Source organism: Pelecanus crispus, chromosome 3, assembly GCF_030463565.1.
Source record: "Pelecanus crispus isolate bPelCri1 chromosome 3, bPelCri1.pri, whole genome shotgun sequence".
In the NCBI taxonomy this organism is placed as follows: Eukaryota; Metazoa; Chordata; class Aves; order Pelecaniformes; family Pelecanidae; genus Pelecanus; species Pelecanus crispus.
In genome coordinates this window covers 31,396,493-31,467,692 of record NC_134645.1, presented here as the reverse complement: position 1 = coordinate 31,467,692, position 71,200 = coordinate 31,396,493, and the positions used below count along the sequence as shown (strand labels likewise).

At 42.2% G+C, this 71,200-nt stretch overlaps 3 protein-coding genes and 1 long non-coding RNA gene across 8 annotated transcripts in view; 2 read left to right on the top strand and 2 right to left on the bottom strand.

Annotated features, from left to right (window-relative positions):
- The window catches only part of TMEM63A (transmembrane protein 63A), a 36,041-nt gene extending 17,372 nt beyond the window's left edge, over positions 1–18,669 (bottom strand). For 3 of the 5 annotated variants that reach the window (XR_012830962.1, XM_075708487.1, XM_009483108.2), the window contains exons 1-13: positions 17,371–17,401; positions 16,286–16,482; positions 13,918–13,997; positions 12,287–12,350; positions 10,811–10,848; positions 9,500–9,642; positions 6,932–6,983; positions 5,671–5,779; positions 5,219–5,289; positions 4,674–4,754; positions 3,915–4,038; positions 3,428–3,561; positions 961–1,098 (exon numbers count right to left, since the gene is read on the bottom strand). Coding sequence is in view for 4 of the 5 variants with exons in the window: in XM_075708487.1 (XP_075564602.1) it covers positions 961–1,098; positions 3,428–3,561; positions 3,915–4,038; positions 4,674–4,754; positions 5,219–5,289; positions 5,671–5,779; positions 6,932–6,983; positions 9,500–9,642; positions 10,811–10,848; positions 12,287–12,350; positions 13,918–13,997; positions 16,286–16,471 (1,220 nt within the window). In the remaining variant the exon portion in view is untranslated. Of the gene's footprint in view, positions 1–960; positions 1,099–3,427; positions 3,562–3,914; positions 4,039–4,673; positions 4,755–5,218; positions 5,290–5,670; positions 5,780–6,931; positions 6,984–9,499; positions 9,643–10,810; positions 10,849–11,024; positions 11,172–12,286; positions 12,351–13,917; positions 13,998–16,285; positions 16,483–17,370; positions 17,501–18,635 lie in introns of those variants that run through there. The other 2 variants (XM_075708489.1, XM_075708490.1) reach the window with 2 other exon arrangements.
- Positions 18,670–35,179: 16,510 nt separating this feature from the next.
- LOC104036751 (left-right determination factor 2) lies at positions 35,180–38,336 on the top strand. The gene is made up of 4 exons (XM_075708296.1): positions 35,180–35,444; positions 36,373–36,607; positions 37,446–37,685; positions 37,997–38,336. Exons 1-4 carry the CDS (start codon positions 35,180–35,182, stop codon positions 38,334–38,336), a joined length of 1,080 nt encoding a protein of 359 aa, XP_075564411.1.
- A 9,431-nt stretch (positions 38,337–47,767) lies between these two features.
- Positions 47,768–57,786, bottom strand: SDE2 (spliceosome associated SDE2). The gene is made up of 7 exons (XM_075708499.1): positions 57,679–57,786; positions 56,886–57,003; positions 54,658–54,769; positions 53,947–54,116; positions 53,169–53,280; positions 52,118–52,526; positions 47,768–49,102 (listed from the first exon to the last, which is right to left on the bottom strand). The coding sequence occupies exons 1-7, from the start codon at positions 57,784–57,786 to the stop codon at positions 48,887–48,889; spliced, it is 1,245 nt and encodes a 414-aa protein (XP_075564614.1). The 3' UTR covers positions 47,768–48,886.
- A 746-nt stretch (positions 57,787–58,532) lies between these two features.
- Positions 58,533–70,728, top strand: LOC142593349 (uncharacterized). The gene is made up of 3 exons (XR_012830963.1): positions 58,533–58,572; positions 59,086–59,318; positions 70,553–70,728. It is a non-coding gene; the product is annotated as an uncharacterized LOC142593349 (long non-coding RNA).
- The last annotated feature ends 472 nt before the right edge of the window (positions 70,729–71,200 follow it).

The window sequence follows — 71,200 nt, the reverse complement described above, 5'->3', positions numbered from 1 at the left end:
AGATTTTTAATTCATGCCTCAAAATAACACAGCTGCAAAAGACACAGCTAAGAATCATGGTTGTTTGCTTTATGGTTAAAGATTCTGTACTGTATTCCCAACTGCAGAATTGTAGTTCTAGAGAAAACCTCTCAATTATTACAAATAGATGGCATAGTCACCTTAAAAGTAATTTTTTTATTAAAATCGTTAGGAAAAAAGTGTACTTAAAAAAAAAAAGTTACATACAGGTGAAATACAGTAACTTGAGCATGTTTGTGTCTCACTTGCAGTTTTGGTTTGGGCAATGGAAGTGTCACAACAAATTTACTGTTATATGAACAGGGGATTATATTGACCCAACCCTAAGTTATTTGCAAAGCAATTGGAAATGTTTAGTCATTTTTAGCCTACAAGCATGACAGAAGGCAGCACAGGAACAGTTTAATTCAAAAAGCATTTATCTATTTTCCAACACTCTCCTGTAAGTGGTGGGTAAAGTCTGGGAAATTTACTGCGTCAATAAAGAGATGTTAGAAGACAGACCATAGCTCACAGAGTGGATCAAGTTATACCCGTCATGCAACTAAAAAAAAAAAAAAAAAAAATACATACTTGGAGAATACTCAGCACTAACACCAAGTTGCTTTCCGCAGATCTCAACACTAGATAGGCATTAACCTCAAAAAAATGGAAACACTGAGGCACAGAAATTAATGGGGTTTTTTTTACTTTTTTAAAGTTAACAGGAACTGCAGGTACCAGAACTTTGAGGTGGAAAAACTCTAGTCAGCCTCTGAGAGGTCTCCCCAAGGTCAATGAAGAACACCAGTAATGGACATAAAGATGCATATCAGCCACATCCAAACACTACACAAGTCTTAGTTTAGGGTTAAAGAAAAATGCACTCAGCCCCCTTCTCCTGTCCCCATTCTAAACAAACATTATCATAAATAAATGCATGCAAGACAGGAATCTTACCAACAAATATTCTCAGGATAAGGAGCGTATATAACCTCCCAGTTTGATACGCACAGCTCCCTGCTGTAGGATGATGGCTGGGGTTCTCCTTTACACTTAATACTCTGACATTTGCAGGCATTGAAGTCCTTAAGGATACTGTAAGGAAGGAGAAGAGGAGGAAGATTTTTCCAAAATTTTTTACACCTGGAAATGCTGCATATGTAATGAGAAAGACTGGGAACAGAGATAAAGGCTTTTTTGCTTTTAACAACTGGAGATCAAGATAGTACTTAGACCACAATGTAACATCATATTACACATGTAATGACCATCATATAAACAGTTACCACCATAGGTCTTTGAGATCTGACAAAGTTGGAAACAGAAAGCAGTCTTGGTTTGAACTGTTCAGTGCTTCTACCAACACAAACAACAGCAGTGACGAGTATTAAAAAAAAAAAAAAAATTAGAAAAAAAATGAAAGCCTGAGAGCATTGGAAAAAATAAAAATAAAGACAGCCAGTTCCCCAAACACCTCTTTATGTAATTAGCGCTGTTTTCAAATCAAAGCAGACTAAAGGATTAGTCCGCACTCTCATTTCACTACACTAGTATCAAAACTAGCCAAATTTTGCCTTGGGTACCAATTCTCAGAAAATTTTTTATCATGCTGGTATTCTCACAATTCAAAATATTACTCTCTTTCATCCACTCCTAAAATAATCACAATACTTAATTTTATCTTCTAATATTATGAGTTGATTGACAATCAATATATGTAAACAAAATCTAAACATGCCCAGAATAAACACTTCCAAAGATTTCTCAAAACACAGCAATAGAAGCACCAGACACATATTCAGAGACAGTACAACTGTGTGTGCGTCACTGTGTAAAAGAAGTTCCACTCCAGATAAGCATGGAAACGGTCTACATGGTATTTGAATGGGTAGACTCTAAAATTACTGAACATGCTTGTTTCTCAGTTGTTGTTGTTGTTGTGCTCTTAACATAATGAAAACGGAGAACCACACACATGAACACCAAACAAACAAAAAACACCTCCAAAACCCAGATCTTTACCAGAATTCAAGTAGTGGTGTCAAATTGCCAGCATCTTGCAGCAGCAAGTATTTGAGAAAGTTAATTATACTTTGACAGTTTACTTTTAAAAATACATACAGAGCCAGCTCTAGCACTACCCGCCGTGCTACTGAGCGCCATCATTAATCAAGCTTCTACAACCACCTGACTCCATGAACTTCAGTCCTGGCTTCCTGTTTCTCCCATCCTATTTCAGGGGTCTGTGGAGCAGAGCCTACTAAGGGCACTAAATAACTTTCTGATTTGATGGTAGCCTCAGCTTCACATGTAATCTAATCTAATTTTCCAGATAACAGAGTCCACCACATCAATTCCAAGCTAAACAAACTAAAATCTTTTCAGTCCTTGATAATTCAACTCAGAGATGCCTGCATGACCAAGGAGAGACTATCCCATCAAAATTGTATATGACAAATCAGCAGCTAGAGAAGGAACTTCAGTGTTTATTCCTTCTTTTCAGTTTCACATCTTAAAATGTTATTTCATGCTCTAGATTCTCTAAATATGGTGTGTAACATTACAAAATTAGGAGGGGGGCAGATTTCACTACACGATCACCACTCAGTTAAAGAGCAGCAAGCAAAACTTTCTCCAGCATCTCCAATTCTTGCAAGGAATTCTATACCCTGAACTTCCTTGAAAAAATCCTGAAAGACTGGCTCTCTAACATGACTTGAAAGTCAAAAGAATGCAGACATTTTTAATCAGAGAGGCTATGAAGACTAAAAAAAAAAGTATAATGTGTTATTTTTGTAATACAAAAATTATTCTGCTTCCCTTTACTCACTTTGTAAAAGATGCTCACAAAGTGCCAAGAGAAAACGAGAGGCGACATGCATTTTTCTCTACAAATGACTGAGTAAAAGGCACTGAACTACTTCTGATAATACGCCTACACACGTAGCTATAACAGGTAAGAGAGATACATAATGCGTATCTATCACCTATGGCCAGGTCAGTCACTGACTCTACTTTGCTGAGATAACTAACTAGCAGTGTAATTTGCACCCACTGTGATAGTTCGGTAATTGGATCATTTGCACAGTAGAAAACAGAGAAATCAGTAACTCAAGAGCCAATTAGTATGGCCTACTATTAACCTACACTGATGCACTGGATCCCACAGAGAAGAGAAAGGCTCCTTATCCCAATAAATGTCCAAAGCCATTTAGTCCCTTAGATATTTTCTTCACTAGAAGCATAGAGGCTAAATGCACGCTTATGGGAAAACTTACCAGAAAGCAAAGCAGACCAAATCCACAGGATGGTGAAGCAGAAGAAAGGAAGAAGAACGAACATAAGCAAACGAGCAACACAAACAGGAGATCAGGTGTACCATTATAGTTAAAAGAGAACAAACAAGAAAGCAGACAAAACTTACCAGGTTGCCATGGATTTCTCTTGAAATGTTACAAAAGCCATTCCCAGTGGGTTTTTATGAACAGCTTGTTCCTCTTTTGAATATTCTTCCATCAGTTCATTTCTAACTTTGGTATAATAATCTACAGCATCCTCCTGTCGGGAAATTGATGACTGTTACATCCAAGTACCAGATGCCTAATATCTTCATTAAAATTAAGTTTACATAAACCATAGTCTCTCTTCCTCATACTACTTCCACAAATTACAAATCACATCACAATGCAACAATAAACAAACAGGAAGTTTTCTCGTACTTCAATATTTGTGCTAAGATTACATTTCAAAAGTTTTGGGGAATTCCTTTTCTGTACAGTGCAAGAACATGAAGGATGAGCTATCGGCAATAAATGAATAAAGGATTTTCTGAAGCTCAACAAGATGTCACACAAAAAACTATCTTCTACTCTTCTACCTAGCCATAACTAAAAATTAACACAATCTCTTACCCTTTCACATCCTCTCATTTCACAACAGCAGAATTGACCACATGGCTTAGGGTTGATTTGGACCTGCTTGCCGTACTTCTGATGCAGGTGTTGATAGTAAGTCAGGCTTTTTTCTGCCTGTTTTCTGGACAGAAAAATACATCTGTTACTTTTTGCAAGGAAACAGTATCAATGTCAAGCTGAAGAAGAACATAATCCTCAAGAGAAAAAGTTATGTCAAGGACTAATAACAAATTAATCAGTCACCAAAGATATTCACACACCTTACTTTGGCTACTTAGTAGTATCTATTTTCAAGTCTGTAATAGCATTATGCAGCCTACACTTGTAGTGAGGTTACAGGAAGAAAAACAGTGCATAGCCCAGAAGATAACACTTTTTTCTCCTGTGACCAGCACTTCTGGCCAAAGAAGCAGGGTCCCAGAGTTATTAATTCAATAGCTGGGTTTTCCACTTTGCACTGCCTGACAATAATTAAATACATACATACACAAATAATCAGCAAGTCAAAGCTTATCTTATGCAACACACAACATATCACTCCTACAAGAAATTGGCTGAACACCACAAGTCACCTTAAAACACAGCTGAATCGTAACTGTCTAATCTAACTGACTAATCTAAGTCCAGACCAGAAATTTAAAAGCAGAATTCATCTCTAGTATGTGCAAACTTAGTACTACTGATATATGTTGATTAAGGACTGGCAAAGCATTCATAAAATTATGCTAAACTTGGGTAGATTACAAAAAGAAGTACCTTTTTTTGAAGAGATGAATAAGCCTGGCTACATCATAACATAGCTGGACCTCCAGCACAGTGCAGGTTGGGTAGGCGGCACTGGAAAGGACACAGTACATGAGAACAATAAGAACAGAAAATACAATGAAGAAACTCTTTTCAAAGAGTATCGCTGATGTCTAACTGGCATCTCAATCACTCATTTCATTTCTGAATGAGGTATCATAGAGTGGAGACTTCCAGAGAGACAGTTGCTGAAAGTTATTTTAATATGAGATGTGCAGCATTATTCCCAAGTAAGGGCCATGTGGGAGCATGAATGGAAAGTGTGGATACACAGCCACTTTCTTAGATTCTAATTTAAGATCAGCTAACTAACTTTACTGAAATATAATCTTTTCTCAATTCTGTTTAAGGAATAAGATATGCTTTTAGAAGACCGATACTATAATATGAATTTTAAACAGTGCAGAAGTCAAAAAAACGTTTCTGCTTGGGCAGGTAAAACTACTAGTACAATTGTAAATCTCCTGTTCATGATACTACTCAAGCATGGAACTTACACGAAATGGCCGTGTATTGCCTCTTCTGTTGCATTTTTTGGAATACCAGTTATAAACAACGTGCACTTAACCTGCAAGAGAAAATGCAACTCCAATTTTGAAAAACCACATCACGGAAGACAAAACAAGAATATGAGGAAGGCAGTGACACAGCACAAGGGGAAAAAAGGTAGGAAAATTTGATTTTGATGGGAGCTGCATCTGTTCTAGACAGCATCATGTTCACCTTCTACATTGGTAATAGGTTACATCAAAATTTCACAAATCCCTCCACAACCCCCTTCTCTCCATCCATTTTCACAATTCACTCAGTGGAGCTTTGCTTTCAGTGAATTCCTTCACACTAATGTCACATTCTAGCAAGCAGGAGGCATCTTAGCAATTTGCTTTTTTAGCATTATCCACTTGCAAACATGCTGTATGGTCTTTTTCACCCCAATACAGAAACTTACTATGTTTTCTTCTTTATATGTGACATACTTCATGTGATGTCTCATGAAGCCAACAGTCAGAATCAGGTAAACAACAGCAAAAACCGTGTGCAGCCAAAGAAGATTATTACTGTCGGACAAAATGTTATGAATATGAGAAACAGGAAGAACTAATTGTCCAACTGATACAAGCAGCCATCAAAATGCTAAGCAGATCAGAACCTCTCATTGAACACAAAACAAAGAAAAAAGGTAGTTACTGGTAGTCACACCTATGCAGATGCCTTGAACAGCCATTGGAGTTACTTGCTTATCATAAAATACTATGGGTAACACACCTACAAAGAAAACAGACATTCTATGACATGGACATTTTCAGGCAGCATTTGGCTTGTGCCTTCTCATTCAGAAGACCAATAGCAGACACCATGCTATTTGCCAAAACGTTTTTTATTGGCCTTATTGGTTACTGTGCTGAGTGCATAACTGAACTCTCCTTGAACACAGTCCTTGCTCAAATTGAAAACAGCCTAATACAAGGAGTAAATTCTGCTTCTCTGATAGCTCCTTCCTCAAAGCTTACAGAAGTTCTGTTTTGTGAACAGTTCTTCAGTTTTGTGAAGAACATTAACAATTACAATTAACCTAAAATACAGGAACCTATTTTACAGATAAAAAACCCCACCGAAGCAAAAAAGCCCCACTAGTTACTAGGAGTTAAAAAAAAAAAACCAACCAAAACAAAGTGCACTGGCAGAAACTCTACTGGACATAGTAGCATGGATAGATGTGAACTGATCAAGTAATAAACCAGAAAAATTGTACAGCTTTGTATGTCAACTATTTCACAGACAGTTTTAAACCACATAGAAGTAATTTTAATCGTGATCTCGGATGAGATATGTGCACACATAAATCTGATGTAAGAGAATTTAAATCACCCGAGTTACACATTCTAGTAAAGCTGTCAGCTTTATTTCCCTTCTGAAGTATGGTTTCTTTTAATGTGGAAATTTCTGAAAACAATATCGCTAGATGTGCAGTCATTAGCCAAGAGAAACACGTGGTGTAAGAAGTAAGAACTGAGAGAGTAGAAGGCAAGTCTCCAGATTTCTTATCAGCACTGTAACTGCATAGCCTCAAGTAGAACGTGTTTCAGTTGATGAAATGTGAATAAGTAATCCCTACCCCATGAGCCCTGCTGCAAGTATCAATTCATGTGTTTAGAGACTACAGCAGGAAACAGACGTAAGCATAAAAGTACCCTGCAAGATTTACTTACCCAGTTTGTAAGTTTACTATAGTTGTTCTTCCAAAACTATAGGGATCTTTACCTAAGAACAACAAAAACAAGTAGCATAATTAATGGTACAACATTCATATGCAAACTATCAGAAAGTCAGCTTTTATTCTATTTTTTAAAAATGCTGATATAATTCCTTTTAATGCTGAGCATGTTCATTGTTAAAAAGATTTAGAATCATAATCAATGCTGGTTTACATTGTATTGCATTTTAAAGCTGGTAAAAAACACCCAGGATTATACCACATTCAACCCATCAAGAGAAATCATAGATTATTTTAAAAAATCTGAATGCTAGATCTTTGCAACAGTGCCCTTTCTCCCTCCAATCTCCCTTCACATCCATTAACAACACTGTTTAGGGATTTGAACATATTTCCTTCACATTTTTATTCCATCTTCACTGATTTCTTATCTTGGTTTTCTAAACTGCATTAATTCAGTGTTGACAAAACAGTACTGATAACCTTATTAAGGTCAAAAATGAGAAAGTTTATATGACATTGTTTCTCTAGACTGTCAAGTATTTTAAAAAATGATAATGCAACTGAGTGAAAATTGAGTACATATTCACAAAGGAAAAAGCTAAGTGTACCTGGAAAGCTAAACAATCTTCTAGCATAGACTGTTAAACCATATTGCAAGTTAAGTGATCACAACAGAAAGAACTGCAGATGCACAAAATCAGCATATGGTGGAAGGGAAGGAAGAAGGGGAGAGACACTAAAACTTCATATTTTTTTTCAGCTGTATTTTCCAGCATCACAAAAATTAATGGAGGAAAACAGAAGCTGTATTCTCCTGCTTTAGAAGGCCACCCATACTCTGCCATTTAAATTAACAGAGAGCATCTATCCAAGATACAACTTTTATCAAATTGTAGTTAGAGAAGGGCAGTGCACACAAATTGATGCGTATTACAAAATCCATTTTGGTATAAATATACAGGTAGTATCTAGACCAGAAGAGGGAACTACATTCTATAAGTTGTTTGAAGGCACCAGCACCTCTCTCTTTACTTTATGAAGGAGGTGAAGACAGCAACTAAGGCACCAGTTGTGTTGGATTTGATTCTGTAAAACCAGGGATGCTGGCTGAGAACACAGATAGGGAAAGCAAGGAAGAAGAAGTGACTGTGAAGTGATAAAAGGTCCTTTGAAAGAAAAAAGAAAAGAAATGCAAAGAAAAGAAAAAGAACAGCAACGGTCTTTAAGAAAGCAGATATTAATATAAACAGAGAATTGCTAAGAGCAAGCTCATAAAAGGGAAGTCAGAGATGCCAGTTCCACAAAGAAACAATACTAAAGGCACAGGTACAACGTATCCCATTACAGATGAAGGCTAAATCACAAGGCTCTTTAAAACACAGGTAGGAGTAAACTGAAAACAGAAACTAGGCCACACTATTAAGGACAATAGAGGAGAATAAATTATAGGGACAAAGATCAGCAAGGTCAGTACACAAAATAAGATGCAACTGCTGTGGTATAACTAAACAAAACACAAGCAAGTACTCCGCTCAAGAGCTCCTGGAAAAAACAAATGAATTATTGTGGAGGTTTTTTTGCATCACTATTCACCAAGATGACCAACAGTGAACAACTCCATAAATATGATCTTGACAAGACTGATACAAAGCCAGGTATAAAATGGGCTTATAAGGGCTCATTATCAAAAATGGAAGAATGTTTAGACAGGATTTAACAGAGTTCTGTCCACCAGTATTCTCATTAGCAACCTGAATGGCAGACTAGAGGACACACTTACTGTATTTGTTGAGTGTGAGTTAATAATGGAAAGAGGTAGGTGTCACACTGGCAGACATAATCAGGACTAGACTGCAAGAAACATGAAATAATTATTTCTCTAGTCAGCACTGACAAAGTCTCAACTGAGAAGATTTGTCCAGTTTTGAGCCGCAAACCAAGACAGAAGGGAACAACAGGACACAGTCTAGCTAGATTAAAAAAAAAAAAAAAAGTTCAGAGGATGGCTGATGATTTTATGAGCAGCCAAATGGAAAACATTTCTCATTAATGACCAAATTAACTGGTTGGTTTATCAAAAAGAGGAAAAAGCATAGATGAATTGATAATCCTCAAGCAGCTAAAAGGATATTGCAAAGAGGAAAAGAACAATCTATTCTTCCTAGCGATCTTAAATTGCAGCAAAAGAGATTCAGACTGGACACTAGAAAAAGATTTCTCAACTGTGAAGACAGTTTCCATTGACCACCAATAAAAATCATGGAGTGCCTAGATAAACACCAGTTAAGAGGGCATAGGCCAAGTTAATCCTGCCTTGAGCTTCTAGGTCTAGCCATCTATGTCTGCATGTGGTCTGCCATCCTGTTTCTGACAACAGTTTTTGCCAGACATTTAAAGAACCCTCTACTCTCATACAAATTTCACACAAAACGACACACACATCAGACGGGGCGGAGCCGGGGAACCACCTTACAAAGTTCACCAAAATACAAAAATCCTAAAAGCTTTTGCAATGCTATAAATCACAAAATTCTTCTCAGAATACAGAAAAAATTCTTACCAAGTAGATCACCCGATAGGTTGACAGGCAATATGACACACACAGACAAAATGCTGACAGCAATCAACAAACAGATGATGTGACGCTGGAAGGCAAGGTAATGTATGGCATCTTCACCACATCTCTCGTGAATCTCATCATCGCTGCATCACAGACAGAAAAGCACACAGTCAGTCTATTTAATATCCTTGGAGTTTTGCAGGGTGGACACACACTAATTTCTCAGTCTACCCAGTGACACCTCCATCAATCCCTACCCGTTTGCGACACAGTTGTGTTCTTTCATGCATAAATTTAAATTCCAAAAGTGTCTTTTTCTTGTGCAGTAGAAACATACAAAAATTAACATGAGGGAATTTAAGACGAAAACAAGTTATCTGAAAAGCAAATATAAATCCAAGTTCTTTTTTATCAGCCTAAAAGGGGACAAAGTCATTTGCTATGACCTCTGCTTTATGACAGTCACAAGGTATTAAGCCTAGCTCTCAAACTTTGAGATCACACTGTGACAGTGTTCATTGATCTCCATAAAGGCTCCCCATGAGGAAAATGACAACAGAATCACCTTACTCTTATGACACCCAATTAGCAGAAGATATTAACAGGCTTTGGAAAGAACTCTCATCATCTATGCATCATCAGCAGGACAGATCATTAAAATAGGAGCTCTTGGGAAAGGAAGGAACTGAACTAGCCGAAAAGGAGAAAGACAGGCTCAATCCCCACTCCTTTTGTGTTTCAATGTACCCATGCTACAAATTGATTTTTAAAAATCATGATTTACTAAGCCCTAAGAGATACAAAGAATGAACATCACACATCTAACACTCAGTTTCTGGGAAAAAGTGGGATGGGCTTTTCCTAGGTAGTCAATTCCAGCCCCGACTAAACAACCAGTTCTCCACAGAAATCCTTGCAGGGAAACCCTGTTTCCTGCCCGGGGCCTTACTAGCTTCAAACAGGCGAACACCCACACAGTACTCTTTGAAGGGCGAAAGACTAGAGCCTAGTTATTAGTTCAGAATCCATATAAATGCCATAGATTCACTTAAGTTCACACACTGTCCCAAGATCAGGAAGTCCCTGGGCTGCCAGCAGAAGGATGCCTGTGTCCTGAAGAGGTATTCCCATAAGCTGACCTTGTTCTAACATTCTTTTTCCACCCAACCAGAGGCAGCTGTATCACTATTTGTGTTAAAATCTATCTGCTCAAGGGAAGCAAATTTTTTTTTTTAATGCAACCCCCCCTTTTTTTAATTAATAAGAGATCAAAGCAAACCACAGCTCACTATTCCTGTTTCATATACTTACTGCATCCGAAAAGCAGCTGTCATCCAAGAACAAAACCCCTACAAATAAAGAAGGAAGTTTTTAGGAGCTAACATACAAAAAAATATAGTCTCTAATCTGTACAATGAAGAGAAGTGTTTCTATTAAGCCAATCTCTTAGCTAAAAAGCTGGCAGTTTGTTGCTCTGAAATCATAATTTAGAAACATACAGAAAAATACCTCATACTCTACATACTTTTTACAAGGTACTTCATATGTCTGTCTCCAGAGAGTATTTGAGGGGTTTTTTCAGTCAGTTGCACGTTTATTGCTTGGGCTTCTTAAATTTATACAAGTGTGTCCAAATCCCATCTCCAAGGAACAGAAGTCAAGATTGAGGCTTCTAAGAAATTTTTTTAAAGGATTGTTTTAGAGCAGAAAAGGTGATTATTTTTTCCAAAACCATTTCCAGAGAGTCTCCAATTTCAAGGATAAGTTCCATGAGACTCTAATACAAGTTAATCAGCTAAATGGTAGTTAGAAACAATGCTGTGATTGCATTAACAGAAAGGCTTCTTGCATAGGTTTACAAATCTTCCTATGAAACTGTACAGCAGAGGTCACATCTCACTGAATGTTCCACTACGGTTCAAAAAAATATTCTCTTGAAAGGCCTCTTCTTTCAAATGAATAGTATCGAGCTAGAGACACACACTTTTATTCAACAGTTTCAACAATAAAGTTGCTTTAGGGTTTTAAAAAAAGATGAAGAAAACTACACAAATAGCAGAGCAATCCTGATCAAACACCAGTATGCTTTTGATGCTCACACAATTATTTAGTTGCAAGGCTAGATATTAAGTCGATACACATATAAAATGTTAAAACATAGGCTGCCACCATTGGAGAACTCTTGCATGGTTCATTCTGAAACTGCAACACAAAATGATAGAGATGTGTGAATTCAAAGACTCCAGAGACACCATAGATGCAACCAATTAAAAGTTTGGCCAAAAAATTATCTTCCACTCCAAACCAGTTTTAATAATAAGAGCACATGGCATTATTAATAGCCTCACACTTGCATCCAGTTTTCTCATCTTCGTGAGGAGGACAATGTACTATAAAGACCAACTACATATTATTTGCAATGTGAACATAACATAACTTTTTGAACTGTTTTTTAAGCACAAATTATTTAGTAGTCTTTTTTTCTTCCCTGCCTCCCCTTTGAAACTCTAACATATAGTCCCACTCCTAATTAAAAAAAAAAAAAAATCACCTAAAAACAATGATACAAGATACTGTTTTGCAATATGGCAATAGTTTGCCAGGAAATGAAGAGAGATTACATATGGTTCTATAAAAATACAATACACAAAGCATTACTAATTTTTGCATATAGATGGTCTTCCAGTTTAATGACTGGTTCATTGGGCGAGGTGGAATGGCAAATTACAACAGATTCCATTAAATAGTTTACATTAAAAAAACATATCAAAACTCTAGAATACTTACACTATCATATTCAAGATCTTCAGGTACTGATGAAGATGTTGACAATCGGTTGTATCTTGACTCACTAAAATAAATTAAATGACACTTTTAAGTATCTTTAATAACAGATGATGGAATTCCACAGAATTATTTCAACTTTAACTATCTTGAAGTAACTAAGGGAAGTAGTACAAAACGACTTTTTCATTTATGAAAGCTGTGGTTTTCATCTTGTAGCATATGCTTAATTACAGAAACTTTTGCTGTGCCTCATGTTGAAAAGGGAGGATATGTGAGCTCCTCATGTGACAGCATTTAACTGAACTAGAAAGAACACAACGTTTTATTGGGATATTAAATCACAGTAACATAAGAGAATGCAACACAGGTTTGGAAGCCTAGGGAGGATCAGATTTGCAAGGTAGCTTCCTGTTCAGATGTTCCTCACTACAAAACATCACCTCTTTTCCCTCCACCTCTCTTCCTTCATCTTACAGCCACTACTCAGAATTTCTCTGTACAATTAAATCCCTTACCTGGCAGGGCCATCTCCTCACACAAATTAAGTCCTGTAGTGAGGCTAGCAACATTTAGAGACTCTGTAGCCCTCAAATATAGCAAAGTACCTGTTTTTAGTTTGTTGCTAAAACGAAATATTGCAATGGTGATGTGCCCATAATTACAGGACAATACATGTTAAAATGGAGTGTATTCATAGGTGTATCTACGATAATTTTGACCTAGCTGGCTCAGGTCACAGTCCAGCAGGAACAATAAGATAGGCTCCTAGGTGTCTGACTGCTCAAGGACCTGTTTGTCCCATGCAGACCTCTACAGCCCACATGGAATCCTGTATCAGAGCATCTTCATTCCTGCTGCCCGAGCTAGCTGTCTCAGTTATTGCCCATCTTTTTTTTTTTCCCCCCGCCATCTACTTTTCACAATTGTACATGGATTACACCTAAAAACCACATTTTGAGTCCTCTCCTGCTGCTTAGTTGTGAAATTACAACTTAGTTACACCACTAATACGAGGAAGAGGCTCCCTGTTAAAGTTTACCCACTTCATACATAAGACAGCTAGCTTTTAAACATCCCAAGACATCATCCTGCAGAAATAATATTAAAAAAAAAAAAAATCCACCTCATTTGCAGTATTAACTAAAAATCAGCGAAGAACTTCAGAAACCTGCAATGATACATTTCTTTTTTATTTTTAAACCCTTCAGAAATACTATGGCACAGGCTGCATAGGGAGCTCTGGGAAGATACTGGGCTTGAGCCAAGATAAACAAAACAGTTAATATCCTTTTATCACAGAAACACACTGTAAACATCAAGGTGTAGGTACGTGACATGTTAGCAGACAAGCAGCCTATTTTCTTACCTCCACTTCCTTAACCCACAACTGTAGAATGAAATTCATGCCAGTGCCAAACACACAACTTTATTACTGAAACTGCAGAGTAACTCTGTGAGTGGGACGTATTTCACACAAAGCAGCAGGAGGACATTTTTAACAAATATGTGCATGTGATTACAAGCATATCTAATTGATACAAATGCACTTAATTTAAGCCCTATTTACTCTACCTACTTCCACATTCCCCAAACGGTTTCAACAAACCAATCTGATTCCATATCTTTCTTACCTTTCAGTTTCTGACACCAGCGCAACACGACCGTAGTCCCAGAATCTCTTTCGTATAATGGAAAACAGTAATATTAAAATCTAGAAAATAAAAACAAAGATCTTTGAATATTTATTTTTCCACTTCATAATAATTATTCTTAAGTGTATAGCAACTGTCAAAAAATGCTGTCCTAACTCCTTAAACCAACCATAACCAATCCAATGGTGGCCATGCTACAAACTAACCTGTCTGGGACCAAAGGACCACAACACCTGCCTTCCTATTCTAAGTTATAAAGGAGGAGAACTGCTTGCAAAAATACTTCTGAACTGCAAGTGTATGAAAGTTTGTGACAGGAAAAGTAGCAAGTGGTACTTCAGAGGAAGTAAAAACTTTCATAAATATGCCTTTGCTATTATTCATTACTTAATGACCAGAACTATGATGGAAGAGTTGCAATTTTATTTTATTTTATTTTTAAACAGTGATGTAAACAGGCTGTAGGGGGCTCAACTATTTTCTCAAGCAGGAGAATTATTTTTATCCTCAGTAAAAGTAATATATTACTACAACTCATAAAACCCAGAAACTTATATTTGATATCTGCAATGTATTTTTTATCTTCCCCCTGTATTTTCACTGTTTGAAAGCAGCTAAGAAAACAAGAAACAGAAAAAAAAAAAAAAAAACCCACACCATGTATTTCATAGATGCATTTCTTGTTTCTTTAAAAAAAAGTTGCTCTGTACAAAGCAATGAAGCAGAAGTAACAAGGCCTGTTTTCTATGCATATGTGGCATACACCCTCACCTCCTAGCCCCTCCTACATCCCATACCTGTTTGGCTAGAAAGTGGTGCTAGTGATGTAATTTATTTGGATCTATGCAAATACCAATTGGCCAGCCAGGATATGTATCAAGATTATCTATGTGTCAAGATTACACAGCTAATTTCCGCATTTCACAATAAATAAAACCTTCATATAAAAGCCTTCCTTCCAACAGGGAATATTAATTTAGATCTTCCTTCTTCACCTGGCCATTAACCTTCATGCAAGCAGGCAAGTTCTCTAGACTCTTTGACAACTTTGGTTGAAATTAGCTAATGTATTCTACAGTTATTAGGAGGAACTGCCAGACAGAAATGGGAAGACAATGCAATATAAAAACCTCACTTTCTTAGGAAACCAGCCTAGAAATAATATTCAGAAATCCATCAACTGACAGTTACTAAAGGGATCTGCAGCAAACATGTAATGAACACAGAAATGCAGGAGTTGCTAAATAAAATTGCAGTACTCAGCACTTGAAGAAGAGAGAAGCTTTCTACATTGCACGTAACTCTCTACCTAATGCTGTTTGAGAGGAGGGTTCAACAGCAAGGAATTCAAAAGCAGGGACTCAGTATCTTAAAATTGAACCACAGCTTTAAAAAAAAAAAAAAAGTCCCCCCAAACACTCCAAGTAAATCTCATTAAATGCTGTGCCATCAGTTACACAGAGTAGTAGATACTGTACGTTCTCAGAAAATGTATATATGGTAGCATGCTGCATACACCAAATCAATAGCAAAGAATCCTACTACATAACTTTTAGGAACATCCTCTACATTCCTACAGAACTACCAGTTCAGACCTTAGAGAGGTAGTTTTAAGTTTCTCCACAGTGGCTTTCTCACTCAGGAACTACGTGATCCCTTCAGTCTCATTTTACTATCATAAACCTCACTTATCAATTTCAGATCTACAGCTCTTTTTCCGGTGGCTTAAGACCACCTAGACCAAACTTAGAGAAATAACCATAAGTTTTATTGGAGTCTCAGGCCTCCAGATCAGGTCCAGTTTTGGAGCCTTCAGAGCAGCAACTAATCCTATTCCTCCTTTGGTCAGGACTGAGCTGATCAGTAGATTATTTCCTCGACACCCTCATGAAATCTAATTAAAAAAATACAAAATAAAAAAATCTGTGAAATGACTGATTTTCCATATTATATTTCCTTTTGAAAAACAATCAAGATAGCAATGGTGTTGCCTTCCTGAAAGGGTACCCAGTACTTAAACACACAGTAAGGAAAAAACATTCTTGCAGTTAAGACAAAACGTAGAAATTTGAGCTACCACTACAAAGCCCACCATGACTCCACATACAGACCCTATGATATTGCACTCTCTCTACATCTATGCATCCAACATACAGTCACACTGTCATCCCACATGTATGTGAACTTTCAACAATACTTGAAAGGTGTTTTGATGGCCTCAGTACATTTCTTATTCTCGAGATTCTCAGAAGCAAATCCCTACCTGATAAATAAGAGAATTCTGACCAATCTAACTTCCAAGAAGGCCACAAGGATTTTTAATACAAGAAAAAGAAACTGTGCTTACAAAAAAGAAGGTTACGTCAAGCAGCAGGACAGTTGGGATTCCACCAAAAGTTACTCCTTGGAGCACTGTGCTGCCCTGGGCAGTGCTGTAGCAGTACGTCTCATTCGTTGAGTTGAAATGTACACTTCTATTCCCGAAGTAGACTAGATGAGAATGTCCAAAACGCAGAAAAAAGAAAGGGTTCATTTTGTCTTTCCCTTAAAAAAAAAAAGAAAAAAGTGGAACAACCATGTGAAAAGCCTGCCTGGTATTTATGAGATGCACTAACATTACAAGTACAAAAAGTACAGGGAGATTTGACCAGGAAACTACTTCGGAAGCAAAGTCATATTTGACAATCTTTCCCTGTAAAGTATTTTGCAATAACTGACAGGCTCAGCCAGTAGCAGTGCCCAAGCAAGAATTCCAGACATCTAACCAACCATGTCCTCTACAGACATCTGAGGAAGACTACAGAAGACCCCCACAAAACAAACTTCTCTATCTTCTAACCTATAACATTAAACTACTTATTCCAGCCTGGATTCTGATTTTAGCAGTAACACAGGGCATTAGATATTCCAACAATAGCAGTTTGAAGACTTTGCTCATAGTTGATGAGCATGTGTGAATGTACTGGCTTGTGAACTTTGTATTCAAATGTCAGGACCTTGAGATTATTAACAAATTCACCACTAATTCCACAGAAAAGAACTACTACACAAATTACACATGCTCCTCTCTGTTCTTGGAATATTGTGTGGTTTTCCTTTTTTAATAGGAGAATTCAACTGAAAGAACAGCACAGCAATTACAATATATCATGAACAAAGAGTATTTCTAATTTTCTAAGAGAACAGCCATCTATCTCATTTTAGTCATCTGACCTGCTCAGATAACGTAGTAACATACAAGACTGTACAAGATTTGGCTATTGATACAAAGGTCTTTTTATCACTGCAGGCAATTGCTCACTTATTCTGGGGCTTTCCATTTCAAACATTTTTCTTGGATCTTATTAACTTGATGGTTCCCATGTACTTGGGACAAAAGCATGCTTCATGCAGAACACAAATGTGACTGACAAATTCATAAAGAAAGCATACCCCAAAAAACTCTATCCTTGGAAAGCAAATATTGTAGGTCCTCATCACACAGGTCCAGGGACACTACTTTCGGGATATCATGCCTCTGTAAGAGGACTGCACGTGTCTGATGAAAGGACTATTCTGGATGCTGAAAACAAAACAAAACCAAAACAAGAATATGAATGACTACACGTTCTCCCTTTGAACAGCAGAAAAACAGCATGGCGAATACTCCTCTCAAAACAGCATTTACTAAACGTTGACTGTGTGACACAGCAGGAAAGAAGTTTTGTCCCAACTGATGTGTTTCATTGCGGGGAGGGGGGGGAACCAAACCAAAACCCACACAGAATTTGCACCGAGAATCTGCCCTTGCTTTCTAAGGATTGAAATTTAGTGCTGACAGAAAAGTATTTTTGCACGTACTTTGGAAACCTTCGCCACAACAAGCGCAGAGACTGCATGCCAAATTTTAGGTAACACACTGGATCTTATCAGACGCAGTTGCCAATTCCTGAAAGCTATTATTTTTAAATAAGCCAGCTGTCAGGAAGATAAGGAGGAGAGCAAGACCTCCCACGGGTGGAGTTGCGCTGCAGCAACCAAGCGAGCACGCAACAAGCGGCGCTTCGCGACCTTTCCAGGGAACGCGAGCACCGGTACGGGCTCTAAAAACGAGAAACCGGCTCCCTGATTTTGGCTGGGACCCCCGGCAGCGTCCCCGGCCCTGGAAGGGGCGCGAAAGCGGGGCCGGCAGGGCCGGTTTCCCCCGGCGGCACACCGGCAAATCCCCGGGGCTCCGAGCGGCCCCTTTGCTCCGTGCTCGCCTCTGGGCGAGGAGGGGATGGGGGGGGCGAGACCCCCGCCCTGCGCCGCCCCTCCACAGGGAGGGGACGCCCCCAGCGCTGCCCCGGCCGCCCGCTCCCCGCCCCGAGCCCGCCGAGGGCCGCGGTGCCGCTGCGGTCGCTGACGGGAGAGCGAGGAGGCCCAGAGGAAACAGCTGTTTCCTCAGGAGGGCCGGGCGGAGGGGAGCGGGAGGCGGCCGGCCCCGGCCCCCGGGGGCAGCCCGGCCCCAGCCGGCACCGCAGCCCGCGCCCCGGCGGCCGCCCCTCAGGGCTCGCCTCGCCCTCTCCCCTCCCCGCGGCCGGACCTGCCCCGCGGCCGCCTCACGCAGCCCCGTCCCGTCCCGTCCCGTCCCGTCCCGTCCCCACACAGCGCCGCCGACCAGGGCTGCGGCTGCTGCTGCTGCCGGCGGCGGCAGCGCCGCTCCCGCCCTCCCTTACCTGCACCGGGGCGGCCGCGGCTTGTCCCGTCCCGTCCCGTCCCGCCTCGTCTCGTCTCGTCTCGTCGCCACACGGGGCGCGGCGCGAAGCACCGTCCCGACCCCGAAGTAACAAGCCCCGGGAGCCGCGCATGCGTGGCCGCGCCGAGCCCTGCCGCCGCGCCGGGCCGGGGCCGGCGGGTGGAAGCCGGAGCCGGCGGTGGAGGCCGGGGCGGCGGCCATTAGTCCCCCGCCTCCTTCCCTCCCGCCCTCACGGGCCGCACACCCCCCAAGGCGGCCGGCTTTGGCCTTGGGGGCATCGCAGCCCCTCGCCTCTGTAGCCTTCCCTTCCACACCTTGAAGTGCTTCCCTCAGGGAAGGGACGCCGTCGTAAAATAACCGGGGGAGAGTTGCTGTCGTTTTTTCTTGCGCAGCTCTCCCTTGTCATCTGCCGCCAATATGGCGCGGTGGTCGGGAGATGCAGGCACCCCGGTTTATTCAGCGGGGTTTTGGTTTTAGCGCAGGAGGCGCTCGGAGCCGTGCTGGGAGCTGGTTTTATTCTCGCATGGCGGGGTCAGCAAGAGGTGCTGGGTCGGAGGCCTGTGTGTGCCAGAACTGCCTTTAAAGCGTCTTGAACCAAGCTTTCCTTTCATGCAATATCGTTGAAATTATATCTATAATGGTTTACAACACTTATTTTAGAAGTTCGTAGCTTATCTGCCAAAATTTTACGCTGGATCCTAAAGACAAACTCTCTGGTGAAAAATGAAGGATTTCCTAACTACTTGGTGATTTCTCAATTTCAATGTTAGTGTGGACTACAGTGCTCTGGTTTGCAGGAACTTTGTGCCTCTATGACTCACATTAGCCATTAACATAAAAAAAAAAAAACCAACAAACCCCGGATCCAAAAAGAGCTTTTTATAGCAAAAAAGGGAAGAAGATTTCAAGGGAGATTTCACAATTCCCAATCTGGTAAAGTGGGCAAGCATGCAGATACAAGAGGAGCAGGCCATACACTAAGATAGGTAACTCTGAAATAAATTTAGTACTAGTAGTAGTAGTAATATGAATGTTCCATGAAATATTCAAAGCCCCTTGTCTCCACACACCTATAAAGAGAGAAATAGCATTCTAATGTTGTAAATTGGAAAAGATGGGACCTAGGGAGTTTAACTTAATGTGTATATGACATAGCCGGGATGAGATTCCCAGGCATCCACAAAGACGTCCTGTCCTTTACGGGGGTTAATTGCTTCCAGCGAACAGGCCAGAAACACGGTCCAGCAAGGCCCTGCCATCTACCTGTTCTCTACCCTTTATTTTAGTGTTCTTTCAACAGCCATTTGATACCCAGCATTGCCAACCATCATCATCCTCCTGTGTCTTCATCCTTTGCTCCTGATTGGCATGACTGACCTCGATGAGCAGCAGGCATCTGAGGAAGATGATGACTATGATAATGATGAACATGTAACTGTTCAGAGGGAGGCAGGGAGACCACTTGCCTTCAAAGATTTGCAGCCTACCTCCAGTTTTGTGGATGAAGCAGTGGTGATGTTTCAGAACAGCGACTCGCTCTAAAAACAACCGAAATCATCAGGGCATTGCAAGGTTCAATCTGATGTTACACTGATCAAAATCTCAGTCATCTCTTGACGTTTATGTTTAAAATAAATGAGCATCCCAGCTGCCAGGAAGCCAGCATCTCCTCCAGTTGACAGTCCTGCTCCTGCCTCTCCACCTTCAACTCCTTATGTCCCTGTGTATTCAAACTGCGTGTATTACTTAGGGCCCTGCATGCATACCTGCTATCCTGCTCCCTGCCATTTTATTAATCCACAATTTCTTTGCTCTGTCAAATCCTTGTTTCACTTTTCAGGAATGCCTGCTCAGTGGAGAGCAGCGTTTGGCTGTACATGTGCTATGTGCCTTCCCCCAATCCCTCCCACAAAAAGGGAAAAGTCCCAGTTATTTGCAGTAACTGAGAGACACTTCAGGATAGAATTTCATGATTTACCTAGCAGTTGCATTGTAGATAATCTGTGATTTTAAATTGGCCATAACAATCGTGGTGTTTAGAAAATGGCATAAAAGTTCTCAGCTCAAAGCAGAGTGGTTCAGATTCACTGCTGGAATAAAGAAATTCCACTGTTGTTGAATGATATTAATTATTTCAGCTTTAAAACGCACTCTCTTCTACTCAGGGCTACGTTGGTGGGAAAGTTGTTTGGCATGAGTGTAGTAGAGTAATTATTCCATCCTGGCTTTTCTGGAATAACTCCTCCTGTGGACAGTTTATTTCAAAATGGGAATTCAAAGTGGAATCGTTATAATCACTTTCTTTTAAATTAAATTTTACTGACGTAGCTGCAGGAGAGTAGACCTACCATGTAGGTGAGGCCTCAGCGTATGCTTGCAGCTCTTACACTTCTAGGAGCAAAATCCATTTGGTTGATTTTCTCACTGATTCCATAAGCTGTTTGTGCTTTTGATTCTTGCCTTATTTTTCAAAATTAAGAAAGCCTTGCTCTGGCTAGACTATCTTACTCTGTAGCGTAAAATAGGTGATATTCAGTGATCTTGACATTGTAGTCTTGACATTCTTCATTCTGAAGACTTTTGCCTGGCTACAAAATCATTTTCCCCTCTCTTTCTCACAAGAATAACACCAAGCTTTTGTCATTTGGGTTTTTTTTTTCTTCCTCTGTCTAGACAGGCTCTTTAGCTAAGTGGTGTGATTTTGTTTATCTCTAATTTCAACAGGAGAGTCACATTTCCCTCCTCCCTACCTCTTGTAAATAGGGTTTTGTTTACCACTGTCTGTTCTTTTGGTGACAAAAGCCACATACAGTCATTAGTTAGCAAACGTTTAATTATGTTGCTAGTGCAGATGGAAATCCAGCCTCAGGACCTAGGAAGCAGGTCAACAGAATTTAAAATTCTTCCATCTTTCTTGTATTTTGCATGCTCCATATCCATCTCAACAGCTCTTTAGCACCAAGTTGAACAAGTGTGCAGGGTATTTACACTTACATGTGTGACTCTTCCCTTACTTTATCAAACGACCTTATGGCTGAAGAACTCCACTGTCACTTTAGTTTGATTTATCACAGCAGGACTTCCCTTGATGGGTGAACTCCCAACAGGACATCCATAGTCTCTGGACGTGAGTAGCAGGTGGCCTGATGCTTTTACCATGTGTGGCAACTCTCGCCGTGGTTTCTTCTCTGTGAAGAAACTCATCAGCCCAGCTTGCTGTTCCTTACTTATCTGCCTATTCAAATATATCTTAATGGATTTAATTCAGGCTTCTAGCCTGGAAGCCCTTTGCTATCTTTTAATCTTTGCCTTCATCTAGCAATCTGTTTACAAGCCTCAATATACCAAAGGACTTAGAGTGGGCATTACAGAGTCTTCCTTTGAAAGGCCTGAGCATTAATATGTGTGTAGTAAAAACAAACAAATAGAAAAATCTAGACAGATAGACAAATTTAAATGAACTCTAGTCATAATACAATTAAGCAAGCAGCAAGTGTTGATTTAAATTAACAATTTACACTTGGTTTCTCTCTATACTTATTATTTTTGTAGTGCCGCTTCTCATTCATAGACAATATGTTGATTTTCAAGGTAGAAATAGCCTTGCATTAAAGCTGGAATGTAGTTCTATTAATCAAGAGAATTGACTATTATACAAAATATTTAACCAAATACATCTAGTGATATATGATAGAAATTTGCCTTGCTTTTCTCTTACATTTTGTGTCAGATAGGAAATGGTGAATGGGGTGTTGGTATTGATGCTTGAGCATGATTAATTTTTCTCATGATCTTCGTCAAGTTATATTTGGATGAAAACTGGCATTTTATTAAAATGCACAAGTAACTGCAATCTAAAATAGCAATACTGAAAAGCATGGGAGAAATGCACAGGAGAAAAAAAGTAAGCTTATTACAACATATTTTGCATTTAAACTTGAATTATGAAATGGTGAATTATTGTCCCTACTTTGTGCACTGAGCTCATTGGTTTTGATCATGCTGGCTATGGCTAAAGAGGCCTCCCTGTGAGTGCTCCTAGGCTCCTGTACTGATACCCCAGCTATTGACACTGCCAAACCCAGCCACGACAACTGCCGAACCTTGCTGTAGGCCTGCCGGCGTGAAGACAGGCCTATGCCTTACCAGGGGTCAATGCATGGACTTCCTCATCACTCACTTCTGTGCACTGTAAGGTTTTAAACCACTGTTTTGTGGATAGTTGCAGCTGTGGAGAATCGAACTGTGGATCTTTTGCTGATACGTAGGATTTTTAGGTTTATTATTAGCTTGTCGAAATGCAACAGCTGTTGATGTGACACGCTTTGGTACAAAACTAGGACAAGGTGACCTGAAACATGGATGACTTCATTGTTTTCTGAATATACGTATTATCTTAATGCCTATCCGTGCGTTAACCCTGTGGGTATAGAAGCTGAAGGGAGTTAATGGATAGGTGGCACAGCGCTAACTATAATTAAGGCAGCTCCCTGAGAGAGAGAGGGAGATGGAGAAACCATCTGTCACAATCTGGTCTCTCCCACTGAAGAGGACAACACTGTCCACATGACCCATTGGGTTTAGGTGAATCAGGGAGCAAGTGTATTTGTCACCAGTGTAAAATATCCAACCACTTACAGCTCGTAATATTTTCCCATTCTTGGGTACAACGTACATTAGTTTTAGCGAAGAACTCCAGTGTCCTCAAGAGCCTCTGTGCTCCATAGCTGTCCTGACCGTACATAGTAACTCCTGTTGCAACAGCACTGGGGTGAGACCTGGACAGGCATGAGCATCCTTGCCTTAGGTTCTGCTTTCCCTGGAGCAGAAAGCTGGGTGATTGCTTGTGCAGGAGCCACAAAACGCTCCAGGAGATCTTGCAGTCTCAACCATTGGAGAGTCAAGTCACCCGGGTTTGCTGGAACCTTGGATTGAAAGTAAAGTTTTGTTAACCGACCTCTCAAACCCTGTTTTTGATCAGAATAGATCAGAAGAGGAAAACTAGCTTGCTTACCCCCCCCCCCCCCCCCAAATACTACTCAGTTTGACAACTTTGAGCAAACTAGTCATTAAACTGGTTGGTCTGCTTTATCCACTCTCTATCTACAAAGAGTCCAGTGAGAATCCCCAGCTTTTAGACTTAAGACCTGGGTTCCAGGGCCTTGGCGATGAACCTTCCTGGTTCACTGGCTTCGCTTCCCTTAAAATGTCAGCATCGAACGCACTGCTTGAACATTTATAGATGTAATTTACAATATTTTTAAAGTGCCAAAAGCTTAAGCCTTAATATAGGTGGTTATACTTTAAATAAGTACATTTTTAAAAAATAAGAATATATTTTAATAGAAATCTGGATTAAATAATTTTTAAAGGACTTTTAAAATGAGTAATCTTTTTTTCCCTTGGGAAGAATTCCCCCTTCCCACTTCTGGATTTACAGATGACAAAAATTCAGAGTGCAGACTGTGAGGATTTCAAAGAGCTTTGATTTCATTTTAATCTCAGGCTAACTCAAAGCAAACCCGAAGCAGCAGAACTAAGAGTTAACACTTTATTAGCTTCTGTGTTCTGCCTAGGAGCTTGCACCAGTAATTACCTCTGTAGATTTGTGTGTCTCAGCCTTTAGAAATAGGCCTGATCTGTTAAATTCAGATTTTGGCTTTGCAAGGAGCTGAGAAGGTCCCTGTTACATTTTCCACCGCAGCAGTGACTTGGCTTCTTTGCAGATACGTGCCGCAGCGGGCAGGCGTGGGGGGCCACTAATGACAGCAGGATGATCCTGGTGAGCCTAAGCAGGGGGTCAGGTGCCAGGCACGCCAGGCACAAGTGTCCAGGGTGAATTGGTGACAGGATGCGAAGTGGCTTAAGCAAGAAGCCGTGAAGAGCTATCGCAAGGGCAAACAGCCATGACCAAGGGCAGCGTGGCTTTTTCCAGCAAGGAAGATCCTACACCCAGGGCCTGGCTTTACTGGAGCGTGACTGGAAATGGTGGGGTGCAGCAGCATCCAACCAGTTCCAAGTGCATGGCTGCCGCTCGAGGCAGGCTGCAGGCACGTGGGTCCTCGCTGGGCACTTCCGGGCACCTCCGCTTTAGGGAAGCAGAAGAGTTGCCTAAATACTGGCCATTCCTTAGCATGTGATCACCTGTTGCATGTATTGTGACCATACCTTCTGACTTTCCCATTCTCATCCCTCCCTATCCACTCTTTCCTCTTTCTGTAGTAGTTTATTTATATCTTTTTTTAATTATTTATTTATTTATTTATTTATTTATTTATTTATTATTTATTTATATCCCATTCATCCTTTCTCATATTTCCTTTTCTGTGATGATTTTATTTTCTCTGAATCACTTTCTTTTCTTTCTGTTCCATCTTTCTCCTTTCAAATGTATGCAAAGGGTATAAAGGTATTCTCTTGCATCTCTTCCAGCTGTACTCGGCATGTTTGACATTGCCTCATGAGTGAGAGTGTGGCCTGATCTGTGTAAAAAGGGCAAGTAATGTAGTCACTGCAAGCTGAGCTTAAACACATTGGTGATCTATGGATCAATGGAGAACTTTCTTCCCTGTAAGTAAGCAGTAACAGATGGCAAGAGAGATATCTCTTGTTTTATTAAGGTACTTTATGTACAGTAATTGTTAGAGTCTATTGGTGATTAGGGTTTTGTTGATAGAAGCTGTGGTTGGCTGGTGCCTTTGAAAATCAGGTTATTTATTTTGGTGTCTAAATATGGACTTGAAAATTTTGGCCAAGGAAATTTGCTCAAGGTCATTATCCTGACCCAGGGACAGAACTGGGAAGAGAGCACAAACCTTTTCAGCTCTCCCTTCCTATTGATATTCTGTACAGTTTCTGTAAAGCTGTTGTTTATATATTCAGATTCAGTAAAGCAGATGTTTGTATATTCAGATTCTATACCAGATTATAACGAAGCGAGTGATCAGAATTAATTTGGGAGGAGCTAAAAGCAGGTCCTGTAAAGTGGCACAGCCACTTTGTGGGAGTTTCTGGAGTGAGATGGACTCCAGGGCAGAAGAAAGGATCCATGTTGCACGGAGGCACCTAGGCAAACTATTCCTGCCTTCACAACACGGTGCACCTTTTCTTTTACACCCTGTCTGGAACAGTTCCTGGGACTGTACGGGCACAGCTGAGAGAGTAGGTGTAAGAAGGCACTGCTGTACACAGCCCTGAGATGAGCAGACCTGTGGTTCCTTTGCACCATAGTTCCTGTGAAGATTAGAAGGGTTTCATACGTCAGTGTAAGACCTTGAAGTTATTATTCAAATTATCACAGTGAGAGCATTTCTCAGAGGACATGGAATTGTGTTAAGAAACCAGTTCCCATCCACTTTCCTTAGGAAACAAGACAGCTGTGTTCTGTAATTACTGCGGTTTCTGGATCAGTTTCAAGGCAAGCCCAGGCAATAGTATATTTTCATGTTCCATTATGAATCGGAGCATTTTCTTATTTAGGACTGCATGGGTTTAAGAGTTTACCAGACTGGGAACATGGTGAAGTCCAGAGGTAAGCTTTCCTACCATAAGGGACTGAGAACAAATTGAGTGGTGCAGCCTCCAAAGAGTTTTAAGAGCCAGCCTTCCGAGTCTGCTGCACATCATGATTTTCAAATCCCTTCCATTGGATTTGCAGAAACTGAACTTCACTGAAAACACCATTTTCCTGTAGTCTGCCTTTGAGGTGTTCTAACAGATCTGGTCAAACTGAGTAAGTGTCTCAAATTAATTCCTGGGTCATCTATGTTTCTGCTCTGATTGTAGTAATTTATGTCTAGTTTTACTGTCACAGAGGTAAAATATTCCTTGCGCTATTTTAGAATCAAAGCAGAGAAGAGGGACTAGGCACCCATGTGTTGCTCAAGTCAATGAAAAATGGACTCTGAATTTCTTTTTGTGCCTTTGAAAATCTTCGCCATGTGTATGATTTGTCAAAAACCCCTGGATTCTGTACTGGCAACTGCTGAAGCTAACAGCCATGCTGCATAAATAAAACAAATTTTAGTCACCGTGTCTTCACTACAGTTATTCAGCCTGGAAAGCTGACAGATACCAGCTTCAAATGCATGGCATTTCCTGCAGAATCTTGTGTTGAATCCAAAATTAAGGTTCAGAAATGCATTTGGTTGCTATGTGGAAATGTTGGTCATTCCTGGATTAATGCTTTTGAATAAGCAAATGGCTAGGTAAGAAAAGTAAAAAAAAAAAACAAAAAAACAACAACTGAGGTTTGTGTTTCACGCTTCAAGTGACCTGGCCAAGCGTGGCTAGATTCCCTTTTAAAATCAAATTACCATGATGCATCTCCCAGGGTCCTGTAGTATGAATGCTAAAAGGATTAAAACTAGTCAGGTCACACAGCTTTATTTTACTCTTTACAAGGGCCATGTTAAATCCGAGACTTTATACCCCTTGTTTACATAGATATGGGCACATGGCAGGAAATTACATACTTTAACCTGCGCCATGAAGTAAAATACCCTTTTGTGTTCTGTTTTGGTGTCAAATACACAAGGAACTGTATTTTCTCCGGTTCTTTCCTACTGAAGTCTTTTTCATTAAAAAGTAATAACATACCAAAAAAGTTACAAAAGCAATACAACGATAATAGAAATATTTAAGTGAAAACAGCTTTGTAGGAACTGCTTGAGTAGAAGCAGTCTATTCACACACCCTCCTTTCTGAACATTGCGGCATTGTTTGAAGGCAAAAGAAAATTAGGGGGCTATTTTGATATTTGTTATTACGCAATTCTCAAAGGTGTAACAAGGTACCCAATCTAGACAGAAGGGAAATGGAATGAACAGGATAAATAATAAATCAGCACGAATAGTAAACATCTCACTAGGTTTTCAAAAATGAGTTAATGTTAATGATTTGAAATTTTATTAACAGATCTAAAATCTTTTAAAATGCATTTCAAATACGCTATAACCCTTTAAGACCATTTCAGAAGAGATGGCAGGACTCTGAAGACAAAGAAAAGGTGCCTGCAAAGTTAGATGCAACGTTTACAGCCAGTTAAGCCTGGCTCTTTCTGTTTAAAAAGAATGAACATTAAGCATCGGGATGAGGGATTATAGTCTGATCCAGTTTGTCATTTCCAAGAAGATTATATTGTACCTCTTGAATCCCTGGCCCCCCGAGAAGCCTCTCAGACATCCTCCCCCAGCATCAGCCCAGCTGACCCAGAGCTCAGGCAGGCAGGTCTGGTGTTGTTCCTGGACCCATTCAGAATTCCGTTTCATCACCCTTTTGATCGTGGCACTAGTGTGTTGTTAACATCAAGGAAAAAAGCCATGTGCAAGTAATTATCCTGAAACTGAATACATCTAGGTTCCATGGTGTAAAACCTACTGACATGCAATAGCCCCAAAGTCACTTTAGCAGCAGATGTCACAGATGGAAAACAACTATATAAGCAGTTTAGCTCATTTTCCTGCTGTTGCAGGTATCTTTTTTCTAATCAATATATTTGCTAAGGCACTGCCCAAGTTAATTTCAAATATCTCACTGAGGACTATTGGAAGCCTTTGGGCAGTCACTCCGCACTCCATCTGATGTACCACATTAGAGAAGTCTAAAGTATTTATCGATTCTATCTTGTCATCTCTGTGCATGTTATGACTTAATTTTGTCTTCTACAGACTTGCACTGTTTTTTGTAATTCTCTGTGCAAGGAACAGCCCTTTTACGTCTTTGCACTACATTAACAAATTACTATTTTGCATGGCAGCTCACAATGCTTAGCAGAAGAGGTTCCTTTTAGATCTCACTCGTTTTGGCCTTTCATCTTTATTTTTGGTCTGCAGGAAAAAAACATCTTCCAGCAAAGTTAGTAATGCAAATTATTCAACTTTCATTAACATGTAGCTCATAATCTTTCTGCCTTTGCAGCTTCTCCTGGTCACAGAAATAAATTACAGCTGCTAGAATATAGTGTTATTCTTTCTCTATCTATCTGAGTTGGGAAAAAGTGATTCATTTGCTCTTTTTCTTAGCAAAAGAGGAAAGTCTGTTCAGTGAAGCAAAAGTTATTAGAGTTAAAATTAACTGGAGGAAATAAAATCCCTAATTAAGCCAGGCTACTTGCTGCCACAGATGCAATATGAATAGTATTCCAAGTGTATTAGCATGACAGGAAAACGGGGGCATTTCTCAGTTATTGGAAGGCCACTTGCTACACAAACAGCACAGAATCTGTAAGGTGTATGGGACATAGAATTGTTTAGGTTGGAAAAGACCTTTAAGATCATCGAGTCCAACCACTAACCTAGCACTGCCAAGTCCATCACTAAACCATGTCCCTAAGCACCACATCTACACATCTTTTAAATACCTCCAGGGATGGTGACTCAACCACTTGCCTGGGCAGCCTCTTCCAATGCTTGACTACCCTTTCTGTGAAGAAATTTTTCCTAATATCCAATCTAAACCTCCCCTGGTGCAACTTGAGGCCACTTCCTCTTGTCCTATCACTAGTTACTTGGGAGAAGAGACCAACACCCACCTCACTACAACCTCCTTTCAGGTAGTTGTAGAGAGCGATAAGGTCTCCCCTCAGCCTCCTCTTCTCTAGGCTAAACAACCCCAGTTCCCTCAGCCGCTCCTCATAAGGCCTGTGCTCCAGACCCTTCACCAGCTTCGTTGCCCTTCTCTGAACACGCTCCAGCACCTCAATGTCTTTCTTGTATTGAGGGGCCCAAAACTGGACACAGTATTCCAGGTGTGGCCTCACCAGCGCTGAGTACAGGGCTGAGTACAGTACAATCACCTCCCTGCTCCTGCTGGCCACACTATTCCTGATGCAGGCCAGGATGCTGTTGGCCTTCTTGGCCACCTGGGCACACTGCTGGCTCATATTGGTGGGCATGCATGAAATTTTCAGGAGTCCATGGAGCTGTTTGGACTGAAAGCTGTGTTGACATGGAGCCTAGCTCAATAGTGCCATGTGCATTAAAACCTTCAGCTGCCACGTTTTGCTCCAGCGTGCCTGATGCTTCCCGCACACACAGGTTCCCTTCTGTCAGATGGAAATGCTCGGGGGCGGGCAGCTGAGGGGGTCACACACGGTGACATTTGCTGGATCACGTTGGTTAAAGCCCAACTCGGTAGCGAGCGCCACCAAGGGCAGGGAGAGCCTGTGCAGCCTCTCAGAGCCTCACCAGCCCTGCCTGACCTGGAGGTGGGCTCTCACTTGCATCACTAAGGCAGGAAAAACATACTCTTAAAAAAAGCTGATAAACTTTTACAGTGTAAGCACACAGCTGCAAAGAGAAAAAAAAAAAGGCAGCATTTGAACTAGGCACATAAATGGGCTCTTATTAGAAAATTAAGTGGTGCTCCTACAAAATACAGTTATTTCTCAGTAGTGGGGACATTCCTTAATGAAGTGGACTGTGGTGTAAAGCAAGCAATTTAGGGCCATATGCTTATTTATTTGATTCAACATATGCTAAATGTCAGCGTTTTTGCTAGCAGCTTTTTCTGTAGCCATCAAATTGATAACAAATCCTGCTTCCCCAGCTACAAACAAGGCACAGAGTAGGGCAGTGGGGAGGAGACTGCTGAGGGCACAGAAAAAGCTGTATTTAAACAGTTGTGTTTGCTTTTCTGTAAAAAAAAAAAATATCTTGGAGATCTCTTTTCTGCCAGAACACTGGCACTTTGCAAGTGCTGCCAACACAAACCCTGCGAGCAAGCCAGCTGACATCAGCTGACCAAGGACATGGTGGGACTTTGGACATTTTATCCATTGCTCTTCAAACAGGCAGCCTTTTGTCTGGGCCATTTGACCAAAACAAGCCTGTGAGTAAAAGCAGAAACCTGCCTATGGAAGGCATGTTTAAGTCGATGCAATCTAAGATACACAGCACCAGAAGTTACATGAACTGAGCTCAAGATCAAACCAGGTTTGCAATATCTCTCTCAAAAAAAAGGGGGTTTTACTATACTGGATACATTGTGGGATAAGTGCGTAAGGGAACATTATTGCTATTGCAATACCAGCATTTGTGAGAGGAGCCCAACAGGACGTGTGGTCTATAAGATATTTCCATTGGAGATGGCCAGTTCAGTCTGGCCTATACTGGTGATGAGGAAAAGCAGGCTCATGTCCTTGCCTAGATTAAATGAATTGGATAATTTCTGTATAGCTCAAGCAATGATTGTTTGTACCACAAAACTTGCTACTGAAACTGGCTCCTTAGCTGGCAGGCAGAGTAAACGTTAGGGACTGAGGCTGTGGTTGCAGCGTTTTTGGTATGAGATCTGTGTGCTATCAGGTCAGAATAAACATGGTTCAGCTCAGACATGGGACACAAAGTTATATTTCCCAGAGTCATATTAGCTAGAGTTCACAGTACGGATGTAAAGTCCATTTTATGATTTTATGTTCACTGTGGGGGGATGCATGGAAATGCGTATGTAACAACAGGTAAGTCAGGCGATACCTGGCTGAGCACAAAGACTTTTGGCACAAAAATTAACAAGGCCAAATTTTTGGAAGAAATCAGAACCAGCAAAAAGGATTTAGGGCAGATCAACACTCTGCATTGAGTGACTCTGCTGTTTTCAGTCTGGCCCTGGGAGCCAGATAAAAGCTGGATGTCTTATGTTATCAGGCCGTATCTTACGAAACTTTTCCATGCCAGATTCTCGCAGAGAAGGCTGAGGCCATGGGGAGCACACACGCAAACTCCAGTGAGCTATACTGGCCCCACAGAAGTCCTGGGTGCTGTTATTCTGGCTCTGTACACGGAACAAGATGTTCATGCACTAATGAAAGAGTAGCTGTCTCTAGAGGTAAAGGAGGACAGAAAGCCACCCCCCTGGCAAGATAGTTTCCCAGTATCTTTCAGCAGGCATATGCCATTTTCAAGGAACAAGTATAGTACAAATCAGAGCATTTCTAGACCAGGCCAGTGGCTGGTGGTCTTTGGAGCTAAAGCGGCAAACCAATGTGGTAATAACCCTGTGGCCTGCTCACTTGCTTTTTGTACCAGAGGAATTTCTCAAAGTTCTTAAAGGTCTTGCCTGTGTGGAATGACAGAGTCTTGTTGAGGAATTACCGCTAGTCATTTTGCATCGTCCCTGGAGCCACACAGGGCAGATGGAGTGAGGCATACATTGCCCTTCTCTCCTTGTGTAAAGGCAACGTCAACACACAGGGCTGCCTCTCTGGCAGGGGGAGAGTGTTGCCTCTCTGCTGCACAGATTGTGCCAGTCAGGAAGGGAGCCAAAGCAGCCTGTGAAATCCCACCTAAAGGGGTGTATCCTGGGTTTAAAATGCTGGTGGGAATATCAAGTTTGAAGCACTGGCTCGTGGCTGTTGAGGTGCGTTGGTGAGGCAGCGCGAGAAGGGCATGCCTTCATGCATAGCCTGCAGTTTACTTCCACTTTTGAAACCTCTAACCCAGCACTTCACATGACCAGCCTATTTTGCGGTGTTTTGTTAGCTATGTGAACTCAGTGTGCTTAAGACTCAAAAAGAATATGAAACAGAACTTCTACTTGAATTCTTTTTTAACTTAGCAAGTTCATACCTGCATCTTAACCACTACTATTTTTACTTTCACACTCCTAGATTCAAAAGACCCTGACTTTGGGGAAAGCCAGACCAAAATCTACAGAGATGTGCTCCCATCTCTGTACGATAAGCCTGTTGCACAAATCAGGGCATTTCTTGGAGCACACAAAAATTGTTGCCTTTCACATCACTCAAGAAAAGGCTGTTCTAATATGGGCCCCATTGTAATACAAAATAATTATGTCCATGGAAATTCAAATCTTGAAAAATTAAATATTCAGATCCTCACTGACATACTGCAAATACATTTGAAACATTCTTGTTTCCTCAGATAATAGCTACATAATTAGGCTAAGCCTTTCACACTTTCTCTTTGAACCCATTGGATTTATTTACCAAAAATCATTGCATAGATATGCCCAGCAAATGTCTTAGAGAACCATTTGTAACTAAATTAAAAGCTTAAATACAGAGATTCTCTCTTCACTAATTACTGGCTTTTATTAAAACTGTGAGTTGCTCATACTTGATCCCTTGCAGCCTCTTTAAATCTTCTGTTTGACATTTTGAATGTGCCATACAGGTTCTAATACGCATTACACAGAAAGACCTATTATAAAATTCCTGACTTTTTCTTGTTTGCATGGCAGAGGGGGAATGGCAAATCCTCCAATTGGACCAGATAATCACTCTCCTGTGAAAAGCTTACAATCCACATCCTCTGTTTTCTTCTTAGCTGAGCTTCAACTGTGTTTGGTCAATAATTTTATTTTACGAGTGAAGCCCATAAATCACCTTCCAATACACATTGGGCAGTGAAGAGTCCTGGTAGATTAGACATCAGCCACAGGAGAGATCACATCCAGATCCAGGAAAGCCAGGTGCTGCTGGAACAATCAGGCATTTTCATTCCATGTTATCCTGTTTTTTTGAAGAGCCCTCACTACACAGTAGGGCCACGCTCCAGAGCAAAGACTAATTGGATGGATAAAGGTTTACAGGATCAGGTCTTCTGACATGAGATAGAGACCATTACAAATCCGTGAACTGCAGTTTTATCCAGGTGACTGTCACTATATAAACATAACAAATTCAGTGCTGGAACTGAGTTAGCCAACACTTACAGAGTGTATCTGAAGGAAACTTTGTCAGCCACCTGAACATTGCATTGCATCTGGAGGGAACAGCCAGGCATTACAGAGCCTTCCTAAGGGGCTGAGAGGGTCACAAAGATTTCAGAAAAAAACCCCTTCCCTCCTCTTATTCACAAGAGCAGGAGTTTTTGACATGAGTTGAAGCTGAGGCGGTCAAATGAAGTGGGTATTTTTCACTGCTATTTGTGTCCTGGCAATGAGTATAACAGAAAATATCAATTCGTTCAGAGAAAGATGCTACACAAAGGGAAAGATTAAAGAATGTACTGCCTTGTGCCATGCACAAACTGTTAGTTTGTAGCCTATGTTTCCATTTTAGCCTTAAAACTCAATTCAACTAAATAAGGTGCCCCTTTAACATCTAATGGAGGCTGTATAATGATCAAGGAGACAAGTTTCTCAAAAGGTTATAAAGACAAAATGAGCAGTAACAGAAGTGTTTAGTTAGGCTCTTTCAAATGGCTTTGTTGCCTTCCTCTGTGTACAAAACAGGCTGCCTTGGCTGACACTTGTTTTAATGAGGGGTGAACCACAACGGGGTGCTTTTGTACAAGTTCATTACATCAGGTCCTCCGGCCAGACTTTTCTCAGGGCACACCATTCCACCTGGACATTGGATGAAATTGGACCAATTTTAAATCATTTACAGAGACATCTAAAATCCAAAGAACTTTTGATGCTGAAGACATTTGTATGTATGCTCAGGCATGTTACTGCTGGAGAGGATGAGAATCTGCCTCGAGTGCCATGCTCCTTCACACTTCTATTGATCACTTTTTTTCCCTCCCCAATTCACTTCCCCTGGGATTGGTTTCAAAAATAGATTTCTGCATCTTACACCAGCAAAGGCCAGGGAAGCAAAGGATGTGAGCTTCGAGTTTAAAGGTTGACTTCAAGGCAAACATCCAACACCCCCCCACCAGTCTCCAGGTTGGCTTCGCTCTCCGGAGACAGCTCTCTATTGCGGTTGTTAATAGCATTCAAAATACCGATATTCTTCATCCATGTTGTGGAAGAGCAGTGGTTTCTCATGTTCATCTGCCTTCTTCTTTTAAGCACAAGTATTATGAAACCCACAGGAATCCACAAAGAGTGATAGGACATTTTTCTAAAATGTCAGGCCTGTACATCTTCCACCTTCTGTGATTCAGAAGTCGCTTAAAAGGCCATAAACCATTCACCTGTTGTGATTCACTGCCCTGATTCATACGCTTGATACAAATATTCAGAGATCAAAGCGATACCTACCCCCAAAAAAAAGATTTTAAGTGATTTTTTAATGTTTGCCTTAAAGATGGACTTTCAGCTAAAGCATTATTCTCCTGATTGATATTGGCTGGTTTAGGTAGCAAGTCCCCTGTGGTAAAGATTGACTCTGCCTTTAAGAATCATATGGTGCGGTACATAAAGCAATGTATTCTGCAGATGTGTTTCCTCCCTGACCTAGGCTGAACATAAGACACTGATCACTCAGGGGTTTTCTGGGCAAAAGTTTACAGGGAATTAAAAAAGGATGAAAACTTCTTCCCCATGAAGAAATCTGGAAGCTCCCCTAAACCTTCTTGTATTAACTTTGCAGTAGATGAAGGTGTTAAACTGGCATGTGTCTACTGACGGGGGAGTGATCCTTTTAAGTCCTCTGCTTCGTCCCCACTTGTGGAATTTGTTGTGCCAGTGGGACGAGGCTGGCTATAAAACCTCGTCACAGGGGACCTCTGTCCCGCTCAGGCAGCCTACCACTGCATCTCTGCCGAGAGCAGCCCCGGGGAGATCCCCCCTTCGTCTCTGCCGGGCAGGCAGCTGCTTCACCGACGGAGGAGGATGGATGCGATGTTCATCCGGATGCTGTGCGTACTCTGCTTGGTCATCACGGTCCGAGCATTTACCCAGGAAGGCTTCAAGGAGGTGTTGCTGAAGCAGCTGGGGCTCTCTGAGGTCCCTAAACTTCATAAGAGAGACTTGGTGGATCTGGTTATCCCAGACCATGTAAAGAACAAATACATCTCCATGCTGAAGCGCCACAGGGTGAAGCGCCGAGCTCTGCCGAGCCTGGCCGGCATCCTCAGAGGGATCCCTGGCAACGCAGGTAACGTTTCTGCCGCCGCTGTCGGGAACTCACAAAGCGCTGGGCTGCTGCCAGGGCAAGCTGCCCACGCTCGCCCAGCTGGCCGCAGGGCAGGCGGAGGCAAACCCACTGCGGGGAATGAGGTTTGGGTCTGGCCCCAAACCTGAGCTGGGTGGAAGAGGTGCATGTGACAGCATCTTAAAGATTAACAGGCACTAGTAACTCCTTGCACCTGGAGAGGGGGTCCTACAGTCCTTGCAGAGGGTAGGCTGCTGCTGGAGCTTGATAGAGGAGAAGAGCCTTGGTACCCAGGCAACATTTTGGGCAGGTGGAAAAACAATGTTAAAAAAAAAAGAAAAAAGTCAGCAGAAAGTACAGACCTTGCAGGTTTTGGGTCAAAACTCCAGAAAGTCCTCTAATAGGAATCACATCTCTTTGAGGATGTTTTGCTCTCCCCAGTTTTGGCTTTTTTTTTTTTTGGCTGGAAAAAATATCAAGGAGGAAATCAGCTGTACAGACACAATGGTGTCTGTACAAGAGCACTTAGAGCTTGTCTCACTTTCAAAAGATGTACGTAACACCCTGGGACAGCAAATGAAAACACTTTTTCATTGCAAGGGGTGCAGTTACCTGCTTTGGTGCCCAGCACTGGCACAGAGAGATGACTGCTCAATTTGGGAGCAACTTATATAGGAGATTTCTTCCTGTTGCCTGCAGGTTGCAGAGACTCGGACACAGAAAAAGAATTAGGGCATTTGCAAAGCATTGATTCAAGTATGCATTAGAAAAGGTGTGTTTAGTGGCTGTCTCTGCCACAAGGGCTCGATGTGGGAGCATGGAAGGAGAGTGTTGTGATGATAATTGTGGACGAAGCGTGGGGGCTTTGCTCACCAGGATGGCAATGACAGGCTGTCTTTTTTGTTCCCAGTGTGCACAGGCATGGCAGGAGAAGTCCTCTACTCTGACACCACCACACGCCAGAACCTGATCTTTGACATGGAGGGCAGAATACCTAAAAACAGTGAAGTGACAATGGCTGAACTGAAACTCTTCAAAAAGCCCCTGGACAGAGCAAACCTGCCTGCCAAGCAGTCTCACAGGCCAGTCTCCAATGCCAGAGTCAGCGTGTACTGGGTGCAACGGCAGCACGATGGTACCAACAGGACCTCCCTGATAGACTCCCGGTAAGAAAGGGACTTATCCTGAAGGCAGGACTCCAGATACGGGGTATGAGTCCTCTGGGTCAGGTTCGGGTATCACGTGTTTGTGCCTCCAGTCAGTCTGATGGTGTTACATCTGTAGAATCAGGCTCTATAGCCTCTAAACCCTGAATGAGTTTGTAAGAGCAGATATGAAGTTAAGACTGCAATATATGATGATTCATTGAAATAATCTATTTCTGTGTCAAACAATGCCATGTACTGCTAGGTCTTGCCCTCTAAAACCCTCCACCTGGTTCACTTCTCTCTCACTCTCTAACTCACATGGGTTACTGGCTGCTGGTATTCTTTCCATTGGCCATTTCATTAGCTGGTTTAAATAAGTAAATTATGCAAAAAGCAGCTGAATCTGTAGCCTTGCACTCTCTGGAAGTTTTACAAGCCTTGAAGGCAGAATTAGGCATCAAACCAATTTTCTGGGTGGGTAGGAACTTATGGCCCTAATACAGCGAGGACAGGAGCAGTTGGGAGTAGTGGTGTTTACCAGGCTGTCGTCACTAATACTGAGGCTGCATACAATCCTGCACCGCCATCTTTCTGTATAAGCATGAATGCGTACCTTGACATGAGCGTGCACAAAGGGTTTTATGTAGCCATTCAGCGTCTGCTAGAGCTGCATGCTTCTTTTTGACGTGTGAGTTAATTGCCATGGGTGCTTGCCCAGAGCGCTCAGCAAAAATTATCGTGTAATCAAGGCGCATGACAATCAACAGGAAGGAAATTATTCTGCTGCAGTAACAGCGCTGCGAGCCCAGGCTTTATCTGATGGGCTTTTCTCTAATGCTGAGTCCCTGTCACGCAGGCTGGTGCCCATACGCGAGTCGGGCTGGAAGAACTTTGATGTGACACAGGCCGTGCATTACTGGCTGCGAAACAAGAGGCGGGAGCCAATGTTCCTGGAGGTCTGGATTGAAGGAGAAAGGGTAGGCAGCCATGCCTCAGAAATGGCTAAAGCCGTGCGTTTCACCTCTCAGGACCCCAAGGATAAAGCCCTAGGCAAACCTGAACTGGTGCTTTACACCCTTGACCTGGAAGACTATGGGTACGTATGAAACCTAATTGTGTACTGTCTCCGGTGTAACTTTGCCCCTGAATTTTTGTACTGTGTGTGTCAACCCAGGGCGTGCAACTCTTGCCCTTGCAAGTAAACTGCTATGAACAGAGGAGTTAGTTGCTGCTGAATCACACCTCTCCTCTTCCCATATTTGTTGCCTGAATAATCAAACAAAACCTGAGCATGTTCCAAGTTTCACGTCTCGGGGCCCACCTGTGCTATTAACAGGGGGGATTATTTCTCCCACCTTCCCAGTTTCCAGTTACGGCATCAGTTCTTGTTTCTCCCTTGGCGCGCAGGGGCCCTGGGGATTGCAAGGAGGCGGCGGTGACAGGGAAGTCCACCTGCTGCCGGCAGAAACACTACATCAACTTCCGCGAGCTTGCCTGGACGCAGTACTGGATCATCGAGCCGGCAGGGTACCAGGCTTACCGCTGCTCGGGGGGCTGCCTGCAGCCCCCCAGCCCGCTGCGGCGCTTCGGCTACGGGGAGCGCACCTGCGCCGTGGCGGAGAGCTCCCCGCTCCCCATGATGTACCTCGTCAAGAGGGGCAACCGCACCGAGATCGAAGCAGCCGAGTTTCCCAACATGATCGTCGAGAAGTGCAGCTGCCTTACAGACGGCATGGCGCTGGTGTGAGGCGCGGGCGGCCAGCCGGGGACCTGCAGCTCTCACAGGGAGAGTGGGATGTCATCCAGTCCCCTGATTCCCCGCAGCCCTGCCCAGAGCCACCCCGGCCCCCAGCCCTGGGGCTGGTGAAAAAGGTCTGGGGGGACCCCCAGATACCTGCCTGCAAGGGTCAGCGGCAGCTGGGGCCGCAGCCCTCCCACCTGCCCCATTACCCTGCAGAGAAGGTGCACTTAAAGGCACTGTCCATATAGATGGGCTCAGAGGAGCATCTATCTTCAGACATACCTATGTGTGGGGTACCTATGGAGCCTAACGCTTCTCGAGGCCCCCTTGATGCTAGCCAAATTTCATTGAATGTGACGGAGCTGCGTCCAATTTGTTTTAGTCCCCACCCCGGGAGTACTGCAAACAGCTATAGGCAAAGAAGGAGTGATCATCGCCAGGTGAAGAAGTAATGCATGGGTTCAGCTTTTCATTCTTAGACTCATGGCGTTTCATAAGTTTTGGTCCTTGTCTGTCCAAGTTGTGTTTATGGTGAATTGCAGAGCAGAAGCACTTACATGTATATATTGTATACACACACACACATACACATGTGTACATATATATAGTATATGAATATATGTATGTATTGTCTACATACATGTTGGATATATACATATTGTCTACATACATACATATAAGTACGTAAAATATTGTCTAGAGCCCAAAGGAACGCATATATGTGTGTATGTATCGTATGCACATATACATATATATACATGTACATAAAATATTGTCTGGAACTCAAAGGATTCTATTTTTGGCCCCTGCACCATGGGCTTAGCACAGTTTTAGGCAGAATTTAGAGTCCTTAAGTCAATGGGAATATTAGGACTTAGGTTTGCTCTCACGAGTAACAGTTTGTAGAATCAGGCCCTTATTTTTCTGGTTGTGTATTACAGTTATTTCAATTTAGGGATATTTTCCAAGTTTTGTGTGCTTTCAAACTCAAGGAAACAATAAAATATAATTATTAAAGTAGCCATGTGTTTGCTTATATTTATTCTTAGGTCTAAAAGTGGAGGGAAAAAAAATCTGTCATATTTCTGAATGTACCCGCGTGCCCAGCTCCTGTAAACATACACACAGCAACAGCTCTTCTCGGTTATCTGTGTGATCCTGCCCGCTTCTGGTAAAGCTTATCTGCTCAGGCAGGGACTGGGACTGGGCTGAATCAGCAGGTGGAGCAGAGCCCGCACGGCCAGCGCTTCTCCCTGAGCTGCTGCAGAGTTTAAGCCAACACTTTCTTAAAGAGAAAACCTAGAAACATACCTGACAGGCAAGAGGCGATGCTCTCCGTGTGAGCTGCAGCAGTGCGGTGCCAGAACCTGCAGGCAATCGACTGGAGCTGTAGTGCGGAAAAAGATGAGCTGCCTCCAGGTGAAGGTTTTAATCCTGACCCTTCCTTAGGGACATCTGGCCAACACATCCGCTGGAGAAATGCGATGATAATGTGGTTCAATCCCTTTTGAACTGTACCGAACTGTTGGTCAGGGTGTCACCAACGATAATGATTTCCACACTTCGTGTCAGACTCCTCGGTTCATAGCCTACTGAGATACCGGCGGCTCTGGGGATGAAGTGGTCGCTGCTGTCCATCTCTGTGGGACATGGTCCCCGAGGCCCTGGCTGAACCCGCTGCTGGTGGGAGGTCTCTGAAATGAGTTTGTCTGGCTAGACAGGGTAGCCATGGGCCACGGACCAGGTGAAAAGAGGGACCCGTTGGACTCTGTGGTGGCTTGGAGTCATTCATCAGGAAGGCTGGGATGTTAAATATCCCTGCTAGCCTGCAGGACCCCAGGTCTGAGGTCACCCAGGCATCCCTGCCGTCACCTTGGCCCCTGGGCAGGCTCGCACCTTTCACTTGTGTGAACGGACACCTGTGGCAAAAGAAGAGCTTTAAGGGGAGAAAAAAAGGCAGAAGCACAGACTCACCAGTCACCAGGGCTGGGCTACAGCACTGTGGCTTACTGGAATCAGAATTGGATGAGCAGGATCGATCTCTGGCCACTTCCTTCTCATGACTATGTAGCATCTATCTTAATGGCATTGGCATTCAGCCCCAGTTCCTCTCCAGCCCGGCTCAGGGCAGGGCATAGCCTGAAGGCCATGAGCTCAGCGATCACCGTGAAGAACAAAGCAGACGATTTATCCACACACTCGTCGGGAAGAAAACGTTTGAAACTGATTCCTGCCTGAGAATGATGAGCGTTAACCCTGACTCCCCCTCCAGCCTCCAGCACTTGGGCTCCGGACATCATCCCCCAGGCCTGGGAGAAATCCGGGCCAGGCTGCTGCGGGAAGTGGGGAGCAGAGCATCACAGCAGGGATGCGGGGCTGGGACCAGCGGGGTGGACGAGGACTGAGCCCTCTTCTGCTCCTCTCCGCCAGGATCCTGCACCGTGTCCGGCTGCCTTTGCTCTGGTTTCCTGTGGAGACAAGGTACATAACAGCGAGTGATGGGTCTGTATGGACATGTGTGACAGCCGGGGGAGATGGGGAGGGGGGATGCTGTGGCCAAGGAGAGCCCCTGTTACTGTGGGGAGAACTGTGGGTATTGCAGTGCAGGGACAGGGCACAAATATGTGAGCAATCCAGCCCTGCCAGCCCTGCCGCCAGCATGGATACTTATTTATTGCTAGGGGAGCCACACAGATGTCACGGCATCTCCCTCCTCAGTCCCACCACCCCTCTGTGCTCCCAGCCCTCGAGCCCATGCGCGGTGCCTGCCACCCAGGGCCGTGGGGCTGGTGGTGAGCACAGAGCAGAGGCCTGGGGAAGAGGTGATTTACAGAAGGCTATAAGCACAGATAGCCTGGGTGGCTACACACCACGCTGGGCATCACTAACATCCATGTCTGGCATCTCACGTCCCCATCTCTTTGTGCCCGCAGTCTGTACCCCCATCCCTTCCCAGCGGCCACACATGGGGCTTCCTGGGGACTCCTGGTATTGCGCAGACCCTCCTGCCCTGACTGTGCACAGCATCACCATCATCTGTTAAAGTGGCTGAAAAATTAGAATCATAGAATCATAGAATGCTTTGGGTTGGAAGGGACCTTGAGAGATCATCGAGCCCAACCCCCCTGCAGTAAGCAGGGACTGAACCTGTGAACTTGGCGTTATTAGCACCATGTTCTAACCAACTGAGCTAACCCGGCTGGTCAATTAAGCTTCTTAATTAAAAATTAACCAGTTGTGCTATTATCTCAGTATGATGGGTGCTGTGGCTAGTTTTTAATGCACATTTGGATTGAAACTCCCCACTTTTGGGGAGACAGGACATTGCTCCTCAGACTCCAGCAGGCTTTGCTGTGAAAATGCAGTAGGCTCAGAGGTCGGGCTGATGCGGGGAAGGCTCCAGAGGTTTCTACAGCGTAAACTCCTATGCAGAAGGCTGTGGATGAAATACTGCCACACCTGGGGCTTTTTCAGACATCAGCCTGTGCTGTGGGAAATTATCTCCCTGCCTGTCATCTTCAATCCAGGCTGCATTTGCTGTGATATGGTCTGCATGCTACCTCGCTGCTTTTATATTGCTACAACTTGTAACGCATACAAAGGCTGTCAAGCTGTCATGTTATCCTTTCCGTCTGAGCGGCACCACAGTCTCTGAGGAAAGACAAAACATCTTATGTAACTGGCAGCAGCGTGGTTCAGCATTAACATTTATGCTGTGCTGTAAAAAAAAAAAAAAAAAAAAAAAAAGGAAGAGCAGTGCAGCAGCGTAATGAACAACATATAAGCAGAAGTGATTTCAAAAAATGTAAAGGTGTTTTAAGGCAAAACCGGCGTTAAAACATTGGGCATCCTCCTGCACTAGTGAAAGCACAGAGCACCCGCGTGGTGCTCAAGGTGAAGGAGGTGTGTGCTGTTCACATTAAGGGCTTCAACAGCCCTGTTAGTCCCACGCTTAAAGTTAAGCTCTTGTGTAAGCATTCGCAGTGGCAGCGTGTCTGAGTTAAAGCTCGCGAGCGTGAGCTCTGACCTGCCTTCATGGCACTGCTCACAAGATGATCTGTGAGGTCCTGCAATATTTAATGGAGCTGGGCATGGGGAAATCTATTGGTCTCACAAAAGCTTTTCTTATGAGAGAGGCTTGGGCAGGAGAGCAGCACTTTCTCTGTTACCATTACATTTTAGGAGAGAGAAAAAAGTTTCAAGCCATATTAAATGCCACTGCTAGCTGAGTTACATTGCCCTGTCTGATCCTTCCACGCTTTCATTTGAACCAAGGCTGCTCTCCCATTTTCTTTCAAAATCTATGAGAAGTTGCAGCTTCACCCTGCTGGTGAGACCTTATTTCCTCTCCCTCTCTTTTTTTTTCCCCCTTTGCATTTCACAAACTCCTACCAAGAGTGTCTGACACTTTGCCTTTCAGGGCAACCTTCTAATTGCTGGTGTAAGTGGGAAGTCAGATGCCCAATCCACATCCCAGCAAAGGTGATAATCAGGGGAGCTCCTCGGCTTTGGCTGGGAACAGCTGGAGTCTGGGAAAAGGGAACCTGGGACAAACAGAAGGGGAGAGGCGGAGATCCTGCAGGACTTTGATATTTTTAGAAGAGCCTCTTAACAGTCTCAACATTTCCTAGTTTTTGCCATTAATTTAATGTGAAATTAGCTCCTGTGCAAAGTGCTGGACTTGCAGCCAGGACCTGAACTCCTCTGTCCGTTCCTGGAGCAGGTGCAGGAGAGCAGCCTGCACAATGTCAGCACATTTCAGAATAAAACAGAATAAAAAGCTATTCACAACTGCTGCCTTCTGGCCTACGGTCCAGGGGTACAAGAGCACTCCAGAGCTGCGTGGGTGCTGGTATGTCCTACAGCTAAAACAGCAGGTACAGAACGGTCAAGAAACAATTTTAACTATGGCAGGAAATAATAAGTTGTCTGGAGATACTGGGCACTGGAAAGTCACGTCATCAGTCTGCAGCTCTCAGTATCCTTTTGACAATTGCTGAATCACGGCTTTCTTTTAAAGCTATTTAATAATTTTGTTTTAAAGGTACTCCTAATGTTTATTTGTGTTTTTCTGTTTACATTTTTCCTTCTAATTTTCTCAGTGATGATAAAACTGCCCCTTTGAAAGCCCAAGTACCTGTATCCCCTTTAAAAGTTTGTCTTCCGTTTGCTGAAAATGAATGCAACCAGTTCATAATCGCTACTTCTCAGATGACTGCCAACTTCCAGCCAGTGGTCAGTAACTCTGTCACCCTTAGGAGGTCTCGGCTAGTTACTGCATGCTGGATATGATATCACACAGGCCATAAGGTACCATCTATAACCACCAGACGTCATGTTTTCACCAAGACGTGTGATATTTCCAGGAGACGTTTCACAAGCCGGCTGGCTCCTTCTAAACGCTGCTCTTCTTTCCATACATCCCAGGTAGGTCTTTCAAGAGCTTCTTGCTCCTTCTTGCGCTCGGAGTTTTGTGCAAATTCCTGGTTCCTCGTGCCTGGTTAGAGAGACAAGGCGAACACAGCGGGGAGAGGCAGGACATGCAGCACATGCAGTCAGGCCGCTGGGACGCTTCCCAAGCGGGCACAACTGCTGGGTGTAAATCCAGAGCAACCATCCTGGATTCGCCAGCCCCTGCCCAGCCGCTAGCAGTGCTGGAAGGCAGCGCTGCCTGCCCAGCCCCTCCTGGACAGCTGGAGGAGGTCAGAGCAGTTGTCACCTCCCTACCTTCAGGTGCCATTTAGGCATGTTAATCTGCAAAGCCGCCCTAATTGCTCAGCTGTAACTGAAAGCAAAGCCAGCTGAGGTGGCTGTGTTAACTAACTAGGGTGCAGTCTTTAACATCTCCGGTTAAATGTTTTGGAGGAACCGTTAAGATTTAAAAATAGCACCTTCCTGGGAATAGACATTGCTACAAACAAACCTTTCAAATGACAACATTCTCCAGAAAGCAAAACGCAACGGGTTTCATCAGCGCTGCCGAAACTGGACACGTCCTCCACCGTTCGTTCAGTGCCACCTACAGTAGCAAGTGCAGAAGCTGTCAGACTCCGAAAACCACAGGAAGGAATTCCTGCACGCTCGCGCAAAGTGGTGTTTAGGTCGAAACACTGAAGTGGCTTTTCAGTAACTCCTTTATCTATCCATGTTGCAGAGGACTGCGTAGGCGAGGAGAACGGGAAGGGAGCCTTTTGGTTGAAGGCTGGCAGCTGTTGCTGATGATCTTTCTGAACTTCCACAAGTTATTTCTCTGTAGCTCAGTTTAGAAAACAGGTCATCAGTCCTAATCTTTCAGTGCGCTCGTGAATACGAACTCTTCAGTACCTCTTGCACTGCGGGGAGATCCCAAGATGGAAATTGTTAGTGCAAATCAAAACCACCGTTAAGCCCAGCCAGGTGGGTTTTTGTGATATTTGATCTCTCTAAAGTTTATTCTTCTGGGCTGGGATGAAACTATCAATTTTCACGTAATGGCAGCAAGTTTCTGGTCCTTCGTGTCACAGAAAGAAACCAGGAAAAAAAAAAAAAAATCATTCAGGTTTAGCTATGAATGCTCCTGTTTGGTGATGTTGGATGGTCCAGAGTGTCGCTTTCTGGCATCAACACACTGAGCAATCAGCAGACCAAAGGCTTGTTAAAAAGCAGCACAGAAGGACACAGTTTGCTCTAATTCTGAACTTGCCAGTCAGAAGCAATTTCTTATCAAATATGAATATTTTGCCTGAGTAATGACCTGCCCTGTTCCCTGCTATTTTTGTGTGTTATATGTACATATATTTCTTTCCAGGGTATAGATGGATCTGTATGAAGTGAGGAAACCGCCTCCCTCAGGTTTGTGCCAGTGTTTTCACTGATTAATTTTTTCAGTCAGTAACTCTGAAATGCAAGAGAAACACAAGGCAGTGCTCTAGATCTTCTAGACGTTTGAAATAAACGCATTTAAAATGACACTTCAGAAGAATTCTGTAAGTCACACCACTTGCTTATTGGGAAAGTATTTGCATGGGAGCATGAACCTTTTCTCTGGGAAGATGTTCACAGTTTTGGTGCATTTACAACCAGAAACACTTTCAAAATCCAAAGCTGCATTAACCCATGGAAGAAGAAAGATACAGGCAAGGTACTGCAAACTCTGCATTATCCTCTGGCCCCGGACTAGAAAGACTTTGAGGCCATTCTGTCCTATGGAAACGGCCCATACTATGTTGGAATAGTTTATATTCTTTTTTTTTTAACTGGTATTTGTTGACTTCTTTCTTTTCTTGCCCAAATACTTAATGAAGCTTCAAGCACTTCACCTGCTTATTTCTGTTCTGTTGAAGGATCCGTCTGAGTCCTGCTTGTTATCCAGCTGTTTTCTGAAGGACGCCCTACGGACACGTGAAAGTCTTGAGTGCCTGTACAGCTCCCCAGACACAGCATTGCTCCAGGCTAACCCTTTACGTGGACGTATCCCAGAGCAAGCACTTGTTCCTGCTTAGCTCAGCGGGAGCTAAACAATTCCCAAATAAATGTGCCTGAGCTGGTTCAAGGTACACGTAAGCTGTCGTCTAACACAGATGTAGGGTATTTCTTTTAATTCTGGCACTACTGGAGACACAGTTGGATCAATAAAGTGTTTGGCACTACTGCTGGTTTAAAATATTCCAGTTCCCCTTCACCAACCAGCGTTTATTCCCTACCCTGTGCAATGCTACTTCAGTTGTGCCGGCACAAATTTGTTAGAGCCACATCATATGCCCATCAGGGAACTGATCTAGTTTAAGAAGGAACCCACAACGACAAAAGGCAGATAGGTGACGCATGGGGTAGACTTAGAAATGGCTGCATCAGTGCAACTGAAGCAAGAGTGCAATTACGGTGAGGGGCGGTAACTTAGGCAAGAGTTGTTGCCAAAAGATGTCATGAAACCGGCCTATTCTCTCTTGGCCCACACTATCCTTGCCATACTACAGAGGCACTTGAGCGTGTTGGTACAGCTGAGGGCCCTCCTGACCCAGACGCCGTACGTGCCTTTACGAGAGCAGCAGTAAGCACACCGACGGCTTGCCACCCAACTGGGACTGCTGCTGCCACGTAACACTCCCAGCCGACACATTTATGCCAGCAAAACTTCATTACGTTGAGGTGACCTCCCTCCATTCCAGTTCCCTAATGAAACGTATTCAGTAAACAAAACCATTTCCTCTCTACCCAGGGTCCATTTGTCCCGTCACAACCCCCATGAGATGCGATTTGCAGAGTCTTAAAGTCTCTCTACTCTCCCCCCATTTTTTTTAATTTTCCAAGGACTCCCTTACAGATTAAAATGTCAGGCACGTCAAGTGCTTTACTGCCACCAAACATCTTGTTACCTACTGTATCATTTGCTGCATTACAGTCACTGCTCATATCTAACCCAGATTATCCTAATGATAAGCTGCAAAATGCTAAATTCATTACTTTTGGATCCCATATGTAGGTAAACAGAGAACAATTTAGATGTGCTTTAACAGTTTAGCCCTCAAATGCCATGATTTATGTCTTCAGAACACTGTGTCAAACAGATCCACAAGTGCTGGGTTTGTGTATGACAGTGTAATTACCACCACTGCAAATACCTGCCCATCCTTTTCAGAACTCCTTGGGATGCTCACGAAGCTTATCTTGCGGACGTGAATTTAGAAGTTGGGGATACTCAGTTGAAAGGATACCAAGGACTTTTATTTAAAACCACATCAAATATACTCACAAATAGGTAAATCGTCTCAAATGCATCTTGCGGGTAGAAAACCTATAGTACGCGCAGTGTTTTTGACTTGCCTAGACATCAGCTGCTGTATTAGAAATAAATTCCGCACTTCCCAATTCCCACCCCTCCCCTCCGTAGGGTCAAGCCCCGTCTCCTGCGAACGGGGCAGTACACCACAAGAACTGCCTTCTGGCTGGCTGCCAAGGCTGGCGGGGGGGCCAGGGGGCCGCAGCCCGGGCCCGCAGCGACACCTGCCGCCGTGGGGCTCCCGGGGCCCCCGCGCCCACACCGGGCACGGGGGCACAGACACAAACTGGCAGGGCAGCGAGCCTGCCTTCCCACGGCACTTTATAACAAAGCGTGCCTGGGAAGGTCGCGTGGGTGAGGGAAGGATAAACTGTCAGGTTAAGCTGCATTTTGGAGCAGCTGCCTCTTAACGGCTTGCCTGTAGAGTTTGTCAATAAAAAATCCTTGAGCTTTAACACCCTCTCTCCATCCAAAACTTCCAAGCCTAAACAAAACAGCTTCTGAGGAGAGAGGTCAAAGATTGCAAAGCTGACTGGAAGATACTAACTGCTTATGTCAGAAACATTAAATACTAGACGAGTAAACTCATTTCATAGCATTTGAAGCCCATTTCCTACCAGTATTGCAATTCAAAACTTTAGAAGCCAAACTTTAAAACAGATAAATGGATGGTACGATGTCAGAACAGGCGAGAGATAATTTTTAATTTTACAAGCGTCTCTACCAGCAAATCTGATAAGCAGATCAAAATACAGTATTCTCCAGCATATGGTGGTAAAATCAGAAATCTGAGGCACTGAACCGAACACTTTTAAAAAGTCTCTCAAACCAGAGAAGTGGCAGCTGCACCCACAGTCGTGCAAGCACGGTGGCCTTCCAGCAAGGTGCCCTTACCACCTCACAGGGTAACTCCCAGCACTGAGATTACAGGTGCTGCTCTAGGATAAAGCACCACCACTGCAGATACTGAAGTCCTTGGGAGACAACTGCATTGCTTTTACCATTGAAGAAAAAAAAAAAAAAGGTTAAAACCCATCCTTAACTTCCCATTCAGCTTCAGATGATCACTCTGTATGTTACCATCCTTCAGCAGCCAGCAAGTGTATTTTATTCTTTTAAATTTCTTAAGGATGCGATTCTCTCTTTTCCCTCACTCAGATACTTTTCCAGAGCAAAATAAGTAAATACCCTTATTTAACTTCTTCTAAAAGAAATACTTACACGCATTAATAATTTATATCATACTGATATCTGACATCCCACAGAAACTCACAGCACAGCGTATTTATTTATACTGACCTCATCCATATAAAAATGCTCTTTTTATATACAGAAACTTTAGCTTTTAAGCCTGGATTATAAGTTCAATGTTTCTTATTAGACAGTTGTAGCTGTGCTAACTGGAATACACACTAAAGGAGATTCAATATAAAGCTAAGAAAAGATGGCTATTTTTCTTAAAATAGGTGATGAGAGTGTCATACAACCATTTTCCAGAAAACATTCAGGTTATTTCTTTCCATATACAGTGAGTTTGTTCTACCTGTTGCACTGAGACTTGTTACAACTACTTGTAAAGTTTATCAAAAGATAGTAGTTTCACTCCTTTAATATTGAACACGTAACTAACTCGCTATCTAGCAACTTACTCTGTGTTACATTAATCAAACTTCCTTAAGAATAGAAACAAAAGGCTACCCAGGGATGCCCAAGAATGCTGGCAGTACAGAATGACAACACAGTAAGAAAAATTTAAAAGCACAGCGATACAAAATGATGGTTTAAAAAAAAAAAAAAATCACTTTTTTTTCCCTTTAGAGGGCTTTGCAAATAAGGCAGGATCAATCTGGTCTCTGGACAGACCTCTCACTGAAAAAAGCCTTGCTGCTCTTTCCTTTAAAGTGCCTCCACATTTCAGTCCTAAAGTCATCAGTTCTGTCTTCAGTTTATCTAAACCCAGGGCTTCCATTTCAGCAGCAGAGTTGAATGCCAGTAGGTCTATTGGTTCCACCTCCTGCAAAGAGAAAAACATCCCATCAGACTATTTTTATTTTCTTCCTGATTGGGGGAGGGGGCGGGGGAACAGGTATAGACAGAATACTTCATTTTACAGAAGACCTTCAATTAGGATTATCTCAAACTCCTAATTACTTAATAAAGTTGAGCAATGTCTCCAGATGTATTACGCTGGATATTCTCATTATTAGTGGTACTTACGCTACCCAGGCAAAGTATTACTGCATCATGAACAAGCAAACTGAAGCTAGCCAGCAGCCTTGTCATAAAACATGCAAACCTTAGCAAAGATAACACACCCAAGAGCAGGGTGAATGCCCAGGTGAGCTTTGTACCTGGTGTCAAACTGTGCTGCTACAATCCTACTCCTCGCAGTGCCTCAGCTAGCTAGTTAAAGGCTCACTCTAACATTTCCAGGCAAGCTGCAGATGTGCTTAGGCTTGCAGTGTACACAGCCTCCCAAGACAGAAGCACTGGTCATTTTAAATGAAATACACACTGCTGAACTTTTAAACTTATTCCACTAGAATTAACACATTCTACTTGCAAAGAGGAATGCCAAAAAAGAAAAATAAAGAAGTGGCAGCATTTAATCCTATTCCTCTGGAGACAAATAGTTGATGCTTTTTATCCCCAGGGAAGTTAAGTACTCCCAGGAAAACTGAATTAAAAACAACAGCCCACCATCTCACCTAGCAGCTCAGTAGCTTAACTTTGGCTTCCAGAGGCATGGCAAAGCTAACAGCCCCTTTTTAGCCAGATGTAGAATAGAACCAGTATGACCCCAGCAGCAGCAGGAAGGAGGATGAATAGTTTTTTTATAACGCAGTTACACTGTAATTACAGAAACAGACATAAAAGCACTCTCTTTTTAGTAAGATTCACAAAAGAGCAAGTTCTGAAGTTCACATCTCATCCTGCCACAAGAAAATGGATTAAAATTTCATCTCAAAAGGAAATTAGTATATTTGCAGAATAATTGAGGGTGAAAGGGACCTCTATAGATTGCCTAGTCCAAGCCCAGGGTCTTGTCCACAAAAGAACATGGACAAAGACAGGATAATTCAAATGCTGGAATTTACTAACACACTAAGCACTAACATACTAAAAAGGACGCAAAAATCTAAGCCAATTTCACTCGATACTTAAAGCACATCATAGTCTTGTGGTATGTATCATGCTGGAGTTATCAAAGGGACTTCAGAACAAGTAATACCAGCAGTAGGAATGAGACCGCTCCGTTATGAACTCAGCAAATACAATTAATGCTACCAGAATTAGAACCTTTGTCCTGCAGTTGACCAGTTGCCTCATTATTCTCATCCTACTTTAAAAAAAAAAAAAAAAAATCCATCAAGGACTATTAAAAAATATTTCCACCTGCAATAACAATCTGCCACAGCATTGGTGGAGTTTCCTGTTCTAGGAATAGACAGTCTCACAAATACTGAGCAAAAGGTAAACAGTGAAGAATGGTAAACATCCTGTTTAAAATTTGCCAGCTCTAATAGTACAGTAGATGTCAAAGTTCTAATTTATCAGATGACATCCTTGGTCTTTTTTCTGTTTAACCATGTTAAACTTCCAGTTACCAGAATTCAGTCACTGGCAGTGGCAACTGATGGTAGACTTTCTGTTTGAGCTGACACAAGGCAGAAAATCCAAGCAACTCCCTAGCCCGAAAAAAGCGCCACATTTTGTTTTACTGCTAGATTAAGCCTAGATTAATTACATCCAAAAAAATTTTGTAGCAACATTATGCAAGGGGAAACGAAGCACAAGTACTGGCACCTCTTACTGCCAAATATTAGTCGGGCTTTCATCAATTCAGTGGGAAAAGCTATATTCTCTTTTGGCTGAAAGACCAAAGCCCCTTCAGCAAAAGAATCCCGGCCATATTCCTGTTGATCACCACCGAAGGAACCTCACGGTCAGCACTGCTCCTGGTCTGGCTGAGGGCTGTGGCACTAACCCAGATTGCCAGCAGAGATAATGGTATGGCAACAGCACAGACCTGCTTCCACCACGCGTACACCAGACGATCAATTTTAAAACCATTCTTCCACCATCCTTTGCAGTTCAGATGAAGCCCATCACTTATACTAATCCTGTCTCTCTAGTGAAGGAGCTGCTGCTTTCAGACTTTCAATGGTCAATGAAGAGCTGAAGTTTGCACCAGACTACTAGGGTTCTCTATGAACTAGACTCAAGTCTTTCTATAATAGAAACTAAGAAAGACTGATCAGCTGATTGGCTTAGGGGACGTCTACTTAGGGGACTTCTAATTTAAACACTGACATCAATTATAAACATTAAGGTCAAATTATGTTATAAATAAGATTAGTCGAATTGGACGGTGTTTGGTAATGTCTCAAAAAGTATTGGTAAGTCTTTCATTCTACAAAAGGGTTTGATTTTCCTTTTCTCCCCTCAGTAAAGAATTTTGGATCCAGAGTGTATCTATTTATGTAGAAGGAGGAAAAGAACCAACCAAAAAACCCCCAAAGGGAAACATGGATCTCAGGAAAGACAATACTAGACAGTTAAGGGCAACTGCATCTCAGTAGAAACTCTACACTATTAAAATCTTAATCTTACAAAGTTCTTCCTTGACCCATTCTACTTAGCATCTCTCAAGACAATGCTACCATACTATAATTCAACTTTCTCCATGGGGAATCTATGATTCTATGAGACACTGTCAATCAAGAGCCTTCTTTGGCTGCAGTTTCTGTTAGCTTGTTACATCCCCTTTCATGAGGCATACAATGCATCTTCACTTAATCTGCTTTTCTTTTTAACCTCAGGATTTTTTGCGCTCCGAATCACACTCTGGAGATTCTATTACCTTGTTAGGGAGACTATGGTTCTAATTCAAGCACTTACATCTAATACACTGAAGTCACAGGACACAAATCCCCACCCCTTTTCTGCGATCCATGAAGAGAAAACTGGTTGAGTAAAAGCAGCTGAAGAAAAAGACATACCACATTTTGTACTGTTTCATACTTACTGTGCTCTGTAACTGGTTCGTTTCCTGTGCCTCAGAAGAAACATTTTTTTGTTCCTCTTCTTTCAGAGTTTGGGTTACCTCATTCTTTTCTTGGGCCTCTTCCTTCAAGGGCTTTGTCATTTTACTGTTTTCATCAGCTGGATTTTCAGTTTGCCCACCTGCGTGTGCCTCCCCTTGCAGATCTCTTCCAGTACCTTCTGCCTGCTCCACTGGTTTCGCAGTTGCACTGGTAGCTGGACTATCCTCTACCGAATCCACAGAGCTGCTTGAACATTCATTTGAATTTCCAGCGTTTTCATTATATCCACTGCCTGATGGACAACTTTCGTCAGATGTACGAGGGGAGTCATCTTCGCTGTCATCCTCACAATCTGAACTGTCACGATCATCCAATCCTTCCAATCCCAGCCTGGCACAATCCGTATGTTACTAATGAATATTCATCTATTTTTTTTTTTTTTTAATTATTTTTATTGTCACTTTTCTCTTTCCAAAACTCATTTCAGAGAGCTGCAGTGAACTACTCCGCAGCTATATAGGATAGTTTAGTAAATGGAAGAGCTGCTAATATTGAACAGGACCCAATATCCCCCGAAAACAGGTACCTTTTATAGCATTCCCAATACAGAAATGTGTGCTACCTATTGCTACTCCAAACACCACTGGAACCATTAAGGCTTCTCTTTCATGTTACATGAGGTGAAAAATGCCAAGAAACACCCCCCCCCCCTTTTTTTTTAAAGTTCATTTTAAATTTAATTCATTAATGAAAAAAAGGATAATGGGAGGTAGTAGAATATAACCACGTTAGAAGGCAGGGAGTGGGGGAAGGGTGCCTATTTCTGCAAATAAAGTTTGTCTGCTCCAGGTGGGACAGAATTATATGTGCGCAGCAACATTTACTTTCAGTTCTCCAATTTAATCTGTTCAATTTAATTATTCCTATTTAAGTCTACATCTCACATAAGATGTTGCTTACTTGTACATACCTAGCCTTTCATCCTGTTCAAGGCTTAATACTTGAGTATTAAAAACAAGGCATAATGCTTACCAAAAACATTTTCTTTTTCGAGATTTTGTTCCATTCTTTCCAGATTCACCTGGACGCTTCCGACTACTGCCACTTTCTGGTGACACCATTTTGCTTGAAGTAGCCTGCAATCCTTCAAAATAAAGGTAAAAGTCTACTTCATCAGTACACAATTCATATATGTTGTAAATTCTACATATCTTTTAATTTCAGATGCAATTTAAAACACTAACTGAAAATAATCACTATTGGTGCACATTCATGTAGACTCAAAGCTTCAAAATTAACTCAGTAGTAGAAAAAGCTTTCCTACATGACAGGGTGCCTTTACTGAGGCACAGAGTCAATTAAAATTGGATCCCTGAACTGAACTCTTGGGTTCTACACCCCATTCAGCCTCAAGTTTCACTTGCCAACAAGGGAACAATCCATGGATAAATAAAATAACTACAAAGAACAGTAAATGAGACAAGGTATTTTGTAGTTTGATTAAATTTCTAGTTACACTACCTTCACAGAATTTTGCTTTTATTACGAGATGACACTATAGCACAGCAAGATGAAGCATCTGTGTGAAGTATCCGTGTTAAGCTGTTCAATGCAATTTAAGAGAAGCAGTAGACAAAAAGGAAAAATACATTCCAACAAATTTTACTGGAATTCAGAATTTCAGTCAATTGAAAGAGTTATCGACAGCAATTTTATTTTTTTTTTCATTTTCATACTGGAGTGAGGCTGTAGGGGTTTTTTTTAGTTTGCTTTATTTTTTGAGGGAGAAAGTGAGGTTAAACTGCAATACCTTTAAGGACTGAATCTTCTAGTCGCTCAGCCATTTCATGACACTGCTGCTGGTAGTCCGGATTTGTGAAATAGTGCTTTGGCTCCGCAAGTTTCCGCTGCAGCCTTTCCAAGCGCCTTTGCTCTTTTTCTGCTTCCCGCTCTGCTTGCTGCTTCACCCATTCAGCCATCCTGCAGGTGACAGAACCATGAAAATGAGAGCATTTCCAACATTTAATGTAATATCAGTTTGTTGCTTTGCAATTACTGAATGCTTCTACCACCTGCTAGGATGGGAGACAATGGGAAAAGACAACTAACAACACCCAGGGGAATTACTGAAGGAATATACAGAGATTCTGCTACAGAGAGGAGAGTAAAGTTTATTTTGGAAGCCAGAAACAGCAGTAAGGTCACATATCCCCAGTATCACGGTCCTGCAGCTTCAGAGAACAGAACTGCGAGAATTCCAGATGAGAAAACCAAGAGGTGCAGAACAGTCTCTCAACCGCAGGCTGCAGTACAATCACCTCTATTTTGCAGTAATATAATTGTAGTCAGAAGAATCCTATTGGCTTCCAGTCTGTCTGTGCTTAAGATTTCACTTTTCCTCTTTTTAGTATTCAAAATAAAATTTCATTGCTACAACAGCCTGCCATTTGAACGTTTTTGTTAACCATGAACTACATGGTCACTTTATTTTCTAGTTCTAGCATCTAAGAAAATGCCTTACGCTTTTTCGTGATTGACATCTCGAAGTCTCCTTCCACTGAGATCTCGGCAAGCCTCTCTATTTGTTGTCTTTTCAATCTGAGCACCAAGTGCTCGCAACATGGATCCAAACCCTGAGAAAAAAGTAATAAAGAATTAGCTAAACAGAAAAACAGAGATGAGCTAGTACACAACAAAAGAATTAATCATGGAAAATTGAATACACTGTATTCAACACTTCCCTCTCCCTCAATGCAACTGAAATAAAGGGTAAGTTGAAAGTTGCGACATGTTGGAGAACTGTCACTGGGTGAAATGCTGAAACACAAAGTGAAAAAAAGGTATCCAGCGTTTACCACTCACCTCGTTTTTGTACTCCTGATATGACAGCAGATGGACTCCAGATTTACTAGAACCTGTGCAGCACTTCTAACATGAAAGCCTATTTCTGGACCACTTGGGTTTGATCTGCAAACCAAAATGGTTTGCAACCTTTTTTGTCTCAAGATAACACTGTGGGTCCTTTCTAATTTAGCCAGGATATACCTACCTCTTAAGCCCCCACCAAACTTAAGTCTGCCTTCAAAAATCCAACAAAAAACCACCCCTTTTTTAGGAGATAGCCTTAGCTGCTTCATCAAGATGACCATGATGTGCAATGTTATGCTGGACAGCTCCCCAAAATAGATTTCTATACACTCCTCAGCCACTAATTACTAATTACTAATGGAGAAAGACGCTGGTTTAAGTACCTCAAAGAAACACAATGTCGATTAATATTAATATAATCCTTCAAGCAATTTGAGAGTGCCAAGCACTGTTTTTTTAACTAGAAGTTGAAAAAATCTATACCTTTTAGCGCCCCAAAGTACCTTTAAGGACTGTTACAAACCAATCCAGACAACCTACTGTATCACGAGGCAGAAAAAGCATTGTGTTCAGCCAGCAAAACCAATTGCTGCCACTGGCAAGGAGAATTTCTGTAGCACATGAAACATGCTATTGAATTTTACATTCTGAAGAATGCGGACCTAGCTGCTACACCTAGCCAGGCATGCTCCCCATAATCAAAACCAATGTATTCAGCAGAGGTCACGGGTACTGAATTAGGTCTGATAATAAAACGCTCTGTTCTCTTCTAAGCCGGCATGATCTGTAACCCCTTGAGATCATACAGTAAGTCTTAGTAGTTCTGACCTGTGTGTGTTTGCCTGTTTTAGGTTATAAAGTCAAAACAAAAGGAATGCTTCAGAAATCAGACAAAATTGTTAAAGAACAATTTTAAACTGACCCCAATGGCACATCAGTAACACAGAGTGAATCGCAGAATGCGTATCCTGTGTCATCCCAGGATAACTGAAGCTGGTGGACAATAGGTGAGGCAGAAGCATCCTATATTGTGAACTTACACCATACGCGCCACTTTTAGGGCGCTTAAAAAACCCACAATAGCTCATAAGCTATAGCAATGACACTTATTTCCAGTTCTGCCTAAAACTATGAAGAAGGCAAAGTAAGCTGAGCTGCAGCCTGATGCAAGGCTGCACAATTATTCAGCATTTTAACTCAGTAGCTGGAAAATTCTGAGAACTGGATTAAAAAAGCAAACTCCAGTTAGACTCAGGTACTCTGCTAAACCAGCTTCACCCATCACGTTCCATTTTAGGGAATGCCCCTATCGTCAGTGGCTACATTGCTTTGCATGATTATTATGTATCTTCTGTAACACAGTCAAAATACTTTGTCAACATAAGGAGTCTGGTTTAGATTGAATTCTTTAGTTCTTAGGCTACTGGGATCTTGGCATTTAAATATTTTTTCAAGTAAAAGAAGACAAAATCAATTAGGTCATATAACATAATCAAATCACAGACTATTTGTACCTGGCATATTTGTCCTAAGTGACACGGATGAACTTAGGAGTCTAAGAAGCCAGGTGCTTTTAAACACAATTTCAACTCTGAAGTCACTCTGACGCATGTTACAGATTTATACTAGTAGAGCTAAGCTGACCAGGGGTGTGAAGAAGAGCTATGCCAGCAAAGCTGTTAGCTGAACTGCAGCTTCCCCGGTAAATTCTCAGCTTTGTACGTAGACTTTGGTTTCAGCCCACAGACAGTATACCACAGTCATCCACATTAAAAGAGATGTGCTAACAGATTAGGCCTGCTGCTATCAGTATAGACTACGGTAAAATAAAAGTTTTTTAACCTAAGAATCTAATCAATAAGAAGCAGTTAAGCAACAAACCTCCTTTTCCACCACAAAGTCTTGGTTCCAGACTATAAACAGCTCCATTCTGCAGTACATCTTCATCACTAACCAGTCGTCCGTTACACTTCACATACAAACTTTCTTCAGGAATATTCTAAACACACAAAATTGAATCATATGATTGACTGAAAATGAAACATTCTGACAAAATAAATCATTAAGGAGTAATGTTTCCTTCCTTCCTATACAGGAACAGAGAGGAAGCAAAAATCAGATGATCTTAAAAGCATAAACATTCTCTATGGCACTTGTTTTAATTCCCGTTTACCGAAGAATTAACACAGTCTAAATCAGCACGTCAACATGAACGGGGAAAAGCCGCGCTACAGGAAAATTTACACCCAGCGTTCAAACGCTCTGTATTAAAAAACCCAAACAAACAAACCCCACGTTTTGGGGGGGGTTGTAAAGAATTTAAGATTGGTATCTTCCACGGATATAAGTGTATATCAGAGGCTACAGGACACTTTTAAAGCAAACCCGCCTGCTCAGCTACGCGACAGCAACGAGCAGCAGCGCGGCAGCCGCCTCGCCACCACGGCGAGGCCGGAGAGCTAGGCCTCACGGCGAGCGGGGAAAGGGCGAGGGCAGACATGCGGCCTGCGAGCCGCTGCCGGTACCGGTACCGGTGCCGGTACCGCTACCGGGAGCCCAGCGCCCTCACCCACTCCTCTCCCGAGCCCTGAGAGGACGCCTGAGGGGACGCCGCTTCCCCCCAACCGCCAACGGTTCCCCCCAACCGCCATTACCGCCACCGCCTTTCACTCACCAGCGCCCGAGCGCGATGGCGGAGGAGGCCCCGCACGGAGCCGCCGCCGGGAGGCAGCGGCAAGGGCCGCGCCCGCGAAGCCAAAGGATCCCGCACCAGCAACGCCATTGCTCGCCGGCGCCGCCAACGGCCGCCTGTGACGACAGCGGCGCCGTTAGGTGACGCCAACCGATCATGGCCGGGCGGGAGCGGGGCCCAGGCGGGGAGGGCCGCTGAGGGAGGCTGGCCTCCCTCAGCGGCCCTCCCCGCCTGGGCCCCGCTCCCGCCCGGCGGCTCCCGGCCCTTCTCCGGGGCTGCCTGAGGTTTGGCGGTGCGTGTGGGAGGGCTCTGCCTCTCTCCTCGGGTGGTTTGAGTGGGCTGCTCGTCGCTGTTAACTGGTTTTTTTGATTTTTTTCTTTAATGGGAGTTGTAAAAGATGTCCTGGTTGCTGGGTGTCTGGGTTTTTTTGTGTTTTGTTTTGGTTTTTTTTTTTTTTTCTTGAAGTGCTGGAGGGTCAAGCTGGACTTAAGGCAACCCGTATTCCTGATACTTTGGAGTCAGTCTGCCGTTTCAGTCCTTTTAGGGCCCAAATTTACCGTTCTTATGCCTGAAAGGTGTCAAGCAACCTGTATTTCTTATATTTTAAACGTTGGGGTCAGTCTTGACGTTTCAGTCCTTTTAAGGGACCCAATTTATCCTTCTTAGACCTGTAAGGTTAAATGAGAATCCAGGTAATTTTAGTGGTCGAGTCTTTGCGAATGAAAACACTGGAGCATGGCACCCTTGCCTAGGAGGGAATAGATCCAATCATACCGTAGTGTCTTACGCACGGTGTCCTTCTGTCTTGTTTTAGGATATGGCCCTGCGCGCCATTTGTCTGGAGTGTGCTGCTCGAGAAACGCCCCATCTCCCGCTGTAAGTGATACCAGAAGCCATCCTGGGAAGCAGTTTCTGTGCTTTACTTTTTCTACACGAATCGTTTTCTAATTCAGGCCGCTATGTGCAGCCTACCAGGTTGTAAAGGCTTTTTACAATCTGTCACGTCGACTCTGGGAGGATGTAACAGCAGGCAAAATGGACCATGGCTCCAAACGTGCTCGTCTGCTCTGCCTTTTTAGTAGTGGTGGGAGCAGCAGCATGAGAATCATAGATGGAAATACTCATACCACCCCAGGCAGCTGCGAAGGGGCAGTGCTGCCATTGCGAAGCACTGCAAGCGGAAGAAATGTAATGAAAGTGTGCAGCTGTTAATTGCCCGATAAAATATGGTGCAAATTTCATGTAAGAACTTGCAGGATGATGGACTCTTGTCCCTATGGCTTCTTTGTCCTGCTACATGCATTTTAGCATATGGACAGGGAGGGGCCCCGGACTCTGATATTTGGGCTAGATTTGGTTACATAGCCACATAAAATGTTTTTAAATCAGGGTGAAAGTTGAGCTGGAGGAGGAGGCCACACTCAGCTCTTCATGACATGCAGTAACTAACCGTAAGCAGAAGACTGAAGAAGTGGTTAGAAGAAAGTACACACCTCTACCTCTCCAGGAAAGGACACATACAGGGGCATGATGATGATCCAGATGATGTAACTACTGCATTCTTTGGTGGCTTCAAATCTCCGTGTCTTCAACATAACCATCCAGCTAGAGGACATTTGAAGGTAGGTCACTACCAGCTGTCTCTGGTGGGAGCTGTTGCAAAGACTAGCAAAGATGTGGTTGGGCTGCCCTGGGATATGCAGCACAATACACCTGTCACCTTATTTCCAAATAACGACGTTTCCTGCAATGCCTTTTTGTTTAGTAGCAGCACGGACAAGGACTTGCTCATGGCGTAATCGGCCCACTTCAGCTGTGCCCCCACCCGAGGGGGGCTCCCCTGCCAGGGGGGCACCTGGCACACTGAAAACCCCCTGTTAGCAAGTGAGATAGGCGCCTGTGTCAGAGCCTGTGGCTGAATTCAGGCCTTAAGCATCGACACTGCTTTAAAAAGATGCCTGAGCTTGTGTCTGAGCTGCTTGACTGTTCCAGAAAGTTTGGTGCTGTGGCTATCCCACCCTTTTTGCTTGCAGACGAGCCGTGCTGTTTGGCCAGGCCTGTGTAGGTAGCTCTCATGCCTGGCAGTCTTAAGTCAATGTGTTGGAAAAAGGAGGAAGCTGGGAAACAACGAGGCAGAGAGGTGACGTGACCCAGAAGTGGGGACTTCACCTGCAAACGCAAACAACTTAGTAATAATTTAATTAAGGGGATCTCCCCATGGACTTGTCTTGGCCAACTCACAAATCAAACTTCGCCCACTCTTTCTTAGACTAAATTAATTTTAGCTAAAACGTTTTTGCAAAGCATTTTGACCCAGTCTAGACAATCCCTTACTGTCTTTCTATAACAAGTTGGTATTTCCAAATTATGTGTCATGCTGCCGCAGCAGCAACCATTCAAACCTGATGTCTGTGTAGCCTGGAAAAACTGTGGTTATTTTGTGTTGGATTGGGCCCAAATTCAGTCGACGTATTTTAAGTCACATGGTACTGCTTGTTTCATTTATAATCACGTGACATATATTTGGAATGCCACCTAATGTTAAATTCCACGAGATTTGGGGTATTTTTATTCATATGCGGTATCTGATTGAAATGTAATTGGCAATATATGAGGTATGCACGTATACATATGCAGATGAATAAGTATTTTCTTAGATCTGTGGGATTTCAGTTGCATTCCGAGAGCATGATTCATTTCCTCCTCTGAAACTTCGGCTATTGGTGCTGAGGGTGTGGAGCTTGCCAGTACAGGCCGAATAGGTGGAGTTGTCCAGGAAAGAGCTGGGCCACAGGACTGTCCAGTAGAAGTGCTGAATCAGTGTAATTCACAGGTTGTTTGATCCACGTCTTTTCTTAATGTTTTGGGCTACTCTTCTATCTGTGCTGATGAATTCCTGGCCCTAGTGAGCACCGACTGAATTATAATTTCCCTGCAAGGAGTACCTTAGCTAACACAGCTGTCATCATAGGGAAAAGAGGAACAAAAAAGAGGCCCCCCTGCACCCCGAGAGGAGGTGTGTGTCAACAACAGCTGTCATTCGTAACTGACACCTGGATTCTGCCCTTAGATGCTGTAGCTGTGATACACCTGTGAGCATGAGAGCTGACAGCAGTAGAGTCATACTGACATAAGTCAGGCCCTTTGTAGGTCATACATTGCCACCTTACAGGTAGTTTTGGGCTACTAATGCCACACTTGGTTCTGGGTGGCTATACCTAGGTGACTTGCACAGATCCTTGCACGTAGTCCGACTATAAGCAAGTGACATCTAATAGGTAGAGGAGTAGTTTTCTTTCAGCTTGGTCCTACAGCAGTGCTAGGTACGTAGTCCCCGTTCTCATGATTTATGCAATGCCATTTAGCTAGTGCCACATTAGTGTCAGTGGGTGAGAGTTCCTGTATCTTTTGTTTTTGATTACACTTCTATTCCTAGAACTCTCAAAAGTCTATTGCCTTGCTCCTCACAAAAAAGTCTCTCTCAAAAGTCTATTGCCTTGCTCCTCACAAAAACGTCTAAGTCAGTCAAAAAGGTTGTTGTTATAATTTCCCATTTGAAATGTATTTTATTAGAAATGTTATTCTCTTGATAAAACAATGATCAGTCTCTGATCCTGCAGTGGTGTTTTAGACTTAGTTAATAAATCATGCTTGCCACTTCTCATTTAGAAAGGATTTTACAGACATAATTCATTAAACCTCACAGTATCCTTGTGGGATAAGTAAGTACTCCGACTTTTTAAATAGTGACACTCAGGCAAACTGATTATACTACTTTCTCAAGTCAGTGGAAGGACCAAGACTAGAATGTAAAACTTCCTCCTATCTTGACATAATTTAAGAGATGAGACTACCCATCCTTTTCTTATTTCATACCCATATGTGTGATGCCTGAGTTACTGGGTGTGGTTCTGTGGCCTGTAATATGCAGTGTGTTAGACTAGCCTATTTTCTGCTTAAAATCTATTACTTGATTTAACATGGAACAGAGTTTTTGCAATATCTCTATCTGGAACCGTCAGATGTGTAACCGTCATAATGCTGCTATTCATTCATTCATCCTTATTGTTTCCTCCAGTATATTCCATTTTAATAGTAGTAGCAGTGCTTTACAGTGCTTAATAACGGTCTGTCAAGACCAAGATCACATTATGCAAGACTCTGTACTGAGAGAAGGTGTGAGGTACTCATTGGCCCTTGACTTCTAATCTGCACATGAAAGATGCCTGTGGGAATGAAGAACACAAAAACAGTTGTTCACAAGGTACCCAGCTTAACAAAGGATGGGTCAAAAGTCGCTCTGATAAGAATTCAGTGTTTCTCACTTCTAAAGATGTTCCTAGACATAGGCAAGAGAAGGGATGAAAGATATCACTTAAAATATGAAACAAATGTGTATGTTTCCTTTTAGAATATTCTAAGTGTGCAGAGATATTAACAAAGGCAAATTTTGTCCACTGAAGTCACTTCAAGAATTTGAAAACATGTCTTTCAAGAGTGGGTTTTCCGTCTGCTAGACAGTCAGTAATGTACTATCATATATATGGAGACTGGCTCATCTGGATATATTTTCTTTTACATTTCAGTGGTATCCCAAAGTGTAAGTTGCAGATAATGTATTTGCAAGACTTAAATGTGTTACACGCTTTCATATGATTTTTTGCACAGAGGATCAGGACAGGATGAAAAGAAACCCTTGTGTGCATGTTCTTAGGACAATAATTAAGATACCGTAGGACATGAGGGAACATTTTTTACTTCAGATACTATGACATCATACTGTTTGACAAAAATGTAATTAACCGTAAATGAATCTAAGTTGATATTTGCAAGTGCAGCTTCCTGCCAAATGTCAATAGTCATCTGCTTCAGTTTCTGTGTCACCAGTGCAATGGGTAGAGACAGTGTGTTATGTTACCTGATACTGGGTTGGGAGCAGCAGTGGGGAGAAATACAAATGTGAGGTTACTTATATTACCCTTGTATTAATACAATAGCTCCTGTTAAATATACTTACTGTCTCACAGTGAATGCCTAGATATCAATCTCCTAACAAGTCTGTGGTGAATAACTGTTTTATTCTTCTTCTAGCCCACAGTTGGTAGGAGTGCAGATACTTGGACATAATCAAGATTTTTAAATAGCTGGAAAACTGGTTTTGCCCTCACGTTAGTCCCTTTGTTGTGTTTAATATCTTTGTCTCCATTCTATGCAAGGATGTTTAAACTGGGAGTCCTTTCAGGGAAGGAACATGTACTGCTCTGTGCATATATACACAATGAACCTGAGAAACTAAGGTCCCTTTTTGTTTGGCCATAAGTATCATCAGCACAGTCGGCCTTGTTAGTGCTGTTAATAATAATTTTAAATTTGGCAGCAATACTTTGAAATGAATTGGCTAATTAGACATCCAGGTAATATTGTAGAAGTTAATACTTCAGATTCTAGGATTTCCTTAACCTTGTGTTTCCTCTGATCTGCTAGCCTTAATGCTTAGATTTGGTTTGTTCTGATTAATTTTAACTGAATACAGCTGGAGAGCGGTGAATCGGTTAGTTGTAGTGTACAGTATGTTTTATAGGAAAACAATACCAAAAATAGGGCTCTGCCTCTTTACTTTTGCTCTCCCTGTAATGAAGCTAACTGCTTTTAATTATAGCTTGCAGAGACACTGTGCTGAATTACTTAATCTCTGTGTAAGGACTGGATTCTAGTTTCTTAATTGGCATCTGAATGTTTGGCAACTTTGCAAAAATCCAAAGCTAAGGGTGAGAATAGGGTATGAGATGTGTATTATGTACGTGGTAGATCTCTATTATCTGTCAGACCCCTATGCCTTGAAGTTTTTAAGAAACAGGGGAGAGTGAACGTTGCACGCCCTTGCAATGTGAGCTTTTCATCCAATTGTGGCACTGTTTGAAACAATTTGAAGCTCCTAGACCAAAGTAAATTATCCTAGTAAGCTATACTCTTCTTGAAATGATCAGCTGAAGGAAAAAAAAAAAAAATCAGGTATCCTCATTTGTTTTTCAACTGAGATGAAAGTTGATTTGGAAATATTCCTTGCTAAAGCTGAAGTTGCATTTCCAGTAGTTGGGAGGAGCTCCCAAATTACATTACCCCACCCACATCTGTTTGCTTTCGGTTTACCTGGGGAGATTCTACAAGGAAACTAAAGGAGAAAAGGAGGACAGCAACAAAGGGGAGAGCAGATAGGATAGGTCTAAAAAGACAGAAATTTAAGGCAGAGTGCCTCAAGCAGGTAAACCCTCATTTTGAATTACGTTCAGCAGAGATAACACGTGGTTACACTGGGCATGGAACATCATGGGTGTTCATAAATCCTGTTTAAAGCAGATCGTGTCACTGATTTGTTCGTCCCTTGATAAAATGTTATGAGTCAGAACCTCGGGGAGTGTAAATTTTCAAAGCTGCATTGGCTTGAGGGAGAAATGTCTTAAGTGAAGGATCCAGTCGGTGGTGTAGAGAGGCCTCATTCTTTGGGTGCTGAGTTTGATGTGGCTTCCTTTTGACTGGACCATTATAAGCCCCACTTATACTCAGGCAACATTCTTGTAATAGCAATATTTATCTCCTTGTGTAGAGAATGTTCTGCTAGCTTAAAGAGGACCTACAAATGAATAATAATGGATGCAGGGTTTTATTTGTTTCTCTTTAAAAGAAACCATACAAATCATTTTTAGGGAAAAATGGATTTTTTTTTGTTTTATGCAGTAAGTTCAAGTTGGAGAACGCTGACTGTATAACATTACAGATGTGCATAGCTTCTTGTTGGCTCGGCATCGGAGTAGTTTGCCATTTTGTTTACACAACATCTTTTCGCACCCGTGCAATTGAAATTAAATTGTTAGTATGGTGTTTAAGGAATGTCACTGGTGTATTTTGGACTCCCCTCCAGTGTTTCTTCTAATCCTTTCCAAAATAGAGGTAATTATGTGTCATCTACGAGGAATTTGTAACACAGCGTACTATGCCCCTTGAGGATCTTTCTTAAGTCATATGTATGTGAGGCCTGGAAAAATCATGTCCTCACATGGTTATATTTGAATATTAGCAACATGACAATGATACAGCTGTGCATTTGTTCCATTCGTGTTCCTGTCTGACTTGGGCTCTGGCCTAGAAGTGATGTTGGTGTCAGAATATGTCAGATTGCTTGTTTCTCAAAGCAGGGCTACAAAGAGGTCTTGCCAGTGTGTGAAAGTCACAGTTGGAAAATCTTGTTGATGATGGTTGTTTTTTTTTTTCTCCTTATTGTTTTTCTGTAGCAGGAAGTTACAGGAACAGTTTGTCAGGAGAAGCCTTCATGCCACTCGAACTGTGTCTCACGTCTGCGGAACTGGGCATGGCACACCACAGTGTGTTCACTGCATGGTTTGTGTGGGCAGCCCTTTACTTGTAAAGGCTCTGTAAGTGATCTTGTGGTTCTCATAACCAAGAATCTTAAATATTGCAGATGTGGCATGACCAATCTTCCTGGCCCTTTGAGCCACATACCAAAATTTAGGACTGCCAGAGAGCCAGCTCGTTCTTCAGTGAACCAAGGGAGAAGGTCACTGTGTGCTTTTTGCAGGTGGGAAATGACAGTGGCTGCCAGGAATGCTAGCTCTCCATTGTGGGTCAGGGCTAGGCTGAAGGGTGTAACTTCAAGATGTAATGAAGTGTGTAATGTCAACTTCAGTAGCATCTGATAAATTACTCCCTCTTGCAGTGGGGATTTATCCTCCATAAGCGCAGCCCCTCTGTTGGATGTGGGACAGAGTGCCAGCATGGGACCTGTGCTTGAAAACCGTGTAGCCCAGGGGAAACAGGCTGGCAACCTCTCCTGTAGTTCTTTGTTGCTGAGGTTTCAAGTGGTTTCTTCTCTGCCTCTGTCTTGAGATCTGTGCTCCGCAGTCCATTGTTAAACCCAAGTGATGTTCTCCACTTCAGTTGCATAGATTGTGGCTTATATTTTAACATCACTCGTACACTTTAAGTAGTAGTGCCCAGGACTTAGCATACAAAAATTGTTGTGAGTCCCCACAGAACATAAGATCTGCCAGAATCATGCAATATTAGCACATGGTGAATTTGCGCATTCTCATTAACTTTCTACTGCTTGTTTGTTTGCTTTGGTCGGTTTTGAGCTGCTGAGGGATCAAGCTTCTCTCTGCAAGCACAAATGCCTGACTTTCTTTAGAATTCAAAAACAAAAGATAAGATTTTGATGTTATTGCCTATGTGCAGGGATTTGGGGCTTTTGCTAAAGCTCCCAAGACTCGCTGTAAAACTGAAGAGGGAATTTTATCAGCAACTAAGACATACAAATCATATATGAAGAACTGGTGCTGCCTGACAAATTCTTCTCGTACACCAAGGATCACCGGACTCCTTTAGAGCAGCTGGGCCCCATGGAAATGGCTTTGCAGTACTGGCAGAGAGAGCGAGGCTTGGCAGGCACTGTTTGATCACAAGGGGCTACCTATTGCCACATCATTCCTTTGCACCCTCACTACCAGCTCTCTTCTCTTATCACAAGAGATGTGTGGTCAGAGCGTGTTTGTGAGCCAGGAACTTATAGTTCTGGCTCTAACACCGTCTTCGACATGACATGAAAGCAGGTATACAGGCATTTTTAAAGGATTTTTTAAAAAATAGCCTCTAATTGGGGTGCCCACATCAGGGTATGTAGTCAAAGGTGTATTAGGCCTGGTTTTCAGAAATGGTAAATAGCTGTGAATCCTTTTATTCTCAGCTGGGATTGTAGATACTCAAAACTGACTAGTCAGGGCAAATTAGTTATTCTTTAGAAGGCTTGAATGTGAATTTTGTTACGTAAGTTCCTAAGCATTAGGAAACTAATGAGCAACACTAATATTAAGCACTATTCGTAATAGCAACTGCAGTTTTCACATTGAGATGCCTTATGAGATGCAAACTTGAGAACAGGAGGAGGAGAAGTGAAGAAAAATGATCTAAAAATGTAGTACATTAACGTATAGTCTACAGAGTGTGTGACTTACAAAGAATGTTGGGAAAATAGGAAGCTTTCATTTCTTGAAAAAAAAAACCCAAAACTCTTTAGTCTCGTAAGACTGAAAATAACTTACTTAATGGTCTTTGCTATCACTTTAAAATACACTGTCTGCCACCCCATCTTCTCTTTCCCTTTTCTGCTCTCAGGAGGCTAGTTCTTCAGAAAGTGGGTTTTGAGATTTGGGAATACTTGTTAAGAAAGGTGGGATATGGTAGAAAACTTCGCAACTGTGTTCGGGTCAGACCTCAGAATAACATTTTCATTTCTGAGACCGTTCCTCAGCTGACTTTCACAAATGAGGCCTGTGAAGCATCAGTGCCATTCCAAGACAGTCTTACTCTTGTGCTTTTACTTGGTTTGAAAGTAACCAGTCTACAGAATATTGTACCAAATAAATTACGATATTGGGCATCGTACCTGATATTTTGGTCTGCTGGTTGCTGTTGGAGCCTGAGTACTGTGGTCTGTGGTGTTTGCATTGTACTGAAGAATGGCTGAGTTTCACTCTGACTGCTATCCCCAGGGCCTTCATGAAGAAGAGATTTGTATCTCATGAGATTACCCCACCGAGCAAAGAAATGAAATAAATAATACTAGTCTTTTAGTTCTGTCAAATACAGTAGCTCACAGAGCCTTTCAAGGCAGTGTCAGCATGGGCTAGATACTGCATCTGTGCATAAAAAGACATCCTTTACAAAAACAGCGCTGTAAAATGAGGCCAATGTGGGCTTAATGGGTGGTGGAAAACAGTGAGCCTTTTTTTTCCCCCCTCCCTAAAGCAAGCCTGCAGGGGTTTATTTTCCCGCGTGTGTGAGTCTTGAGGCAAATCAACTTGCTGAAGTTCTTCTACAAAAGGAGCTCCGAGTAAATCACTGTAGTAGTAGGGATCTTATTTGGGAACCAATGAGAGCTTGTGCTGGTTGTTTCTCTTTGGCAGCTTTAATGAATCTATTGACACAGAAGTACTAGGAAATAAAAGATTTTACAGTAGTCTCCATTAGGATGAAGCCCACGGGCTATCCAGTTCCTTCCACAGTACAATATAATGTTTCAAAAAGATGGAAACAGTTGTTATGATAACTTAGTCATGTGTGAAGAACCAGGAGAGCTAAAATGAGTTTAATAATTTTATCATACTGTAACTTTAGGAAGAAATATTTCCCAGAACAGTTGCTCTTCCCTATGCTGCAGAAGATCTTGCAAAAGCCCACTTGAAATGTGTCTGTCAATGCAAACTAACTCAAGCAGGTACAGTAAATTTTAAAATCTTGTATTACCACTACAGAGAATAAAATCCTCCTTCTCTTGTCCACCAGTCCTTTCACCCAATGCCTTAGACATATTTTTGTAATTAAATTTCACAGCATATCTCTGAAATACATTATGACATTTGATTATATTTTTTCTAAAAATCACAGATACTCCTTGTCGTATCGTATAATTTCTAGTCTTTGGCAAGGGTGTACAATAACCTCACAATTATCTGTTGTACCCTATTCCCTATCTGGTGCTAGGACTCACTTTCTGTTTCAGTTAACCCTTTAGTGCACTCCAAACTGATAGTATCTGTTTAAGAAAAATAGCGTAATACCGCCCTGAGAAATGGAAGAAGAAAAGGCATAAGCTTAGAGAAGTCAGTAAGAAGCCGAAGTGCTCTTGACAAAGGGAAGTCTGTGACTGTGTAAACACGTAGCGCTATTTTTATTGGCATGTAGTGCTATTTTTATTGGTTTTGTCCTTTATCATCCCATACATTGAAACAAATGAGAATATAATTATCCAATATTAGGCACACAAGTCATGCGAAATGAAAACATAATATAAAATAGAGTATGGCTGTTTAAAAAGCTACGTATGTTTCTGTTTAGGATTTTTATAGTGTCAGTATAATAGGAAGACTGCTGGCTTTGGTGTAATATTTCAAGTCCTGTTTCCACCTTAAGAAAATGAACTGTTGTACACAAGCCCTTCAAAGCTGATAAGAAAAAACTGAGACTTTCGTTACAGCTACAATGCATATTATGTACCTGGAACTGTTCTTAGCTGTGTATCAGGCAATTAAAGATATTTTTTTAACTTCCAGCCTTTAAAAGGCAGTGGACTTGATTTTTTTTTTTTAATATATAAAACCAGTATTAAAATATTAAGCATATTTAAAAGGCTATTAGAAATGAAACAAATAACCAAACAAGATAGGAATAGGAGTGGAGCTTTGGTATGTCATTATAGGGTGCTCTTACAGGTTTTTTATGTAGAAACTCACTAGATGATGGAAAAGAAAGAATTAGTGCTATTTTATGTAATGTTATTTACTCTTTCATGTTCTGTAGGACCTCATTAGAAGGATGAGAGATGACTTCTAGCAATGCATGTATGTTAATAATAGGCAGTGCAAATGAGATTACAATAAGAGAATCCTGGATGATACATAGGGAATTAGAGCCAGGAGTCCATATATAAAAGCAAGGATGTACCAGTGAAACTAAGCGCTTGGTAAGTCTTTGCAAGAGGGGAACCACAAAGGTGGAGGCTTAGTCAAACTCATCAAGCCTCCTAAAAATTAGCGGTAATCCAAAAAGAGAAGCAAAATCCAGGAATCCTGAATCTCTGAGCTATTGTAGGCTTATTTTCACTCTTTCAGAACTTTGTCCTTGAAATTCCTTTTGGGGAAAACTTTTCATTGAAACAATGTAAATTTAAAAAAAAAAAAGGTGAAAAAAAAAAGCTTGGAGGAAAAAAAAATCCAAAACAGATTTACTGCTCTTGGGTTATGAGACATTAGAAAAAATGCAGTTTGTCTGCAAAATAGATTGTTCTGAATCCGCTGCACATATGTGATGCTCAAAGTGTGAAAAGAAGTACCTTTGACAGGACTGATAATTTTGCATTTTAAAGTATCTGTCTCTTTTAAGCTTTCCTAAAGCACACAGGAAATAAAGACTTTTTTCACGTGGCACACGTACTCTTTCCTTATTATTTAAACAGGAGGACTTTCCTTAGGGATCAGTCTTCAAGGGAGACACTTCAGCATGTGTGTAAATTTAAGAATATGTAATTCCATTGAAGTCCATGGAGCTTGAGAGGTGCTTAAAAGTAAACATGTGTTTAAGAGTTTTCTTTAAACAGCGGGGCCATAATGTCTAATATATGTGAAGTATTTTAGAGAACTGCAAAAGGCAAAATACGTGACTAAAAGACCAATGAAAATAGATGAAAGAGAAGAAAAAGCTGTGTCTACTACTATTATGCAACTTCTTACCTGTATTTCCAGTAGGTGCCGGTCTCTAAAGATTAGTGTACTATACGACTGCTAGTTTTGGCCAGTGTATTTTTTACCTATTTATTGATGGAGAGTATAAATAATACAAACGATAGATATGTGCACTGTGCGGTGTAATAGGCAATCCAGCATATCAAACAACTGAGCATTACAATGGCTGCTATTACAATGCTGTAAATCCTGTTGCATACAAATTCATGACATAGAAAACTTCACAGCAAATAATAATAGAAAATGTTTTACACAGAGACAAAATTATTGTAAATCATTTTAAGGTTTTAAATGACACCTGCTTTCCTTCCTAAGTGCCAATGATTCCTACCCCTAGTAACTTCCCAGTAAAAACACTGGAAATAGTGTATTTTTGTATTTTATGTAGGTAATTATTTAGGAATACATTTAAATCTGCACCAAAACATACTGTTAATACAAACTTAAGATTACAAACATTTTCATTGTGCCAAAATACATCTTAAGAGGAAGGTAGTTTAAAAACTTGTGAGCATTTTGTACTGACATTTTACTTTAATTTCCAGGAGAAGTTGTAACTGTATAGCAGCCGCAGCCAGAAACTGGGTGGCAGGCTAGCCAGAGCTGGAGTGAGGATGATGCAACACTGGACTGGACTTTTAAGGATGGAGATTGGAATTGGCTAGGAAAGACTATCAAGCCTAGGAGCTGCAGAGGGAAACACAGCAGGTAAGGGACTGGGACTGGCTGAAAAACTAGGGGAAGGTGGGAATGGTTTGGCATAAAAATCAAGAGGGTGAAAGATGGGGATAGGGTCAAGGAGGAAGGTGGTGAAAAATGAAACTGCCTGAGCAAATACGTTGAATCAAGGAGGGTGGGTAGGGAATATGAAATCATAAAATGGCCGTCGAGCTGGGACAGGGGTGAGGATGCAGAGCTTGAGTGCAAAGGGTGGTTGGAGGTTCGATGAGTGAGAGGAGAGAGATGGATCCAAAGGAGAACAGGAAGGGAGAATTGGGTCTGGGAGGAGATACGTGGAAGTAGGAGTCAAGGTGAGTATTGTAGACAAATAAAGCTAGTCTTTTATACTCCTCCCTCACTGGAATGTCCGAGTAGCTTTTTGCAGAAAATGAGTAACAACCCCAACTTCCCCTGGGTAATACGAGGGGACCTTTTTCTGTTTGTTGAGTTGGAACTAGACTAAGTCATTTGGA

What these genes read in the sequence shown, in the direction of transcription:
- LOC104036751 (XM_075708296.1), top strand. Translation starts at nt 35,180, where the DNA reads ATGGATGCGATGTTCATCCGGATGCTGTGCGTACTCTGCTTGGTCATC. An exon ending in ACCTCCCTGATAGACTCCCG is followed by an intron (nt 36,608 to 37,445) that starts GTAAGAAAGGGA and finishes CCTGTCACGCAG; the next exon opens with GCTGGTGCCCATACGCGAGT. An exon ending in CTTGACCTGGAAGACTATGG is followed by an intron (nt 37,686 to 37,996) that starts GTACGTATGAAA and finishes CTTGGCGCGCAG; the next exon opens with GGGCCCTGGGGATTGCAAGG.
- SDE2 (XM_075708499.1), bottom strand. Translation starts at nt 57,786, where the DNA reads ATGGCGTTGCTGGTGCGGGATCCTTTGGCTTCGCGGGCGCGGCCCTTG. An exon ending in GCCATCGCGCTCGGGCGCTG is followed by an intron (nt 57,004 to 57,678) that starts GTGAGTGAAAGG and finishes TTGTGTGTTTAG; the next exon opens with AATATTCCTGAAGAAAGTTT. An exon ending in AGAAGATTCAGTCCTTAAAG is followed by an intron (nt 53,281 to 53,946) that starts GTATTGCAGTTT and finishes TTTATTTTGAAG; the next exon opens with GATTGCAGGCTACTTCAAGC.